This window comes from Rhea americana, unplaced genomic scaffold, assembly GCF_003343005.1.
Source record: "Rhea americana isolate MKP2758 unplaced genomic scaffold, rheAme1 scaffold_99, whole genome shotgun sequence".
Lineage (NCBI taxonomy): Eukaryota > Metazoa > Chordata > Aves > Rheiformes > Rheidae > Rhea > Rhea americana.
Genome location: NW_028187188.1, coordinates 1,991,532 through 2,063,620, shown reverse-complemented (window position 1 = coordinate 2,063,620; position 72,089 = coordinate 1,991,532). Strand labels below are relative to the sequence as shown.

General features: G+C 36.8%; 1 protein-coding gene across 1 annotated transcript; it reads left to right on the top strand.

The window, feature by feature from the left end:
- The first annotated feature begins 22,285 nt into the window (after nucleotides 1-22,285).
- Nucleotides 22,286-54,822, top strand: TACR3 (tachykinin receptor 3). The gene is made up of 5 exons (XM_085325600.1): nucleotides 22,286-22,761; nucleotides 36,893-37,081; nucleotides 38,568-38,718; nucleotides 52,718-52,914; nucleotides 54,507-54,822. Exons 1-5 carry the CDS (start codon nucleotides 22,286-22,288, stop codon nucleotides 54,820-54,822), a joined length of 1,329 nt encoding a protein of 442 aa, XP_085181726.1.
- Nucleotides 54,823-72,089: the final 17,267 nt, after the last annotated feature.

Below are 72,089 nucleotides of genomic sequence, written 5' to 3'. Positions count from 1 at the left end.
TGCCTTCCTGAAACAAATGCTAGTTTTCCCCTCACCACTTAGGCTGTCCTTAGTTTTGTCYTATGTCAGTGTAATTCTTGAATGTTTTATCCCAAGAGAATAACATTCCGTTATGCAATCAAGGTAGTTTTGACACAGACTCTGTTTTTCAGATATCAGACAGCTTAGATGATCAAATTAATAAACAAGTTTGCTAATGAGGGATTAAGCATATGTTCTATCTTCTTCTTTGATACCAAGTTTTCCAGATAAAAGATACATTTATCCATTTCTCATCCACAGTTCTAACTGTTTGGGGATTTTTTTAAAAGTTTTTGTTTTTGTTTGCAAACAACATGTTTGTTTTCATCCACCATACCTCATATCTCTTAGAGAAAAATGCCTATGCATTTTACACATGATGATAACCTCTCTCTGAAAATTTTAAACCTACCCACACCATTCAATAGTTCTCTTATAAATTCTGTGGTTTCTATATTTCTGAAAGGTATTTTTTAAAAACCTTTACTAAAGGCTACAAATATGTTCTATGAAAAATTCAGATTATTATCCCACCCAGAAAAATTACATGGGATTTAGAAAAAAATAACGCATTTTTATAAGACTACAAAAACCAGTAGCATGTAATAGGGAATAGTATTTGTCCATCTGTCTTCAATTTATATTTAAAGATGAAAAAGCCCTATAGGAATTCTTATGATTTTCTATTAAAACTCTTGGAAAATATAAACAGATTGGGTCATATTACTGTCTCAGAAGCTATCAACTCACTGTACAATGAAAAAACGTCCCTTTGGATATCTGGTCGATTGACACTACGATAATTCTAAAAGAAATTCAATAACTGGAGCCCCAGCCACCTTCTAACACTTAGTGATTCTTATGTCTCCTTTATTCTAACCTATGTCTTCTTCCCAGCGGTGGCTGTTTCAAAGACTTCTACTTCAAGAGCCAGCCTGTTCCACTGTCTCTCTCTCTGTCCACCCATCCCTTCCACATCTTCAATAAAAAAAAAAAAAAAACACCCATCCCTTCCACATCTTCAATACAAAAAAATCATTTCAAAGATCTAGAAGTTAGGACTCTGATCTTAAAAGGCAACACAGTCCACCAAAAATCCTCAGCTTAGAAGAGGAAGGCTACAAAAATGAGGGCCTTCTTATTTGCCTTCTGGTTTCTCATTGTATGTACGTCATTTTTGAAATGTCCTTCTGCAAACAAGGCTAACAGATTTTTTTTTTTTTTTTAACAGAGAGAGACTTAAAATCCTGTAATGACAATATTGTGTGCATATGAAGATCTTTTATTACCCAGCAAGTCAGTATTGATAATAATAATACGTCTCCCTTATGGAAAAAGCAGCCTTCACTATATATCTCTGTGGATATAGGTCTGCAATGTTAGGCTCTAAATTGRATATTTTCACTCAGAGAAAAGACTGCAGTATCAATGCGGACACTCTATGAAAGCATTCGATCAATGCTCTGTAGCAACTAATATTCAAATAAGATGTTACGAACTGTTGGAAGAGTACAAAAAACCAAACATCATTATGCCACCGTATGCATCTATAATGCAACCACATCCAAGCTAAAAAAAAAAAAAAAAAAAAAAGACACATTTAAGTAGAAGATTTGCAGAGGATGGCAGAAATACAGAAAAGAGAGATATACAGTAGTTTACATACAAGAGGGTTTAAAAATACTACAATTCCTCTGCTTGCAAATGAGATGGTTAAGAAATACATCTATTAAATCATAACTGATTTGGAGAAAGTGAATAGAGACTGGTTATTGTCAGACTCTTACAAATAACAATGTGAGTGAAAGTCCAAATAAATTATCAGCCCACAGATTTAAAACAGACAAAATGAAGCACTTTTTGGCACACGGTATTATTTTCTTGTATACCTCACTGCCAAAGGATGTAGATGCCAAACTATAAATAAAATCACATTTGTTAGGTCTCAGCATGGCCGTTAAACATGGTAGCCTAAATCTGATCTCTTCAGTAAGCCCCTAGAACACCAACTAGAAAAAAGTGGGATGACATACTAGGAAAAACAAACATATTAATATTTTTCTTGTTTTTGTACTTCTGTCACAGAAAACCACAGTCAAACACAGACACATAGAGGTTAGAGGTTTATCCATCTGTATACTGGAAAACTGTGATACACAGTGACTTGGCCTACTTCTGTAAATAAATTMATTCTCTCTTCCTATTATTGGTGTTATCAAATGTAGGGAATCAAGTAATTCCATAGTTTTAATTTACCAACATCAAAGTTAACCTATTTTCTTTTAAATAAAAACTTTTGACATTTCTTATCTCAAATTGACATTTCCAAGTAGAAAGTGTCAGTGTCAAAAATTGAAAAAAAAATTATTTTGTTCACTTTTGTACATGTATCTGAATCTAAATGACTYTTTATTCAAATTAAGATTTTTTCTTGAAATTCTAGTCAGTGTTTTGCAAATGAAGTTTTTTTTTTGATTTTCTACAACTAAAATCTGTTTTTTTAATGAAGCTTCTCTATGCCTTCTATGTGCCTTTTTTGATAAATGTTTCCAGTTGTAAAACAAAGCTTTCAAAACAAGACTGTATACTTCCTAGCCAGCAYCTCTTTCATGAGAAAGATGTCCTAGTCCTTGCTAGTCACATTACCAACCAAAGTATATGTTCATTTTTCCCTGTTGACTGGTTCATCATTATAGAGATATTCAGAGATGTTTCTGATTCACACTTACATTTGATTAGTTAGTCATATTTGTTTGAAGATACCTACAGGTATGGGAAATTAGCRTGTCAAATATGCACTCGTGTTTGATGAACAATGAAGTACAAAGGATCTTGAACAATAAAGCAAAATATATTTAGAACAACTAATCTTTCATGTTCTTGTATTAATAGTTCAAGAACAGATGATCACTAAACGTATCAATTTTTACATTCCACCTGCACATGTGTTGTTTCTCTGAAAGTTCTCTCATGCCTTTCCAGGGAAGATGATACATTGTTTTCTACCACAAATAACATATATATATTTTGCAGAGCTAGGTATGGTGTTAAAAAATGCTTATAAAAATATCAGGAACCTACCCTAAAAAGGTACAAAATTTTAACATGTACTACTTATTCAAAAGCTGTCCTTTACCTCAGAAGCCTAAGTCTACTCTGAAGATTTTCTGAACTAATAAGAGCTTTCTACCCTGAAAATATAGTGAGTTCCTCATAGTTACAATATATAAAATTAATTTTAAACTAAGTAAGGCATTATAATAGCATATTTGCTGGCTAAGTAAACTGGCTTTTCATGTATACTATAGGACAAAAATGTATCTGAGGTGTGTGAAAGCTGTTGACTTTTTATTGTAAGATGTGTTCTCTCACACKAAAATCAATTAACATTTCCCAGAAGAGAAACGATCTTTGGCATAGTTTCTTTAATTCTTCTTTGGTATTTAATAAGATTGCTACACCAATGTTTTCTCTTTTCCTATTCTCCATTACCACATACGGAATTTTCAGAAATCCCTCAAAATTCTTATTCTTCTTTGCRATCTTCCTTTCCTCTGACTGAGAAWTAGCTATCTATAATGCATCAACTACCTTTATTCTAAAACTGGATTGATTTAAACAATAAAGAGAATTTAACTTAAAAAACAATCTTACCGAGTGTATCTACAGAGGGGATCCAAGAGTCCTTCTTAGCACCTGCATTCAGGATATGACCCAAGCATGCATTCCACATCTTCCTGTGCTCTTGGCTTCGATATGAAGAAGAGATTGGATTGCAGGCTAGAAAGAAGCTGCAGAATTTAGACATACCCACAGCAATTCAAACTTATCACAGTGTATTTATCTGAGAATAATTAGCCTATATCCAAGGGCCATAATGAATTAGCACAACTTCAACTTAAGTTCTGTGCCAAATGTATTTTTTTTGTTGGCTCCAGTTGTGCCTCAYTCATTGGTAAATTGGCTCCTTCTGAATTGCTCTTCAGAAGTATCTGKGTTTTGTTTGTTTGTTTGTTTGTTTTTCATGACACACAAACACGTAAGTAGAATGTAGAAAGTCTAAATCCTRGGTGCACCACAAGACTTCTGTAAAGAGAAATATTCTCCTGTCCATAAACAGGGAACTGCAACTAACTCAGTAACCAGACTCAACTCCCTTCAGTTCCTGAGGAGTGCCTTGGTTTTGAGGCGATTTTTCTGCTAAGTAGAATAGCAACTGAGAATGAAAGAAATCTCAGTTATCTTGTCCATAGCTTCATCAAACATTTTGCTAATTGGAGTACAATATTAAAATTATGGGGAGAATTTGCTCCAGGATTTCTTTAAGGAGGTATTGTAGCGTAATGACAGAGACCAGCTAATGTTAAGGCACTGAAAGAGAGATATCATCTCACCTGCTTTAGATCCTTCTGCCCAGACTCTGAGGATAATTGTGCATGGGTTGACACACACAGAATAAAGAGGTACTCAGAGATGATTCAGTTTTACCTAATTCTCATCTCTCAATAATTACAAATCAAGAATAAGCCTAATAACAAATTTTTTTTTTCTGGAGGGAAGACCACAGGRCTAACAGACCAAGAAAATTTGGTTGTGTGGCTCTAACAACTCAGAGCAAGATTCACAGTAAGGAGGTATCATAGACAGCTGTGACCTCTGGAAGGCATCTTCCCTTTTCTAGAGACCAAAGCTTAACCCTCAGGAGGAGTCAGGAACTGTAGGAAGGGCTACAGGGAAAGCTCTACTAAGCTTTCTTCCATCTTATCCATGTCTCCTTTGTATCCATGTCTCCAGCATCCTTTACCCCACTGGAAGAAGATGATCTGYAAGTCCAAATAAAGAGGACAGCAATAGAAACAGAACAAAAACAAAAACCTCTGGGATCATGCCAAAAAAAATTTTTAATCTAGTRAAACAATCTAAAATGAAGAGGCAATTAATGGCAATTAAAACAGAGTGTTACCAGGCCTCAGATAGCTTTCTATAACATAACAGAAAAAAATACTACATAATTTATCAAGCTTGGTGGTACTGGTGCTTTCAAAGTTRTTTTGTACTATTGCCAATAACTTAGAGAGTAAAGTCTTGACATGACTGGACTTGTAAGTGCTCAGAAAGCTGCACATTACAGGAGTARACTGCTTTTACACACAATAATCAASGTATGAMATACATGTTATTCAAACTAGTTACATGAGTCATGAGCTCTTAGTGAACATTCATTAACTGCATTATTTTTTAAAAAATAGMAGGTGACATAATTACAGACAGCTTTTGTGGATTACAATGGACTATCATAGAATCAGTAAGGYTGGAAGGGACCTCTGGAGATCATCTAGTCCAACCTCCCTGCTCAGCACGGTCACCTACAGCATGTTAGACAGGGTTGCAGCCAGGCAGGCCTTGAAGATCTCCAGAGAAGGAGACTCCACAACCTCTCTGGGCAACCTGGTCCAGGGCTCCGTCACTCTCACAGGGAAAAAATCCCCCCTCACCTTCAGGCGGAACTTCCTGTGCTTCAATTTCTGCCCATTGCCTCGTCCTGTCACATGGGGCAACTGAAAAGAGTTTGGCCCCGTCCCCTTGACACCCTCCCTTCAGGTGCTTGTACACATGGATAAGATCCCCCCTCAGACTTCTCTTCCCCAGGCTGAAGAGGCCCAGCTCTCGCAGCCGTTCCTCAGAGGGCAGGTGCTGCAGCCCTCTGATCATCTTTGTAGCCCTACGCTGGACTCTCTTCAGTAGCTCCATGTCTGTCTTGTCCTGGGGAGCCCAGAACTGGATGCAGTACTCGAGATGAGGCCTCCCCAGGGCTGAGGAGAGGGGCAGGATCACCTCCTTCCACCTGCTGGCAACACTCTTCCCAATGCACCCCAGGAGACCACTGGCCTTCCTGGCCACAAGGGCACATTGGTGGCTCATGGTCAACTTGTCATCCGCCAGCACTCCCAGGTCCTTCTCTGCAGAGCTGCTCTCCAGAAGGTCAGCCCCCAGCYTSTAYTGSKGYCTAGGGTTRTTKYTCCYTAGGTGCAGGACTCTGCACTTGCCCTTGTTGAACCTCAGGAGGTTCCTCTCCGCCCAGCTCTCCAGCCTGTCCAGGTCTCTCTGAATGACAGCCCAGCCCTCAGGTGTATCAGCCACTCCTCCCAGCTTGGCATCATCAGCAAACTTGCTGAGGAGGCACTCTGTCCCCTCCTCCAGGTCACTGATGAAGAAGCTGAACAGGATGGGACCCAGTACTGAGCCCTGGGAGACGCTACTAGCCACAGGCCTCCAACTGCACTCCACGCCACCAATGACGACCCTCTGAGCTCTGCCTTTCAGCCAGTTCTCAATCCACCTTGAGGAGCTCTCAGCCCATAACATGATAACTAAACATCCTTATGACCTCTTTGAAAGTAGGCATTCAAATCCCAGTATAAGTTTAAAGAAATCTAAATATTTAGCTCTCAATAGCAAATACATTMATTCAGGCACCTATGGTCCTCCTTAGCAGAAGGAGTAGAAAAAGATGCTATCGCTGGGGTCTCACCTGCCAGGTTGTAACTTCAGCAAACCAACAAGTTCCATCTCAGAAATAAAAAAAAAAATAAAGGTAAGAGAAAAATATATATGAATATAAGAAACTACATTTTTAACAAACGTATGGCTGCTGATGTGCTGAGGAAATTGGATTCATTTCTCATTAAAAAAGTCACAAAAGCAGAAACTTTTGGAGTTGAATCAGCAGGAGACTCCCTTTACTATTGCTCAGTGAGGTATCATGAGTTCTGCTGAAGGAGGGATTCAATACAGAATTCATTCCCTATYACACTACAGCTTCAAAATGAATTACGCAGTCCATAATTTGCAGCTTCAGAAATTGGGTTAGGCTTGTACTATCACATAGTCTAAGTACCCTGCTTTACAGTGAGGTCATAGCAGAATAGCTTTTCCCCCCTCCATACTTGAAGTATCATATTAACAGCTCAATAAATATATATGACATGAATACATACACTAGTGTGTATCCATTACACCATCCTCATTTGGTATACTTGTGCTCTACCAGTATTCGTGGGGAAGATCTTAAAAGTCAACCTGCACTTGCTTTCCTTTTTTCCCATGCCAGATGGTTTGTGCTGGCCACAGCCACCACATTTAGAGCCCCTTTGTATGGCTGAGTAGCAGCAAGCAGGAGAACAGTGATTGAGACTCTCTGATCTAGTCTCACACTAGTCAGCATGATTTTTCCTGGCAGTAGATCAGCTAAGTTCTGCCATGGATATGGTGAGCCCAATGCCAAACCTAGCTAATTTAAAACTGCCTTGGTAATCTTAATGCTATATTGCACTCATTTTTTTTCTCCATCAGACTTCAGGCAGGCCACTATCAGGTGCTAAGCACACGGTCCCTGCAATACCAAAAAAAAAAAAGGCAAGGACAACAGATCAGCATTACAAGAAAGGTGCTGAAAAGCACCCATTCTAAGTATGATGTTCTTATTCTTATTCTGAAATTACTTAACTAATATGTCCTCTAATTATATCCTCCTCTCTTGGGCAGCTGTCATAGGGAACAGCTCTTTCTGGTTAATTAATCCAAAAGAGCTAATGCTGATATAACTGTAAAATACAGACCTATGTGACAATATATGATTATATCATTAAAAAGTGGCAGAGTACAAATAGCCAAAAGCATTATTTCAGTTCTCTAGGATGGGAGATTCCTGGATTAGCTGATTCATTGCACAGAGAAAGCTGTGGACGCAGAACATTTTGACAGGAAAGAGCTTTGCCCAGACATGACAACRTGTATGGATTAGCATATCAATATGAATTTGTCATTCATAAAATGACAAATGAAAGAACAGTTTGCTCTTCTCARATAAGAGTTGAAAGAAGGGAACAACACAGTTGATCACTGAAGACTGATGCCAGTTGGGCTAAGGGGAACACAACTACATAAAGAAAAATCCAGAAACAAAGAAACATATTACTTTCTGTCCATAGTCTTACACTGCTACATTCTGACCTCAAAGCGTTTGGCTACCAATAAAGAGGTGCCATGAACTAGAAGGTACACAAAAAAGCCAACCTCCAGTGTACAGACAGGAGAAATTTCAACATTTATTTTGGTCCTGAATCAGGACAAACACATCAACATAGAACTTGGCATGAAATTTTTTCCTAAGTGGAAATTCTCAAAAGTTTAGATTAAACAAAATACCTAACAAAACACTTTGGTATGTGTCACGTAAGAAATCATACCAACAGTCCAAAGATCAACYGCTTTCATTTCATTAAAGTTTTGAGATATGAAAAGCATCTAGACACTGTGGTAATGCAGCCTATCTAAAATCCTACTAGCGAAAGGCAGGGGTTTAAACAAAGCTGATCTGTGCCACCAGATACAGCTGCACTATTTTTAGGTCTCATAACGGAAGCCCAACAAAATGTACCATTATATAAGCATTAATATAACCAACAACACAAACAGTACATTTTTCAATCCTTCCTCTCTACCCCCAACACAAYTTGCTTCAACTTCCAATCATCTTCAGCACTATCTTTCCAGTCTCTTGCTTCTCTGCCTCTCACCAGTTTCTCCTCATCCCTTTTCTCCTTCCTTTGGATTTCTTTTCTCTCCAGATTTCTGTCTTTTCATTCTGAATAGAGGCTGATTTGAACAGCTAACAGCTGTCACTGTCCATTGTCCCAGCTCCAAATACCAGTAACCCTTTGCCTTGCCTTCTTGGACATCACATACGCTACCTTAGTAAGAAATAAAGCAAAAAAACACTGCTTAACTGCAAGGGAACACTAACTCATCTCTTTAAGATAGCAGTGATTAGGGCATTGCTAGAATTCACCCAAAGTATGCATGCCAAGCCAGGATTTCCTTATCACTATTATCCATAAAAGAAATTGTGTGTTCTATAGTGAGAGAGATGAAGGGCCATTTCTCCACCAAATTAATTAGAAATAAATCCAATAGATAACACTCTGAACACATGAAGTCAGACACAAGGAATTAGTTTCTTCAGCCTATGAATGCTACCTCTACACATATTGCTACCACCACAAATCCTACTTGACAAATTAAATTATCTGAACAATTTAGTGAGACAATAAACATTTTATCAACACACCCCACCTGAATCAGTTTTAAAAGAGCAAAAGATTTAGAAGACAGCTTTAATCCCAAGTTCTTGCTACATGTATGAGAAAAAATCACAGACCCTCTTCTCAGACAATAGCCTGAAGGGGATATGGGAGATTTAATCAAAAGATGCATTTTTTTTCCTGCCTACCTCAGATAAACTAAGGGTCACATTTTAATTWAAAAAAAATCCCAGATCGCTGATTCCTCTTTCTGTTGTCCTTTCTGTGGCTACTCTCTTATAAAGCCTGCTGCACGGGGAAGAATAATTGCCTCTGTTTTTTTATAGTATGGTTTACTTTGTAAATTCCTAATACTGTAAAACTCTTTTCCATTTGTCACTAATTGGAGGTATAATTCAACTACTAGGTACAKAAATTGATTTCAGGAGCTCCACATTTGAAGCTATTCATGTGTTTTCCCACCATTTTTAACAATCCACAGAGGGTTTTTTTGTGTGTGAAAATATTGAGGCTGTAAGCCATTTCCTTTGATGTTTCCACAAAACAGGAAAGGATTTTCACCTTTGTTAAGGAAAAATCCAGTAAAGCTAAAAGGCACTTTTTAATATGAAAGCACTATCTGGAGCCAACCCTAACTGAATAGTATTCTTTAAAGAGAACAGTATTGTTGACAGATTAAGATGGTTAGGGAAATTACCAGAAGATCACTAACATCATTCTGGATGCAAACCAAATTATGAATGTAGGTAAGTACAGTGTTCATTCACCTACCTTGGCTCTTCAACCAGGAAAGGAGAAGAAGTGCTATCTACTAACTTTCATTTCCACATGAAAGTGATTTTGTAGCTCCAACAACATGGATCAGCTACAAATTATGAAGGGGCATACCCCCTTCATCATTAAACCTGCCATTGCGTTACAGCTGTGAAATTGCTATTTTTGATTCCCCTCTCTCCTACCATCAGGAAAAACAAGCTATCAGACAAATTGTCAGATTGGTCATAAGACCATTTTGGACAAATTTTTAAGGCAATCCGAATTCCCTCCATGAATTACTACTAGTACTCTAAAGTAAGTGAAAGCATCTAAAGATGCTAAAGAGTCTCTTGACTCTGAGTCTTGATCTGATACATTAAGAAACTGAGAGCAGCTTCTTAGCTGAGTTAATCCACCGCCTATGAATGTAACTATACAAGTTCCTTGAAGATTTCAAGATGAGATATCTTTTTTCTTTTTTGAAGGGAGAGTAGATCAGAGTCCACTTATGAAACATGTGAGCCCAGTCACTGAAATATACAATACAAACAATAAAGCAATTACATATTTAAAAAATTTAGCTGAATTATTATGCAACAGAAACACTGTTAGCATAAGACATTGGTCAAAATATTAGTTTGAGACTGTTTTTGACAGAAATAGAGATTCTAAGCAGCAACTCTTTCCTGTGAGAAGTGTACATTGAAATTTTCAACTTTTTGCTAAAAAAAAAAGTCTCCATTTTCATTTTTTAGAAAAAAAAAAAAAAAAAAAAAAAAAAAAAAGTTTCGTTTTATAAAGGTAAGTTTTCCACAGGGGAAAAAAAAATTACCATACAAAAAAAAAAGGTTGTCTGATGCTCACCCACACGAAAATAACACAATAACACATTTGCTGTGCACAAAATCCACTTTGCATTGTAATTCATGACTACAAGCCTGGTCACTGAGTATCAGTCAGTAAGCTGTACAGGGGAATGCAGAAATTAAACAGTGATTAAGCAGCATGGTATATACCATTTTCTTTCCTAAATAAATATGTTTGTCCCTTTAGAAAGAGTGTATAAGGAAACCAATTTTGACATCAGCCCTTATCAGTACTAGCTTTAGTACAATACAACATAGCTAAAGAGCATGCAGGTTCTGTCTCCATATAATATAAACTGTGAGTCTGAGTCTAAACCAGAAAAAATATGTGCCACATTTTTATTTAGGAACTAATAATATAATCTAAGATAAAGTGCATGCTGATAAAAATGTAAAATAAAATATTTTTAGTAGTATCTTCCGTGGAGTTACAAAATAATTGGTAACCAAGCATACATGTTTGTACCTTGCCTAAATAGGTAATGTGTAATCTCTATAAATTATATTTTGTTGTTACTTTTTGCTTTTTTCTCTCATCCTTACCCTTTGCTACTGCTTGTTTGAAACTGATCTGGTAATATATGTTGGATCCACAAAAAAATAGATTAATCACCTCAGAAAATCGCCTACCTCTCTGCTGGCTTCACAATGCCTCTAGAATGTACTATGTTATTGGGGAAGGTCAGCTGATTTGCAACAAGGCTCTTTCTTTGCCAAATGAGCCCATCTGATACTTGGAATAGGGGAGAGGTTTTGTGATTTAGTACATAAAGAGGTAATCTGATTTTTTGCAAGCAGTGGCATACACAGAAAAGCTTGTGAAAARTTACAGGTGCTTGGCTTCCAACTTTAATAGTAACACTTGTCATTGGTAATCTCAGAGCATTTTACAAAGAAGGTCAGAATCATTAATTCCATTCTACGGAACGGAAATATGAGGTTGAGAGAGAAGAACCAACTTACTGAAGCTAGGTTATGGTACAGTCAAATCAGAACTCAGGTCTCCGGTGACACAGTCCAATGCCCTTACCACTCAGCAACCAATCTTCCTTTGCCTGTCACTGCCATAGGAACAKGTTTCTGTGTTTATTTTTTCAAGTAAATGTAGCACATTCTACATTTTCAGCCTCCCAAACTACTGTTTTTAAGCAGTGTCAAGAGCTATTGAACAGGGTTGATATTAATATATCTGACAATCAGATCAAAAAGCTAAAACAAAACTAAAGGCTAATGTAAGTTGGCTCTTTTTCCTGTCACTTATAGAATGTATCACCTGAAGAACGTCTGGTGCTTGACTAGATGTTTAATACAGGAACTGCAGAGTAGCCACAGCCTAAGCCTGCCTTGGTAGCACTACTCACAGGTTCGAAACACCATCTGCAAAAAAATAAATAAATAAATAAATAAATAAATAAATAAATAAATAATAAAACAGGTGCAAAAGGTGAGAAATACCTCCCTCAACCCTTTCCCTGTTCTTCACTCTCTTCCCCCCCACACCACAACTAAGGTTCATACAAAGCAGAAAATACCAAATATTTTGACAAAAACTCTCAACCAAAAAAAAAGTTATTTTCTGTGTTTCAGATATGGCAACTATATAGCAGAAGACTGACTAAAAGTAACTTCTAATMATAAATGATTTTTAAAACTAAAAGTACTCTTTGTTGAACTCCTGCCAGTTCTCCACTAACAGTTTTAAATAAGAGAATAATGCAGTCCAGAAAGAATTTTTCTCTAGCATAGAGAAATCATAAGATAAGAATTTAATGGATCAGACTCAAAAAATGCAGCTGGTAAACTCTATTACAGATGATGATCAMAGCAAGGAAAATATATTCAACACTAAGAATTATTCTTAGAATAAGGATAAGCATAGAAATCATGTGGCCTGACTTACATCTAGATTACATTTGCTCCACTTGGATTATCTCCACTATAAATGACTAGGAGGTGGGGAGCTTTTAAGTATTTAAAAGGATGGCTAAGATGAAAAGAAAAACTGAAAACCTTACTTTTGAAAGCATAGTTAAAATGATATTGCAGTTATATTGTAGTTAGAGACAGGAATTGAGAGTATCTCCACAGAAATCAGAGTAATTCTGGATAGACATCAGTGTAAAAGAGCTTGGAAACTCTCTTAGATACCTATGCTAACATTGGCACATCCTTTCCTTCTTCCTTACCATGGCATTTGTTAAGAGTTTAAATTTTACTCTTATTTTAAGCAAATACATCTTCTGTAATAATCCACTATGCTCTAGTACTGTATGGTTTTATCATTACTACTGCTTGCAATTTTCCTGATTCCTTAATCTACTCTGGTTAATCTGTTTGTTTCCTAGAGGTTATGGCTATTAAATATACTGACTTATTTTTTCTAAAAGCCTCAGAATGCAATTACTCTGTTTCCCCTTAAAATCTAAGCAATATAAATAGATGAATGTAGTAGGAAAGCTTCTCTGACCTTACAAATGAAGCTAGAATGTCTCAAAAYGCAGTCTACTGAGCAAGGAGAAACAGCTGACTAATCTACAGAGCCATTTCCAGCAAACTTGGAGAAAAAAAAAATTTGTTGTCTGGGGATCCTGGAGGAGGGAAATTGCATGTAGCAAAGTTCTAGAAAATCTTCTCTTAGAAAAAACAACAAAATTAGTCTCTTCATCTCTCTTCTCCTCCCTTTTGTTTGTTTGTTTTYTTAGACTACTCAGGGCTTTTCGGACGTCAAATCTTCAAGTTGTTTTTTAATCAATAGCATTTTCTCACTTTTTTGAACTGTAAGACAATTTGCTGAATATCAACAAATCATGAGCTGATAAGCCATCAAGAAATAATTGGCCAGTCAACTTCACTATATCAATGGCTGATTGGAGGAATGAGTCCTCTCAGAAGGAAAAAWTCTGAATGATCAAAGGCAAAGCCAAGTACTCTTAGTTCTGAATAAATAATTTGTTTCCCACATGAATATAGGAAATTACATGAATGAAAACTTTTTTAAATGTGTATGGAAATAGAAATAAGATGTCCTGTTTGCAGAAAAGGTTTTAAAAATTGAATCCCTAAAGCTAGAAATTGAATTTCACTGATAYAGTCATGATTGCACTCTTTTTCTTTTCATTCCAATTCTACAGGAAAGAGAAAATTCACATAACCAAAAAAGAGAAACAGTGCATAACAGACAGAGACAGAAAAAAGGTAAGATTAAGTTTAGCAACACTGATTAATTTTCATTAAAAAACAATAGCCCTTAATGACATGATTATTTCAATGACAGGTTCCGTAAGACTACATAGGTAGATCAACTATCAGACAAAATGATGATTTAATATTTAGGTGAAAATTACTGAATTGTTATTTCTACAGAAAAGCAACTACCTAGCAAATCTTTTTGCTCAAGGCATTTTGTAATTTAGAAATAAYGTATGCGTAAAGAAAATCATAAGAATATCATACTCCTTATACATCACTTCCGACAGTTTTTTCTTTTCCATTGACAGACACACAGGCAGATGCACAATACACACATTCAACAGCTTGTAGGTGAGGGAACTRATTTTGGATGTGGAATAGCCAAGTTCAGATCCCTTCTCCATCTGCATCTAAACTGTGTCAGATGGAAAAACTGGCTTCTCAACTAGGCAGAGTATGAACCATAGATTCTGAATCACAGGACAAAACACAAGTGTTTTCCAAGGTTTGAGAGGGTAGCTAGAGTAGCTGAGAGTGTTTTACTTTCACCCCTTAGTTCCATTGCAAAAAAGATGCATTTCAAATCCTAAAATTCCCTATATTGCTAAAATGTTCCCATCTGTATTTGCTACAGAATTCACAGCTGCATGCTTCTCTACTAACTGGTCACCTGTTTCCTGCAAAAGTTACTGCAAAATCCACTTGTCACTGATTCTTCTCTAGCACTTATAACCTTTGTCTAAAAATTACATTAAATTCTAAGAATGAAGTAATATCATATGGAAATTTATACTTTTTTACTGATTTTTTTTGTACAGTGTAGACAACAGTAACAAGCTATAACTATACTGCCACATTATGCTATACAGCTTCATACAAGCATTCTGACTAGGCAACCTGCTCTAATTGCATAAGGATACTACTATTTTTTACAAATACTCTGTAGATAAAGCTTTTTTTTTTTCAACAATTCTATAAATTGCCTGTAATATGTTATGAAGAAGAATCCATAAAAAATCTTTTTTAGCACAGGAAACAGACTTGAATATTCTCTGGACAYGACATTGGTATTAAGATAATAAGGAAATTGCTTGTCAGAGCAAGTCTGAAATTTCCATTCATTCTTTAATATGAAGACAAGTAATGCCTATCAAAGGCAAATTGATTCAATCAGAGGACACTTTAACATGAATATTATACAATCAATTGTCTGTATTTAAGTCTCATGAAATTTCTTTGTATCTCTTGCTCTTTTTAATGCATCATTTCACATCGTCATTCACTTATRTTCTACAAATGCAAGAATGAAAGGGCAACTATTTTTACAGACATCTATACGTCCCTGTTACCACTGTAGTCACAGTGCTATGGCTGGACAACCAAATAACATCTGAAGCCAAATATTCAATAATTCCACAGATTTATAGGATTTCATTGTTAATATAAACAAATGATCCTTACACTTTCTAATCCCACATGGCTTTTAAGTGTATTCATCTATTGGTGTGGATACCTCTACAGACCTGGTAGTAACAAGCAAAGTCAGGACAACTCCCTGTTTCACATTTCAGGTAACAGTGAGCCACAACCATGTCAAGGATGCCCTATGAATAAATGGGTAAAAATCACCTAAAGATCTTATGTCYGGCTTCCACTGAATACTGAGTTACTATGGTTCCATCCATGCCTCTCCAGCTTGCTCAGGACCTTGAAATATGGATTTTATTATGTATGAATATGTATGTACATTTTATTACATATGATATACATTCGGTAAGCCTGGGAGACAGAGAAGTCACCATAAAATCTCCCTTAATTTCAGTATTTGGAAGGAAATATATCAGCGGAAAGAATACTGTAGCAGACAGAGGACATTCTGTGCTGCCAGTTGTTGCCAGTGTCTTTTTACCGACTTTAGGGGGCTTAGAATCAGGCCCTCACGAATTTAAGACAGCAAACAGGACACTACTCATTCGTTCTTAACTGAAGGATCAGAGTTTGTAAGAKCTAATAAAATGCTTTCTTTTCATCTCTGATTTTTGTAACTCCGTAATTCCAGTTTTAAATGTAACTTCTAAAAAAGAATTATTAAAGCAATCTAAAAGAAAAGAAGATGGAGCAAATATATATGTGGAGGGGTGTACACACACACATAAGTCCTAATTCATTTCATTTATTACGTTAGACAGGCACTTGAGCATTTGGAGAAAGAGGAAAAGGCAGAGATATAAAATATCTCTGATAAACAAATAATTTTTTTCCTGCTGAAGAAAATAAAGAACATACAGAAGTCAGGAGAAAAACATTTTAATTCAGGTAATGTTTGAGACTAATTAATGTCAAGGACTGCACCAAAGAAAGTAACGAGGAAAGGAATAATGGTAGGGAAGAAAAYCAATCACAATAACCCAAGAAAATGTACTGTTCATTGCACAAGGTGCATTTCACTCTGCATTTCCCTCTCTCCAGATGTTCTGCTGTCAGCTAAGCTGCTCAAATCAATCCACTATATTTAAAATACTTTTTATCCWCCTGAATAAAAATTTTTAAGCACCCATTTTTCTTCATTTGCAGCAGAATATGAACCATGAATTTGCAGCAGAAATACAGGTAAGTAGTATTTATTTACCACAAATGGAAGCACATYTTAAACTATAAAGAATGGGAGAACATCATGTTGTGTGACCAGTAAAAAATATTTGGAGAAACTGTAACAAGAGAATGAGCACAAGCAATTGCCTCTAGACATCAGGGAAAAAATTGCCTGTATCATACTTTGAATAGTGTATTCTTCTTTCAGAGCTCTAGCTGACCAGAAAAGCAAATGAGTAAAAATTATTTTTCACAGAACAGACATGCCCTACAAATTGCATTTTGAGACAGGCACCTCACTRTACCAGCTGCTCAGCCCCTTTAGGCATGTCCTGTGTACAGTAGTTGAAAAATAGCAGGCAGATGTTTTTTATACTGAGCTGAACTAACTGGCAACAATGGGAACTAAGTGCATTTAGCYTTTCAGGAAAATCACCAGATCAAAATCTCGATGGCTGGAGAAACYCTACTGGTTCTCTCCGTGTCAAAAAAGAATTAATGTTTTCCCCTAAAAAGTAATTTGTGAATATATCTATAATTCAGAATGATCATCTTCTCTATTTATGTGCTAGCTGTCTCCCAGCARCAACCTATCAGCCCTATACCTGTTGAGTATTACTCTATTCTGAAAGTAGCTTCAGTGAAGTTGTACCTCAATATATCATATTCCACAAGAATATTTGGCCCTAATCAATTCTCCAGCTCTGGCATCCTGGGCCTGGCTCAGTGCTGAGCATCCTTAAGCAGCAAAAATCCTTCTACTGCAACTAAAGTTTTCTATGACGAAATGATGAACAGTAGATATCAAAGTAGCTAAGTAGCACTCCGCTGAAGAAAAAAAAATGGAATACCAAAGCTGCCGATAAAGAATCATCCTTTGTGGCACCAGCCAGGGGCTGAAGAAAAGAGGCAGGGAATGAAGCTGTATGGCTAAGTCTTCATTGCAAGCAAATCTAAAAACAAAAGCAAACCTAGCAACACCCTCAGKGTTATGCACAAAAGAAAGGAACCACAGCTCTGAAACAGGACTCAGGTAATTAACAATGACATAGGTTAGYTTTCATGCTAACTAGGTTTGCTGTATTGGCTGCCCTTTTGCTATAAATCCCTACTTGTGCACTACCACTGATACTCTGGTTCTCTCTAACATAGTGCATAGACGAGTTTAGTGGAAGAATGACTTCAGATGGAAACCTAAAGTACAACAGGGGAGCCCTGTAGAAGATGAAATCATACTCTCAATAAATAGTAAAGAATCAGAATAATTTCTAAATCTACCTTGGAAACAGAGTGAAGATGCTAAGTCAAGATCTTAGGTTCTGCTTTGGGCACAGTAGGAAAGGTTTTGCTGGAACTGTAAAATATAGCATCCAGCTGTGTAATACAAAGGAAGAACTATAGATAAAGTTACTTTCCTGATCACACTTGGGGCATTCTTTTCATATGCATATGTATCTCTGTGAAGCTGGGAATGGGGAACTACTAATAGATGCAAATGTAACCACAACTGACTGTACAAGCACAAAGTAGTTCATCAGTGGAAGGGCTAAAGAGAGCAGCAAGTAGATGATCAAAAAGTAGCRACTCTAAAACCAAATACAGTCCTACCTGGAGGTAAAGGAAAAAWTCCCACTGTGAATATGCATAAGCTGTAACGGACAGAAGTTAACATACAAAATCAGGTACTTATGACAGTTTTAGGAGAACATRTTCCCATAATACTTACCCTCTACAACTGCCTTATTTCATTTACGTGCATCTTTCTGCAAGCGACTGAACAAGAAACACAGATCCTGCTCTTTTGTACTGCTCCTTTGCATCAGCTACAGCATAATCAGGCAGGTTTTGCTACACAGAAGTTATCAATAAAAACACTTTTACCAAAGATGTCACTGAACCTCAAGAAACTGAACCTCGAGAAACTGAACTCTAATCAAAGATTCACCAAATCGAATTTTGATCAGTGTTTTGATATGTATCAAAATAAATTGTGACAGGGAAGCATAGCTGACCCTTCTAGGCAAGGGCCAAACACCAGCTGCCTAACCTCTTTCCTAAATTAATTAAATTAAATGCCTGAAAGGTAAGTTTTAAGGGACAGACCAATCTACCTCTCTGCTTCAGACTTTTGAAGGCAGTATTGTCTATTTTTGCTTCAGTTCATTCTACCACAATGCTCSTCTAGAGTTGCATTACTCAGAATGAAAGCCAGAACACAGAAGAATTTATTCCAGAAAATTTTTACAGTCCTTCCCAAAAGGAATCATAAATGTTTCCCAAAACAGCATTCGCTCTGTGTTGCTCAGTTTTCTGCTTCCCAGCACTAACCAGCTCCCAAACACTCAAGTCATCTCTTCTGTTGGATTCAGACACAGCAGATACACCCACCTTACTGAGCAAGGGACTAGCAAAACTCCAGGTTCTCCTTGTATGGATACATTAGGAAACTATGCAAATGATAACCTATAGCTTTTCTTCCCTTCATCAGGGGAGAYAGGGGAAGAATACAGTGTGTAAGAAGTTTCTTGTATGAGTGGAATATTTCCTCAGAGTACCTCCAAAGAAGAGAGGAAGGAAGTATACTTTCATTTCTACACTGGGAAGCTGACACTTAYAGTCATGCACTGTATTGGTGGTCTAGCTGGTGTTTTACAAACACAAAAATCTTCCTGATTTTTATTTAAATTAAGTCTCAAGGAGTCAATTTACCTATAGCTTTGCTTGCATGACGAGATGGTGACTTGTACTGACTTGAAAGTACTGAAGAGAGCAGAACTACTGCAYATTGCCTCTTTTTTAGGGGAATCTAAAGAAGATGAGAAGGACTCACTGAGACAGATTTTGCTGACGTATGATGGAATTTGTTTCTACTTCATGGAGACCATGAAGAAATAAAATTAGTAATGGAAGTGTTTATAAAGGCAGCATTGCAGAAACACTAGAACAGGAAAGAATTAAAGGTCTTAGTCTGGACCTATTAACCCTGTAATGTACATTCTTCTATATCTGAATGTCTCATATATGGCAAGGATGTAGCTCCATGAACTACACAGAGCAGATAGCTCAAACACAGCTCCTTCATGTTCATATACAGAAAAGTAACTGCAGAGCAGATTCTGTACATTATGTTGTTCCTATATATTTCCACTCTGCTGCATGCTTGACAGTACTGTGTGCAAAAAAATCAGGTCCTGTGTCTCTGTTCAGGTTGAGGACAAAGACTAATAGTACTGAGGTTGGGACAGCTGGGTGGAAATAGCAGAAACATGAAAGATGAGGACATGGGTCCCTGGTGTGGAAATGTGGGAAACATATCAGTATGGTGAAAGGACACAGGCTAGAGTTTCTAGTTTGAAGATGAAGGTGGAAAGGTATAGAGCACAGGGCTGGGTTTCTGCTTTCTGGCTCACAGTCATGTGAAAGTCTTGAATTAAACTTCTAAAATTAAGAGTTGGGTCTTCAAGCCACCTCTATAACTACCAAGTCCTGTATTTCTCATGCACTAGAATCAACATTTGAATTCTTCACTCACAGGAATCTTTTTCACTCCAGGTAACTCAGTTTCGTACTTGGATTTTGCCTGTGACTTGGATCTTTTCTTATAAGCCAGACTYTTTTGCCTAGGTATGGGATTCTCTCAGTCCAAACCCTTGGGTCTATTTTGGAGAATATGCTGCAGCAATGAGCCCTAGTTGCTAACCCTCTGGCCAGCAACTCATTGATTTTACCAGGAGAGCACACCAGAACTACTCAACTGCTTATTCCTCACTGCCTTCCCAAGTCCTCCTACCCCACCAATTCATGCCCAAAAGGCAGAGAAAGGTATCCTACAATTCCCCTGGGAACAGACTTAAAGTGTGATTCAATTTATTACAGCACGACATTACAGGACTGACTCTGTGCTTCTTACTATGGAATCTCTTGAGATTGCAGCACAAGACCTATTTTGGAAATGGCCTGTGAACTACTGTTCTTCAGACTTACCTCCAGGGAGAGGAAGAAGGAAGATGCAGAGGGAAGAGGAAGGACTCAAAACAGGAAACTGTGGGATTAATTCCAGTGGTTTCCCMGCGAGCAGGCTCTGCCGCATACAGATAGGTTCTAGATATGCTGTAGMAAAGGTTGGATTTCAGCAGAGCTTCTAAGCCTGAAGGTGAGGGGCTGCTGCTTGGCATCATGTCAGCTAATAAGACCTAAGACGCATATAAAAATGGCCAAAGTCATCAAAATTGAAACTGCAGTGAGGATCCAACTACTAAAGTGCAGGCACCACTTCCACAGGTTAAATATAGTAGGGAGGAAATGACACACAGGAATACTTCATTTTTGTGCAAAGCTTTTGTTTAAAAAATGTAGAACGTGTCATTTCTAATAGAGCTATTGAAATAGCTCCCACTGCTGTGATACAGTTAAAAGAAAATCTCTGCTGATGACAAGTAGCAGCTCTAAATTGCTGAAGCATGGAGCATCAGCGCTAAAACACATTTTCTCCCCGAAGACTGCAGCCTATCAAATAACATAGGTCTGCTGGTTGAAGTCCCTCGCAATCAACCCTTGCACATAGCATGCAATCWCTGTGCCAGCTGCTGTTAACAAATTAACAAGAAAATTGATCTCTTGGATGTGAAAAAATCAAGTATTACTTTTATTCATTTACCTTTTTTATATTGGTATAGCAATCACTGTTTACTCAAAATAGTAATAGCACTTAGTGTAAAATAAATGCAAAAAGTAAAAAGAATTCTCTCTATATATATATATATATGCTTTTTGAAAAGACACAAAGAAAATAAATGCCTACTATTTTATGCATATTTAAGAAAATCTTTATCCAGGGCTGTATGGTGTTTACACAGAAATCAGTGTCTGCTGGATATGCAAAGAGTTTTTAAGGCAAAGTTAGTGCTGTAAGAAAAAAAATAATTACATTTTAATTTTATAGATGTTTCTTGATGTTACTAGCATATTATAGAATGAAAAGAGAAATTAGAGAATATCAAGATATATTACTTTATACGAAAGAAGTCACTATTTCAAATCTGTAGTTAACAATGAATAAAAGGAAAACATGTCCTAAATGAATAGACAGTAGCAGAAAAGAGGATYTGAAAAATTTATTTGAAAATAGCTTTAATAAAAAGCAGTCTCAGTCTTGAATATTCAGCTATTTAATTACTCCTGCAAAGACAGGGCAAAGGGGCTATTTAAAAAGGAAGTGCAAGAATGAAACTTAAAGAAAGGCAAAATTAAAAAAAAAAAAAAAAATCTCCCAACAACAAAAGAGAGGAGAATTCATCTTCCTGGAGGCTCTCTCCACAGCTCCTGAAAGTGCCTGCTGCTGACAATGAATGGAACAAAAGGGAGGCGGGAGAGGGGAGAGAAAGAGGTGTTATCTTACCAGTCGATGGAGCTCATCACTCCATTCCCCTTATGACGCTGGTAACTCACAAGCCTATAAAATGTGCCTTGGCTCCTGATCCCCTTCAGCAAAACCAAAAGCAAGAGCAGGCTGTGCTCTGAGCAATGGGACTTTCTTCTATCCAGAAGCAGTAGCTCTCTTGGTCCAGCCAGTACAACAGTCCTCAGGGTCTGAACAGCACAGCCAAAGCTTTTGTAGACGGCTCCCTCCTTCCCAGCATCCYGGTCTTACTGTGCTAACTTGCTTTTTTCTTTTTTTGTTTTCCTTATCTATTGGAGGGAATTTTGGAGGAGCTGGGAGAGATCTTTTTATTCTTGCAAGAGGAGAAAACATCCAAGATGACGTCCGTCCCCACAGCCAACTGGAGTGTGAACACAAGCAGCAGGTGGAACATGAGCCTTGCTGAGTCGGGGGATCTCTGGGGACAGGCACAGGGAGCACTGGCTGGAAATGATTCTCCTCCTGTAGTATCCTCAGCAGCCAACTTCTCCAATCAGTTTGTGCAACCATCTTGGCGCATTGCCCTGTGGTCTCTGGCGTATGGCGGGGTGGTGGCAGTGGCTGTCTTCGGAAATCTCATTGTCATCTGGATCATCCTAGCTCACAAGCGCATGAGGACAGTGACCAATTACTTCCTGGTGAACCTAGCCTTCTCAGATGCCTCCATGGCTGCTTTTAATACACTCATCAACTTCATCTATGCACTGCATAGCGAGTGGTACTTTGGAGAGGCTTACTGCCGCTTCCACAACTTCTTCCCCATCACAGCTGTCTTTGCCAGCATCTACTCCATGACAGCGATTGCAGTGGACAGGTGAGAAAGAAGAGGAAAAGCGTTATGGTGAGAGGTTGAGATCAGATTCTCTACTAAAACAAAAATCAGAGATAACATGCAGTAACTGGTGAGAGGCAGTCTCTTCAATAGTTCATCACCTGTATTCGTCTGCTTCTTCAAAATCTCTCTCTAGCACCTTTTTCTTCCTGTCTTTARTCTGTCTCCTCTCCTTCAACCTTTCATTGCTTCTACTCTTCCTTTCTTTTACATCCCCACCTCTCTCTGACTTCAGCTGCTCTCTGTGCTCCCATCTTTTAACACTAATCCCATGACAGCAGCCATTGTTGAGTGTTGCTTTCTCCATCTGCCAAAGTAATCTCTGTTCCTCAGTCGATGTCATCTAATTCATACTGATGAGGAGTTACAGAGACTGCAGATTTAGCAAGAGGATTTCAAATTTCCCTCCTCTTTGTATTTCTGCAGCTGGCAGAAGCATTTGTCTYCTCAGAAACCACTTCAGACTCTGCTTTTAACAGCTCCTCTCACAGACAGCGCTGAGATGCTTTGTTCCTCCTCCTGATTTTAACTAAACAGACTATTTACATTACCATCTGTGCATACCGAGAAGTGTGGTAAGAACAGGTATTACAGGGTTTCAAGTGTTTGATGTTTTTTCTAATTACTGGCAGCAAAGCAGTYTTTGTCATTGAAGGAAAACAGGACAGGGACAAACATTACCTTTGTGCTAAAGAAAATAATGGAATATGACAGTTTTAGTCTCTATACAGCAAAGGATAGCCACATTTGTCAGATTTCCAACAGAAGTGCTTTAACGGACCACCTTTGTCAAAAGTTGCTGTAGCTCTCTCCCARGAGATTTTCCCTTCTTTATGATTATTTTCACCTGTGCTGTACTAGAAAGCTAACTTTCCACAAGCTTCAGAAATGCAAGCAATTCCTGAATTTTCATTCAGAGTAAGATGCTTTACACTCCAGGTCTTTCTTCTTTTTAGAAATGCATTGAAATTACTGACAGAACTCCTTTCTCAGATGTCAAAATCATGTTATATATCTTGCCTGAATTGACTTGGCAGAGCTGCAGCACTTTCAGCTGATGGTAGTTAGGACTTTTATGAGGTTCAATTTATTTTCTGAAACTTCATAAATATCTTGTTTCCAGGTGCAAAGATTAGGAAATATGCTGTTGTGCCTTTCTCTTTGCTGTGGTCATACTAACGCTCTTCAGCTCTACTAGTTGCTAATTTCAGTTGGAAATTTCAGGTGTCATTCTCGGCTGGATGAATTTCTCTTCCATAAAGTAAAAATGAAAGAGGAAATGAGATTCTTAACAGCTCTTCTACCTCTCTGCTCCTGGGATAAGAGAAGACAGGATGACAACAGAGCACTCTCCTCCTGCTGGTGATGCATTTTTTTCCCAGTTATTACTTCACATAAATAAATGAGGAGGCAGTATAAAGCTGTATTTTAAACCAGGCAGAGATTTCTTCAGTTGCTAACTCAGGTTTAGCTTAAGGTTCTTGCCTAGTTTGACATTTTCAGAAAGTTTTCAGTGGATGCTGAGGATGTAGCTGTTACCATTGCAGTGGTTCTTGTCATTAGCCACCCAGCTGCTAGGATGTTCTGAATAARGTATTTTGATTTTCTGACAAAATCACCCACAGAGGTGTAGTATGTACTACGCGGAAAGTTTCTAAATATTCTAGAAAACTGGAAACAAAGGCAAAGTTGTTTTATATGACACTGTTYCCTGGGAAGGAGAAGGGTGCACTTGTAGAGTGAGTAAAGAAGAGCTCTGTTTCACACCAGCTGCTTGAAGTACAATGGTCAGATATAAATATACCGGACATATTTTCACTGGTTTGACAATATGAAACACTTGTGTGCAGCAGTGAACCAAATACTGCTGTTATTCCCTCTGATGACATTTCTCATCTCAAAATCTCCTGAAGGAATCAGTTTCCTCTCCACCACACCTTCTAAGCTCACTTGCCCCCAGACAAAGACAATTCAAAATCTTTCTCAGGAGAGTCAAAGCTGGGTTTTATGTGTGCTTTCTGCAGTACTAACAAGCATCATTTAAAATAAAGAGAGGAACATTCTATCTATCTTTCCTGATTCAGAGTGTCATTCTTTTTTTTACATATACATATATATATATATATCAAATCACACCTGATGTGTTCTGTACCTTTAACCACTTTCTGGCTACTGTTCAGCAGAACACTTCTGCAGAGTCAAAAGGAAAATAGAGGGTTAAGCTGGGAAGCTCCCTGAATGTACAGTCTACCCTATTCCAGACCACAGATCTGCAGCATGGGCATTTTTTAAAACATCGGTTGCCCTTCAACTTGCTTTAAAGTTCTGTCAATGCTTAAGATAGGACACTMTGCTTTAGGTTTGACCCAGTAAACTTATCCTTACATGTTTCTGTTCACAAATAACTAAAAAAAGTCCAAAACTACAAACTAAGACTAAGCTGAGGGAACTGAAAAAATAGGATCAAAYAGGAAGGTTTTATAATAGAAACTCACATGTTAAATGCTTAAAGGTCATGGGTTGCAACTCACTAAAAATGTCACAATATACTCTGTTGGTCATTTTTAGACTATACTAACATTCCCAGAATATGAATGAGTCACTGCGATCCCAGATCTCACTGAGCGGAGTCATGGGCAGTGCAAATTTCCTTTCATGTCTGATTCTGTGGATGGGTTTCTAGAGGCCATGTTGTAAACGCTGCATGTACTGTGAAATTAGTGGGCTGACACACACTTTTGTGGAGTAGATGATTTCTGGCAGTGGAAGGTGCTAGGTCAAGAGCTGAGGATCAAAGTATCCAAGACTATTGTACGACTCAATGTCTGACCACCTGGTCATTGAACACAGTCTCAAATTTATGGAGGTTTATTAACATTTCTAACCCCTCCTTCTTAGTGGTCTTTTTCTCCTGTCTTCTGCTTCTCTTCCAACATGCTGTTTGGAAGATGCAAGCTGTCTACACTGCAGTGTACTGCAGAGATGGCACGCTAGCTCTAAGCAAGCCAACTCARCTGCTAGAAGCAGCACAGGTTTTGCACTGTTCTGCTTCATAGGCATTCATTCACTTTTCTGCAGCTTATGCCCAGAGCTACACAGAACCACAGCTACATTGCTTCCAGTGCTCAATATGCTTCATTTAGCTGCCTTACAGGGATACATTCTTAAAAAACTCTCAGATATATCAAACAGGATAGTTTTTGAGCCAAAAATCTCTGTGCCACTGGCCACTACATGATCCTAACRGATCATGTGTCTTAACTTCACCTAGGAATCTCTTTATTGGCTGTCAGTACAGTTACTTGGACACAGTAGGCACAGTGTYTTAGGCAGAATTTAGGTCATCTAGATCTGGCCATTGGTGGCCCATCAGACCTTTCCACTTGTTCCTAGTATGCAGAAAATGATGGTACATGTGTTCTCACAATTCATTTCCAGTCCCAGGATTGCYTTGTTATATGACCTGTTCTGTGTGCAGGCCTAGAAATTCCCTACAGATATCTGAAGATGAAAAGAGAAGTTTGGAGACAGTAATATAATATTAAATAACATGCCTTTAGCAGAGCACTTAGTTTATTTTTATGCATTTATTTCCTGTTATTATCATATCTGCAGTATGGCTTTCTCAGTTATTGTTCTCTTAGGGAATTCCATAAGGAATTCCATATTTCATCAAGTTTATGCAAGAACTACTGCTCTGAAATTAAACTAGGTATCTTAATGGTGACAGTCAGAAGTTGCCAGTCTTACTCACATCTTTAAGTTCTCTTTACCTTTTTTGCCTAGCATGTAAGCAAACTTTTGGTTTGGAAACTACCACATTGGTATTATAGCTCTTTATACRAAAAAGTAACAGAAATGTCTCTGCAATATTATTTTTGTGCCTTCTTTACTCTTCATAGATTACACAGCTTTCCAGGACCAGACACACATTTAGTTTGCAAGACTCCTTGAAGAATAGTTTCCATGTGCTTTTTAAGTGTCTCTCTCTTAAGACTGACATACATACACCAATATATCACATAAGTATAAACAAAATCACATTTAGGATACACAAAAATTCTGCATCACTGTAAGACAGCCTACAAGGGYTCCAAAGCTTACTGGCTTACTGCTACTCAGCATAGCTCAACACAATAGCATCAGAATGGGGTGCTGGTATCAAAGAAAACTCTTAAGTAAAAATTCTTTAAAAATTATCCTATAAACCTATAAAATTGGCTTAACCATTTTTAATGATCAGATTCTGCCAGATATTACTGATCTATCCTAACCCTCTAACTSTACAAAAATCCCAGCCTATTTTTCAGTTCAGCTACTTGCAGAGTCAAAACTATGGAAATATAAGAATGACAAAATTAATCTAGGGAATTCCAATGTCATGCACCTTTTTCTTTTTTTTTTAATCAGGGAACTTTCCTCATATCTTAGATATCTGATTGTGCTGATACAAATTCTGGAGATGTTACAATTTGTTGCCTCAGTGAGCCATAAATATTAAGTCATCACAGAATAAAATTCTGATTTGAAGTTAACCAAAGTCACTATTTTTCTAAATTAAGATTCAATCATGTCCCGAAGTCCCATTACAATTTCAATAATAATTTCATCTTTTYCCTTTTTTTCTGGTCCTTCTGATGAAATTAAATTCCTTTTTTCCTGCTCAGTAGGAAGGTACAGAACTATTTAATTTTCTAGTCCAACAAATCCATTATGAAACTTTCTATGTTGTGTTTCTTCCATAGAACTTTATCTGCAACTATATTTTCAGGAGAAATAAGACTATTAAAATTAGAGCTAAGAGACAGTTATATTAGCAGTCTCACTTCTGTTAACCCACACACCTCTGTTTAGTATGACAGCACAGCACTACWTTGGTGACAAACCTTTGCAACATCCAAACCTGATGGATTTTTTTGAAAATTTGCAACAACAACAAAGTGACAGAATCAAACAAAGAATCAAAGAACCAAACAATCTACACCAGAATCAGAAAGAGAACCCAAGATCCATGGGCCCTACCTTTCTTTTCCCAACATACTTATACTCACTTTGTTTAACACAAATCAAACYCAAAATCAAATTAATCTTCACTAACAAAACATTAGACAAATATAAAATCTCCATATTTCAGAATAAGACTGAGTCATAACAGTACAGTCTCTGCTGCTTTTTGGCTGCCCTTCTCATTTCTTTTTAACAAACTTCCTTATCTATCTGCTCTCATAGCCTTTCTCATTTCCCTTGGCATGTCACCATTACTGTTACCAATTAGCTGTATGTATAATTCTAAAAGTTTWTTTTTTCCTATTCATGACTGGAATTTCAAACCATAAAATTCTATACTGTTTATCTATTTTTTTTCTTTATCTGTCCTGATTTTAAACTATATCTAAAATTCAGTTTTATTCCTCCTCTGGCATGACCTACTCCTCCTTTTATAGGACCCTTAAKGTTATGATGTCCCACTGGTTGCATTCCTTCTATGTAGTTTCTGGTATGCCTATTACACAAAATACCCATATCCAAAATTTGCAATTTTAATTTCCTCACCTTATTTTTTTTTAGACTTCCAGTATACACATACATATAGAAAAATGTGTTATCTTTCCAGTGGGATACATTTTGGCATCTGTCTCTGCATGAGTTTCTATTCCTGGGACAAATGGCTCAAGGCCTTCATGTGCCATAAATATTTCAAAACCAATATTCATGCCAAACTGTACTCCAGCATCTTTGCTGTAGAATAACATTATCTGAATTGGGAGTTAATAGCCTGAGAGTTACCTATCCTGTGTGTACTTCAGAATACTCTGAAGTATAGGGAGATGTGTATATGAACTAATCACTTCAAATAGAAAGTGAAAAGGGCATGAACGTGCTGTGGTCATATACTAGTGGTGTCAGGAAAAAATGTACACCATGAACATGAACACTGATACTTAYACTCTTGTACATGCACTTAGTTCCAAGTTTTCTATGCTTGGCTCACCAAYGCACAAAGGAAGTTGAAGAAATACRGGGAGGAAACCTCCACCATGCAGCCAGCTGCCATCACATGCAGACAGCTCAGCTCAAACAGGCCTTCAGCCTTTGGCCTCTTCAACCCCTTCCCTCAAACTCCAGTGCCTCAAAGAAAATGCTTTCCATGTGAAGGGAAGAGAGGACAGAATTTACACTGAAGACAGACACAGACAGACACACACACAGAGAGAGAGAGAGAGACACACACACAGAAAGAGAAACACACAGACAGAGAGAGAGACAGACAGACAGACATATGGATGGGAAAAAAACAAAAGCCAGATAGATCTTTGCGGACTTCTTGTGTTTTACTAGACACATTCCCCAGAAAAATCCCCCCCTCATATCTCAGAACCTTTTCATCCAGAGAAATGGGTAAAGGAAGTTCTAGTACCCTCAATATGCCTTTTTTCACAAGATGCTGTTTTATTGTAATTTAATTTTATTTGCCTCTGGTGTCACRTAACTGTACGCAAAACTCTACCTGCCACATTCCCAAATTATAGTTCAACACAGCTCTTTCCCCTCTAATGGATGATTTAATAATACTGTATCAGCCTTCGTCATTGCATGCCTGGAAGAGAAAAACATAGTCGAAAATATACTTTTAAAAATACTACTATTTTGCTAACCAACATAGAATTCAAATGAGAATCTTCTTCCTCATTCTCGGTGTTCTGTTTGTATTTTAACATGAATCACATATTTCTGGATTCAAGTATACAGGCTGCCCTCTAAAGAAAACATTAACTCTTCACAATTTGGAAAGAAAAAGTTGAACAGGAGAGCCTTAAGGGCTCACAAATCAAAAGGCAAAATGTTAAGAATTCTGTTCTGAAATGTCATTCGTAAGTCAACCACATGTCCTGGGGGCCAACGTGATTTTCATGGGTTGACAATCCTCTCTTTTTTTCATTCTGAGAAAAAGAGTGAAATAGCTTATGCAGAGCATCTTGATCCAATGTCTAAAGGGTTCAGTCTGCCAGAAACATAGGAGAAGTAATCCTTATCTTGCTGTGGTATAAACTCAGAATGAGCAGGCACAGACAGAATCATGTCTCTGTCAGAATTCATGTCAGAGTCACGTTGTTGATRACAGGGTCAGTCTGAGAATAAATGGCATAACAGATAACCCTTTCCTTTTGTTTTGAACTAAACAAATCTTSCATTTAACAAGCTGCTTACAAAAGATGTGATGAAAAAATGAGGTTGATAAGCCAATCTCTCAAGGAGTATAAGCAAAATTTACAGCAGTGCCTAGCCCCAAGCCTTAATGTCTAAGGCAGGAAACAACATCTGTCAAGTTTAAGCTACATGTTCAGAAGTGAAGTTCATTTTAGACCATGTCTTAGCTAGCCTTAAATACATTTTCTCAGTACCTTTACCTATAGTTTAATAAAAACTATTAAAAGATTTGCTAGTGATTTACATAATGTAAACTGCAGTATTTTGTCAAAGAAACACAGCTAAAGGCTTATTTTTGTTTTCCTTTTTCCTTGAATAATTWTATATATATAYATACATATATATATATATATATAYACACACATATGCATGTATAYCCACTTGATCTACCAGCCAACARATGAATTTGTGTCATCCACAATATTTGTGTTTACCTGAAATAAAATTAATTTCCAAATACCTGTAACCCACCGTTCTGTGGCAGGACAAGAACCTAGGTACATCTCATATTTGGCTTATTCAGACTGGATGTTTTGTATTATACTCATCTTAGCTGTCTGAATATAGATTGAGCCAAAAACTTTAAAATGAGCTTTCAAAAATTTGGTCCCAAAAATCAATTTTAGGCATCAAAACTGGAACTTTCCAATGAAAATTCCACATTAAAATCCCCTGATTTTGATGGTATTTGTGAATGATTTTAATTTGTCTTTGCCCCAGTATGAAAAAAATCATTAATGTAAAGCAAAAATGTTGTCACCACAATGATGTGCACACCTATAAAGATAAAGAACAAGTGTAATGGGTCTGTGTTCTACTGTAATGGAGTAGTCTATCGACAGATAGAGCTGTTTTGCAGAATGTGCACAGAGATTGGACCTCAATAGCCCAGGTAGATCAAATTCAAACAGTAGGAGGAAACAGAGGCCCTTCTGTCAAGGGGAGTCACATAGGCATGATGAGTTCATCAATCATTCATTTTCTATGAATATTCACAGTTATAGCATACTAGTTACTGCTTCAAATCAGTTACATGTTTATAAAAATCTTGCCCACTACCAACAGGTTCCTCAATAGACAGCACTGTACTTTTTATGAGAACTCAGCCATACTGCAGAATTCCAGTTTCCCTGTTTAAAGGTTTCTATCAATAGATTTGCAATAGGTCCTGGAATAGCAAAGTCCTCGACACATGGGCAGCCTAGTCCTAATCTTAAAAAAAAGGGACAAGGTACAGTGTTAASTCCTGCTCAAGGCAGGTCTGCCAGTCCCTAAGTGTAGCATATGTGCCCCAGGGTGAGTCAAGACTGATTAATCCCTTTAGGATACAGCATATTGGTTTCTCAAAACCAGTGTGCTTTTTTGCATTCATCTATCACTGCTATATGCTCCTCGTTTATGCCACTAGTTTTAAAGAGACTGTGGCACAACCATAACCTTGCTCACTGCAGATCCTTCTGGCCACAAAATCCAGGGTTGTTCACAACCATCAGAGATAATACTACAAATATGCCCATAGCCACACTTCCCATAGACAGTCTCAGCGATTGAATACAAATCAAAAACTAAAACTTTGTGTTTCTCAATTAAAAATGCTTCTAAAATCACACAGTTCATTCCATCTTCTGTAGTCTACTGTAACCACATTACAGACACACTTTATAAGATTTTCCACAGGGAAGTTTTAAATCCGGGGCAGAGAATCATAGTATTTTCCCCACTCAAGTTTTTTAATTACCTGCTGATTCCAAATGCAATAGTAGGAGACAATGTATCAAAAACAGCTTCTGTTCTGAGGGAATAACAGCATCTGTGTATTCATGAATGAAATACACTCTTCCGTCTCGTGTTGACAAGACACTTATACGCAACCATTACAATTTTCCCTCAGTCTCTTCCTCTGTCAAGTCCCAATTTCCTGTTACAATTTGGGAATGAATTGATGTTTTTTTCCCCTATTTGAATTTATAAACACACTGTCAGCAGGTGAAACAAAACACTTGGGATGACTAAAGGGTTCCAACTGTGTCTCCAGATGGGYATCTGTACAATTCAATTTTGAGCATGGTGTTGTTTTAAAAATATTCTATGCAGTTTTGCTACAATTTGCTAAACATGTTAAAGGCAAATGATTTTCATGTCTGTATTAGTCAAGTTACAATATTTTATAAAAAGATGTTAGGATTTATCCTTACTTCTTTTTCTTTCCAGTCTCTGAACAAGCTCTTAAGCTTTAAATGGACCAAGTTGAACTTCTCACAGAACATGATCTAGCCTGTTTTAAACACATTTCCAATTTCATGATATTTTGAGGTACATAGGATAGGCTACGGGTATTTACTAGTTCTTTCACAGTTTTAGAATATGTGGTAAGACGACTTAACCCTACATATTTGAAACAAAAAAATGTTTTTTTCCTTTTTCTTTCCTGTTTTACTACAGGTGAGATAATGTATTAATAATCTATCATCTCAACATCATAAACACATGCCTAGAAGTGAGRTTCATGGCTTGGTCCTATGTCTCCAAACATACTGTTCAGGTCTGTAACACACAAACTTAGGAGGCTTTTATACCACTTAGCAGCTATTTGTCTCTTACGTTACTTACAAGCTGTAACAAGCAAGCAGAGTGCTATACACCAATGCCAACAGACAGTACATGATTATGCCATTGTTAAAACCAGCAGCTTAGAGAGTTCATCAATGTTATTCAAACCAGGACCATCTCCTATTATGGTTTGGGGAAAACAGATAGACGTTTTTTGATTTGGTGAAGCTAACAAACAACTATGAAACAGTAAATTGCGGATTCTGGCCAAACTGAGCAGATCTCAAGAAAAGTAGATCTGTTCTGACCTCATTAAAAAAAAAAAAAATCCCAGTCTTTAAGGAATAGAACACTGCAGCAAGCACCTGCAGCTGAGAGTAATTCCATACTTTCCACTATCTTTGATTATGGTAATGATGACTTTTCTAGAAAAGTGTTACCAATTTTACATGACAATATCAAAGCAATTTTAACAAAATGAAAAAGCAATATCTTACTATCTTAATTAAGCAATTTTGGTTTTGAGAAAAGCCACCTAGGAAATATGTTAGATATATTATCTTAATTGCAAGCATACTGACAAATTAGAATGAATAAATTTGTTGTCAAAGGTTCAGCAGCAAAGAGTTGTCAATACCATAAATGATGAACCGAATCCTTCTTGTACAAAGGCATTATTCAGGGAATAGTCAAGGTCCCTCCATCTTATTCCCGTTTTTTTTTTTTTTTATTAGAATGAACTGCCTCCTACAGTTTTGTAATCTATTTTGTGCAGAAGTTAAGATGCTGGCTCATCACTCAAATTTCAACATGAAAGACAGGCAGCTTGCTGTTTTACTGATCCATGCCCTTTGACTTATCTCACACAGATAGCTAATAGTTAGTATTTCCACCAGCACAGTTCTGAGTCATTAGAAAACACAAACAATCCATTCTATTAAAAAGTAGTCACCAGACAGGGAGATATAGAAACAGAATTTTATCTCAGTYGGAAGAATTACTGCTGGAAACTAATGGGAATAAGAATAATATTACTGAGTATAAGAAAAATATGAATGCAATAGAAAACTGACAATAGAACATAAAATAATGTCAATGTACAGCCTGAAGAAAATCAGCAATTGAAAAGAAAGATTCCAAGCTAGAAGGAGATGCCCTAAAAGTCTCACAAGCATATGAAAAATGACGACTTGTTTATGGGTTATCACCTACTATGGGTACAGATCATCAAGCATTTTAGATAACATTTGGCAACTCACACTCAAGCTAATTTAATAGACGGAACTCATGACTACATGCTTATCTTCATAACCATGTTGTACTTAATCTTTGGAGAGGAAGGGAAGTGTGGGTAGAGAATGACAATCCAATTCATTTATATTTTCATTAGATCTGTTATTCTATCTGGACAAAATATCYGAAACTACAAAAACAGAGCTCTTTCACAGTTTATATGTAATACCAAAAGCACCGGCTTTAGCTGAAACACAAACAGCAGGTAAAGGAGAAGGGAACTAACTACTCTGAAAGTGAAAGATACGAATACAGTAAAAAYAATAGAAAATAAAAGCCCTGAAATTCTAAATATGGAAATTGATGATTCAGAACTGAAGCTGTTTTAATTCACGGCCTGTTTCTAACAGCATTTAAATGATCTAGGTATTATTTTAGTTACCATGTTTACCAAGGGCCAAATACCAGAGTGATGGAATTTGATGGTTAACCAGAAAATGAGTTATTTTTTATAAAACAAGTATCTATTGTACAATTACCCATTGCCCAAGTGTGAAATTTCCAACAAGTAGGAATATCTTGAATGAAATTTGTTTGCCCTAGCAGTTAAATATTGATGCAAAAGATTATTTGCACATATTTTTCTTAAGAAGATTATTTTTATTATTATGGTGTTGTACCTAATGCCTGTGCCTATAAGTCTTGGACAAGTCTGCCTAGAGCCTAGGTGCATATAGTAACAAATCAGACAAGCCACACCTTCCGTTTTTTTAAAAGAATACAACTCTTCTAGTTGCAGCAGTACTTATTCATCCAAAAAATGATTAATTCAAACTGATGGCAGCTTTTCTACTGAATTCAAAGGATTTCAATTCAAATTCTGGTTAAAAATCTAGCAAAGCATACGTATTTGGAAGCCTAAACACAATCAGTCATCTAAAAATGTAAGAGTATTCATGATCTAAAAACGAGAGAAGATGAGAATGCGAAAAGTAAATATCATGAATGGCTTCAAATATTTTATGATATACAAATGCCCCAAGGACATGTACAAGAAAAACAACAATAATCACAAATAAGCATCACTTCAGAAGAGAATCTACTAACTCATACCTATTTACATACAAAACAACTCATTTTTTGTGAGTGTAAAGTAAATTCATTTGATAATTTAAGCCTCTCAGCAATACTAAAAGTCTCAATAAAAGCACAAAATATACATGTTTATGAAACAGTGATTTTTTTTCACACTATATGGTATCTTCAGCATAGAGTCTTGCCCTATAATGCCTATAATTGCCTGTGTAATCTTCAAAGTGGAAAATTATCTCTGAATCTATCCCAATCTATCTTTATATGAGGAGGAAATGTATATGAAGAGCAGATGAAGAGCCATATTACAAGATACACAATACAAGGAGGTAAACAGTAGTGGAACCTTACGTAAATACTTCCTAAACACCTATCAGCTGGAATAGGTGTGGTCTGATGTTCTATCTGCATTTAACACCTGAAATGGTCATAGAAAATGACAGTTGTCAGGCATGAAAATTGAAGGCCTACAATAAAAGCAAAGACAAAGTCATAAGTAAAAGGACCTTTAGGAAATCACCAAGTTGCCTCAATGATCTTCTCAAAGATGATCAGATGACTAGGCATGTGTACTGTGAAAGACAGTGGATGTATATAGGTAGTAACTATTCTTTGGTAATGAGCTTGCTTCTTTACAAATTAGTATTAATCCCTGTGACTGATGAAAAACTGTTGAAACTGATTCAGACATTCTCTTAGGAACTTGTAAAAACTCTCAGAAGTAGAATATTCAAGTTGTTTCTTCATATTCGTCAGTGCTGCCTGTCTGCTTCAGAGTTTTCACAAATGTGAAAATAAACAACACAAGGAAACACAGAATACAACAATACAATTTTGTTAACTTCCTTTTGACTTACCCTGGTTGTTCCTGAGGAGCTTCTTACAACACTCTTATTCTAATAATAATTTCAGAAACATGATGGCTTGGCAAACCCCAGGGCAGAATGTCAATGCTACCAATGTGTGCAGAAGGGCTGATCTTCAATGTCTTAAGTAAAGACCCCCTGAATACTTCCAAGGAAATTTGTTGATTTAAATTGCTGATTCTTTAACTCCTACATTACCTCACAAAGACTGCTGCATTTCAATCATTTACAAAATGATTTTTTTTAATGTGCTTTGAGAATCCTTTGGATCTGAAGCAAAATATCAATATAAATAATAATTTAGGTGAGTTTTGTAAAACATTAGGATGTCAAATTAGAGAACATATAGTTGATAATTCAGTATGTTACACTGGTAGCACAATACAGGTATATCCAGCACCTCAGTGGCTTTACAAAAGTACAAAAATTTCTTTAAATGTAATTATGGCAGGTACTTTGCAGCATTCTAATTAGCAGTGAAAGACAATTGTGAATTCTGTTCCAATTTAGTTAACACTAACAATGACTTTATAAGTCACAGTTTGATCCTTGATAAACGAAACAAAATGGAGCRATCGGGAAGTTCATGGAAAAGCTGTTAATTCAGTGTTTTGAATCTACACAGAGATCAAAAGATAGAAAGTAGGATTTACCTTACTGCCTGTCTTGGTGCCTTCCTGTTGCTCTTTTTACCATGCTTTTTAAAATTGTAATGACTCAGAGTAACCTTGTTACTGATTATTCTCATGTTCAAAARCTATCAGCACGCATGGTTTGCCAATACAATCACAGTGAATCAAAACTAATGCTATCCTACCTCAGAACATAGAACTGAGAGCTTTATACACATGTATGCTTTTGATGCTTTTGAATCAGATTCTTCTCTGACAGGATTAACTAGCTTCTTGTGAAATAGTTGCTGCACTGATATACCATAGTGAACAAGGTGCCCCCTAATTTTAAATTAATACTCAGTGAGCTTTTGTTTTCTTCCAGCACTTCCTTCATGGGAGCTGTACCAACCAAAGAGCACAATTCCACCAGAGCTACAGGATGACAAATATCAGTTTATATCCCCTACCCAACCCTAAGCTCTGGTGGMTTCTAGATATAGGCTTATCACTGAAGGTTTCTCATGCAAAGGTTTCTGTTTTCTTTTACAGGTATATGGCCATTATTGATCCCCTGAAACCCAGACTCTCTGCAACTGCTACCAAGGTTGTCATTGGAAGCATATGGATTTTGGCTGTTCTGCTGGCCCTTCCCCAGTGCCTCTACTCCATAACCAAGGTGATGCCTGGGAGAACTCTTTGCTATGTAGCATGGCCAGGTGGTCCAAAACAGCATTTTACGTAAGCTTTTGTTCTTTTTAACTTGTGTATGGTGATGTCTACACTTGCGTTTTACTTGGCAAAAGCTGTAGAGGATCATGCAGATACTCCACATGTAGATTAACTACTTCAGCCCTGACCATTCAGAGATGTAAAGTGGACTTTCTAAGTTAGGAAGATAGTGCATTTAAATTATAAATGGAACACAGCTGTTCATTCTCTTCAATTTCTATAAGCATTTACTATCTCATGCTGCACATGTTTACCATCATTGCTTCGCTTAAGACAACTACGTATATACAAGACAGATGTTCAGAAATTAGGACAGAATATGGAGTTTAGAGCAAACTTCCAGATCATCCTAACTATGAAAACAAGCACTTCCTGCCTCTCCTTGACAAATCAGAAATTTTTCACTGTATCTCTTCGTGAGAGGGTTGGATTTGCACACTTCATTCTGCTACACGACCACAGTTATCTTAGATATCCAACTGAATAAAAGATCTGCCAAGTCTGTAATCAGTTTTAGGTTATTCCACCAAAATAACCATAAACTAGATTGAATATATTTTGGTTATCCTACTGGCAGAATTAAGAACAAGTGGTTACTTAGCCATAGAATTATTTGCCCTTCTATGTCTTTGTTAGCATGAAGGATGAACTGTGCTCAAGGTCGAAAAACTGTGTAACCACCTAGCATCACAAGTGACCTTTTCTCTTTCAGGCAGGTGAAAGAGGCTCTGATAATACATGATTTTTATCACTATAGGAGCCATCCACAGATATTTATTTATAGGACAGTAAGGTCACTCTGTGACGCCTGGGTATTCTTCACTGATTGTTCAATGGGATTTCATCTGAAGATAGCATTTAACCAGCAACTAACAGGAAGAAAAAGCAGTAGCTTTTTTTCCCCCACACACTTCAGCAGAGATGACTGAATGCACATAGGCAGCAGATCTGCCATATGAGAAGGCATCTTTTACGTTAACTAACACAGGATGTTTGTTAGTGCCTTTGTATAAAAACACTATTAAAGTATTTTTTTTCCTCTTTCATTTATGGTCCAAACTAGAGCTCAAAACCCCTAGCTTGCCTTTAGCATACTTGGCTGTGTAATATTCAAATGGATTCAGCTAGTTATGGACAAAGATATGTTATTCTGCAGTTATTAACCATGATTTTGATGAAGTCATTCTCAATTTATGCCAGTACCTGTTCAGAATCAAAACTAGAGAGCTCATAAAGCACTTGCATTTAAATGTAAATACATTTGCAGTTCCCTGTGAGACTTTTTCAAGAAGTCAATGAAAGCAGTAAGGCAGATGAACATCTTGTCAAGCTGGGCACAGATCCAGGCAAAGGTAACCCCAATTCTCYACCCATGGACTAACAAATAATACAAAAGATGCTTTGTGTTACAGTAACACTGCTAACTTCTAATAACACATTCCTTCTGAGTAGCTCCTCCAAAAGCACTTATCAGCTTAACTCTTTCTCATTGCAGGTATCATCTCATTGTGATTGTTCTGGTCTACTGCTTTCCACTGCTTGTCATGGGCATCACTTACAGCATAGTAGGAATTACCCTCTGGGGAGGAGAAATCCCAGGTGACACATCTGACAAATATCATGAGCAGCTCAAAGCTAAGAGAAAGGTACTGTTCCATTAAACCTCACTATGTGAATCCTGCTAATATCACATGTAATTAAGTTGCAAAATATGACAGTATTTTCTATCAGAAACACAAYGTCATTTGAAGCAACAGTAACACAAGATTTACTTCAATAAAAAATTTGATTGAGTTTGACAAGCTGTCCTCTACATTCACTAGCTCTTCTTTTTCTAACTTCATTGTTCTTCATTTAAATAAAACCAATGTTTGGATTTTAACTTTTTAATCCACCTATAGGTGCATGTAGTATATCTGGTGTTTGAAAACTAASTCCACATGTTTAGCCTTCGCAGAAAAAGAATGGGCTTTGAACAATGGGGTATCAAAGCATTTGCTCCTCTTCAGACAGATTCTTATCCTACTAAAAAAAAAAAGTGTAATTTTCAGTAGATTAAGGATGAGGCATCTTTGAGATGACAGCTGATCAGCCTTTAATAACAAATGATTTAGGTTTGAAATAAAAAACATTTTTGGTGTGAAAAACAACAAATTACTTTTTCCAGTAATTTTCTTTCATTGTAAGTATTGCCTAATCCAATAACACTGTGCATTGCTTATGGAATGATTGACAACAGTTTTCAAGATGTTTCAATGGCAGGAAGAACTTTTTTTTTTTTTAATATATGTAACTTTCTCTTTAACTGCATAGCATAAATGTCTTCAAAATAGCAAAATGTAGAGTGAATAATGAGCAAGCCCATCAGATTATTTCTGATAATTTTTCGTACTAGAACGTGTCTAATTTTTTGGATTGGTACCCCACACATGGAATTCTAACTCACACTAATGAACACATTTTCAATTGCTCAGTTTCTCTTCCTGACACCTTTAGTACATTTGACTGGACATCTCTATATTGAACACAGATCTTGCTACCACCCCAGACCTGAGTCAGTAGGAGATCTTCTATAAATAATGGGGAACACCAATGCTCCCATTCCTTTCAGGTCACTGCCAGGAACATGTAAGTGGTTTTGCCCAAACACTACATAAGAAGGAGTTGCAATGGCAGAGGATCTATGAAAGGAAAGATTTGGATCATTTTCTCATTCGTATATCTTCAGACACATTAAAGACAAATGCAAAACCCTCTATGCCAAGTTTCAGTTGTCAGAATGGTAGACATGCTTAGGCAGGGTTACAGTGTGATGTGCAATTTCTCCCATCGTACCAGATAGGTTATTTGYTTTGGTCTTTACATAGCTCTTTTAAGAGGGAAAAGTGCTATCCTCTCTTAAGGAAACAAAATACATTTTGACTGGTATTGTCACTACTATTGCCTTGTAATATTTCAAAGATTATTTGGTATATGAGCTGTGAGATAATGACAAAAAAGTCATCCTGGAAAACTAAAAAGTTTGCTTTACATACTAGTCCCTAGGTCAAATTACTGGACTCATTTCCAGAAGTGCTGACAGCATTTCAAAAGATCAGGTTTTAAGTCTTCAATGTTATCCATAAAAGCCCAATGTTACCATTAAAATATCTGTCATGCAGATTACCACTTATCAAAAAATATATTTCCAAAGGTACAAAACGACCTTTCCTMCAGAATGCAAGCAAGTGAAAAGTTTTCACTGGTCAGTTAACTGTGCTATTTCCAATATTATCTTTTGAACCATAAAAAAAAAAAAAAAGGAAAGAAAGAAATACTCTCTGGAGGATGTCTGGGGTCTAACTGTGAAAACAAACTGAGAAATCACTGTATAATCAATACAGTTTGCAAAAGCAAGTGTGGAAAGAAGATTATTAACAGTAATAACTTGGAGAACTAGGAGATCCCAGAATTGCAGCATCTTTCATCATAAAGACTAAGTAAAATGAACAGCTTATGTCTAATGATACTAAAGGTCTCTGAAGAAAAAAGCTGGTATTCACTGTACTCTTCACTATGAAGAGTCCAATTAAAATCCTTGAAAACATATCTTTTGAACTCTAAATATATGCAAGAGACCAAGAACAGCATCCTTCATTAACTGGTTTTGAATGTGAAAGTAGTGGAATACATGCCTTCAATATGTGCAATATGGGGATTAAATTACGTGCAGATAAATTGTAACTGCATCAGTGACTTTATTAGCAAAGCCTCATGACAGCTCTTCAGTTCCACTGCTGTGCTCTCAGACAGGATTCATGAAATAACTGGTATTTGGAAAGATGAATCACAACTGGTCATTTATGGAGATAAATTAACAAACTAGAATCCCAATTATCACTCATCCTGCCTCTGATAACAGAGTGATAAAGAGTGATAAASAGTGAGAAAGAGCTCTCCTTTATTAAAACAGGAAATGATCTGCCCTTCTTTCTATTTAGCATAGACATAACTAAGCATATGGAAAGTCTGTACTGACTATACTTATAATGAAGAGGAAATACCAAATAGCAGGCTGTATGTTACATATTATGCCACGATGCAGTGCAGAAGATGTTTGATTAAGATTGCTTGAAATGGTGTTTAATGTTGCCAGTTAGTGAACAGTTCATTTAAGACCTTTTAAAGAAATCATGTTTCCCGATAAAAGATTTGAAACTTGATTAAGTTAACAGTTGAATAGATATTCTTATCATTTATATGCAGCTGTGCAATACACCCCAAATTATTCTGAAAGCAACCTCAAATAATAACAAAGAATTTCATACTACACACTACAYGCTTAGTATCTTTAAGGGTCAAAGACTTGAAATTTTTAGAAATTCAGAACTGCAAGGGAATACTATTACTACTTTGAGAAACCATTTTGGGAGATGCTATTTCATGACAGGAACAGACAATTATCTACCATTCATAAAATGCACCAGGCCAGGGCTAGACAAAGCATTAGACCAGCAGCTTCAGATCTCAGTCCATTTTGAGTAATGCTCTGTCCTGATTCAAGCTCCAACATTTGAACCACATTTTTATTTTCTTAATAGATCAAGCGTCTCAGGGACTGATCCCTTTAAATTTGCCTGGAATCTGTCTTTCAAACAATTATGACATGTAGGGACTTTTCAGCCACTACCTCTTTTTCTTAAAGCTCCTGTCATGAGACTCATGTTCAGCTGTTTTATTCTCCTGCAACTCCCATTTTCACAAGATGGAATTATAGTTTCAGTACTGTGAGACACAATGAAGTTTACATAGGTGGCTTACAGCATCATTATCAATTTTTTTTAGGCCAAAGTGTTCTTCACACTCAAATGCAAATACTTAGTTTTGTTCTCAAATTTGGTCTCTCAACTGTTTACTTTATTTAGTCCTCTATTCCAATCCCCCTTCCAACTTTATTAACCTGCAAAAGGAGATAATCATGTTCAGTAAAGATCCAGTCAACCAGTTACTGCTGACTTTCTCAAAATAGATGCAGTTTTGATACTATGTTCTTATGACAAAATAATGTTTTTCACAGCAGAAGATACCATTGTCTTGTCTGAATAGAAAGAATAAGAATACTCTCCTTAACTTTTATATCTTATCTTTACAATTCTCCTTACCTCTAGCTGTCAACTTTATGACAATGCTACTTCAATGTGCATCTCCTTTGGCAATTTTCATGATTCCTCTATAGTTATGGCTCTTCCAGTAGTCTCTGCTTCTCTTGACACAGTCAGCTTTGGTCTTATCTCAACTCCTTACTGCAAAAGAGTTCGAATAAAAGCCATATTTTTCCCCATATCAAAATCTTTTTGCAAATCTGTAAATACAAGCTCAGAAAAACAAATGCGTATTTGCTAGTGACTCTCAGTATTGTAGGAAACACTAGAGAGATTGTCAGGTTTACTAGCCTAATTACATAAGAAAATTTGCAAAGCTTTATATACATATTGATAGCAAAAGTAAATATTCCATATCCATTTACACTCAAATGTATCTACTTAATCAATTAACACAGTATGTGCAACACAGTGGAGGAGAAAATAAAAAGCAGAAAATTTATAATTGCTATCTGAAAAGATGCTCAGAACAACATGGGACTGCTCAGGAATGACGATGTTAAGAGGGACACCCCTGAACATGAATTTTAAATATTACATAGTGTGAGAAGCCAAATTTAGTAAGAAAACAGCATAATTTGTTTTCCAAATACGAGTTAGAACAGTTAGGTGAAATATTCAAAAATCATCCAAAATTAATGTGTGGGAAGCTTTTAGTAGATAAAACAGAACTAGCCAGATGAAGTCTTGCAGGACTACAGATTAATGTTAAAAAAGTCATCTCAACTCAACAATTTTAAATATATCCAGAAAGATTGTGCTATATTCCTTTATCAAATAGCAATACAGCTATAGAAATACAGCTCAGCTCTCCTCTGAAGTTAGGTTCATCTTAAGTCATATGGCTTATGCTTTATGAAATTATTTTAGAAATGAAATCAATTTGAACATTTTAGTACTAATGAGCCTGGGCAAGTTCTAAACGTTATGTGGTTGTCTTTCACATGTGCACATTTTTCTTAAAGAAAAAAAATCCAGGAAGAAGGAATTTTTGGGAGCATTTTCAGCATTTGCATCTAAAGAGCAAATCTAAACCAAGCATCCTGAACCTGAAATCTGGTAAAGATTGCCTAGTTTCAAGTTCAGTTATGATTTTTCCCATTTAACAGCTCTCTAAATGACAGATACACAAGACATGCATGTACTGCATGTCTTAGATTTCTTCATTAGAAGTGACCTGGCCCTCCCTACAATCTGCATGAACTCCAGTTATCATCTGTTTCTATTCCTTTGTAGTAGTTTAGACTTTTTATCTGTTACTGAATTATCACATCCTATTTCACAATGAGAACTAAATGTAATCAGTGGTATCTTAAAACATTTTCCACTGTGCTTCCTTTATTTTTTATTACAGGGGGCATTTTCTCTCCACCCACTTACTGTGTCTGTTTTTAGAACTGCTGTATGGCCTGATTTAAATGGCAGGCTTTCTCTGAGAGACTTAGACCACAGCCATTTAACAGATATTTAGCTTGTGTAAATATATTGAGACTGGTGATCTGTTCCCCTAGGGAAATAAATCATAGAAGTACATGTGTGATGCTAGTATATCACTACATGCAACTGTCACATATGTTATGTTATTCTTCTTATTGACTCAGATGCCATTTGAGGATCATTAACTCCTAAAATACTATTTCTAAAATTAATGTTTCATTTCCTCATTAGAATTCACCATAAAAAAAAAAAAAAAACCTCTTTCCTGCATCAGAGAAAAATAACATGTTATCGTCAATTTACACTGTACTATTCTTGATGGAGTTCAGAAAAGAAGAAAGTCTAAGGGTTAATGCTGGTAGTTAGTGAGACATTATTATTCCTCTAGCAGTAAAAATTTTATTTTCAGCACTTTGCACCTTCTAAGTCAAAATGTAAAGCCAAATTGATAAATTAAATGTGTATTAAATGTGTTTATTATTATAAATAAGTATGCTCAAGAACTAAAAACATTTGCAGCAAGACTAGAAATTACCAAGGTAGGCCAATTTTACTAATAACATCAACCAGACAAGAGTGCTTGTTCAGATGTGCTAACATGGGCCATATCTGAGGGCATAAGGCCTTTACAACAGGTCATGCAAGCATACGTTGCTACCATCAAAATCAACATCAAGATTAATTAGATCATTAAGCCCCAATAACCTCTTTCCTCTATATGGGTTAAAAAGGATAGATGGACCATTCCAGATGGTTCTGCACTTAATGAAAATTAATTTGGGTTTTATGAAATGTGAAATTAGCACCAAGCATGAGGAAGTAAAGCCACTGGGTAAGTCAACAACACCATTCCTCTACAATGGTGTTTTCAAAGCTTCATATGCACCTCAGCTATCATAAAGCAGTCAAAAAGTGAGTGAGATAGATGACAGAAGTAAGACAGGGTCTTCAAACTGACCATGCTACATCATTCACACTAAATGCAGTACTAGTAACCACTGTCAAGCAAACACATCAGAGAGGTATTTATAGTAACTGAATTCTCTGAGGTTGAACTGCTTTTTTCTTCTTGGTCTGCTTTGATAACTGTCAGTCTTATTCATATAAAAATGTATCTGTAAGTGTTTCTGAATTTTGGCTGAGAGAAGACGACATACAAGCCTAGGAAAAGTGAAATACTTCAGTGAAGTGCAACTGCATCCTTTATAGCCATCACGTAATTAAAGCTATTGAAAACCCTTTTGAAAAGCTGTATTGAATCAAATCTGAGGAGAAATGGGACTAGACCAGCAGCTGCTTTTATCACCCCTCCAAAAGCAAACTCATCCCTAGCTTACAAGGCACCAGATGTTGAACCCTGTCTAGATCTTTCTTCTCTTATTCCTTGGATGTCAATTTTTATCTATCAACATTAAAAAGTTAAATGAATATAGGACTCAAAGTAGCCTCAGGGCCTAATGCCCATCATCACAGGCAATCCAGAATTCTTCTGATATCAAAAGCTCCATCCTAAAATCAGTTTGCCTTCTGGCCCATTACTTCCAATTTAAAGTGTTCCAAAATCTCACTATTCCCAGAGTTCCAGTTTCCAGGCTAAATTTACTTATGAACAGCTTTACTTATGCCAATATTTTCTATTAGTTTAACTAACTATTATCCCATGTTGGTGCTGCTGCTGCAGGTGTTTGAATTAAAGTTATATCCTCTCTTGACCTTCATTTACATTCATCACACAAATGAAACAAGCAAGTGTTCTTTTATATAAGAATATCTATACACAATGAGTGATCAAAACCACACAAGGAATGCCAGAGATGAAGTCTCACCATGCTCTTGCATATTAACACTTTCCTCTCTCCACTGAAAATGCCTCATCTGGAACATCCTAACATTTCATCACATTTCTTTGGTCATGCTGTAAGGAATCAATGCATGTATATTGCTCTCTTCCTCATATGTTCACAACAGGTAACTCCACACCTCACGCCAGAAAAATTTATTAGTCCCCAAATCAGCAAATCCCACAATTTTTCTGAGTATGATCCTAATTACAGAACAGTGTCAAGCAATCCCCCAAACTAGCACAGCACCAGTTTCTATTTGTCTGTGGTATCTGTGATTACCATGCCCCAACTCAGACACAACCACTACAGACACTACACTAAATGTATCATTAGTGCTTTGATTTTTGAAGTTGCATTTCTGCTCCTGAAGTTTTGAAAACATCCAAGTTCTTCTTCTGTTATACTTCTGTATCAGCAATGCTGCACAATGGTGTATTCTTACCAAAAGTATTTGGCATACTCTTATTCTTTCATCCCTAGCTCCTCAATAAATATATTAAATGAGATTAGTCTCAAAACTGACACCTAAAGAACATTTCCTGGATGGAAGGGAGATTGCTGTTAAATACTAATATTTTTTTTTCTCATTTCTATTATCTTTCCAGCAAAAAGTCTTCCCCAAATCTTGCTCATTAGTGAAACGCAGTAGTTAAAGGTTACCTGTGAAAACTAGCAACAATGTCTCTGATTCTGCTTCCAGGAACTCTTACTACCATAACCCTAACTGGCAAAAGTGAAATACATTTGTTAACATGTTAAATACAAACAAGGCCTGATAAAGCCAGAATCTAATTTCACAAACTGTTACACATGCCTAAAACAAGTTTTATAACACTGTAGAAGGGGAGGTAGTATGTTTTCTGTGAAGAACTGATGGTAATTGTCTGTTGTTCGTCTCTATAGCTCTGTTTGGGTGCTCCAGCATTGTTCATGTAGTAAACACATGAACATACGAAGCACATGAGAATGTGTGTTCTACTAATATGTTCAGAACAACTGCCCCATACCCATTGAGACTGATACCCCTCAGACTTACTGGATTGCTATTAACACAGAGGTAAAAATTGCTAGTTGTGAGTAACTGCTATCACAAGTAAAGGCTTACAGAATAGGGATCTTTGTCTTTATTTTGATGTATGCTTACAAAAAGCTCCTAAAGGTATATAAGGCCAGAATATCACATGAATAACAACTGTCTGGTGAAAGTATTAGCAGGAGAACATATCTCTTATTATTCTGATCAATAATATATTCCCTTAGGTATTAAAAATCTTAAAAAGAACACAAATAGATTATTGAGTAAAACCTGATGTGGGCTTTTTTATTTACTATTAATTAAATTCTGAAGTTCTTGCACAATTCATATACTGACAAAATATTCCTTCTTCCCTTCCCCTCCACTTTTTCTGTGTGTGTGTGTGTGTGTGTGTGTGTGTGTGTGTGTGTGTGTTTTGTTTTTTTTGGTTTTTTTTGTTCCAGCAGTGCTAGGCAGCATGGTCAATATTCTGAAAAAAAAAAATTCTTTGAAACTGTGGAGAAAAGAACTATTAAATCTTTTCCATTATCCAGTATATGAATACCCATTGGAAACATAAAGAACAAGGGAACAAGTATTCTTAACGTTGTGTGTTGTAATTCTGGTTTTAAAGTCTCACTCTTCACATGCTCAGCTTCCCCAGAGAAGACTGAGACATAAGATACGGAGAAATTATTTCAATTATATGTTAAAAGAAACCAAAATTAACTATCCATAATCAAAATATTTTTTACAGAGCTACTTTATAGGCTTAAAACTTCAAAAAGATAGGATTCATCCTTTCTCCTTTACAGAAACTCAGACAATTAACCAGGCTTTCTTCTGTTCCTGGGGTTTTACAGGCCTTTTGGCAATTCATTTAAGAATTCACCCATAATTGYTACCTTGTTGTGGTAAAAATAAAGTCGAATCTCCTGATCCTTTTCCAAATTGCATTTAAAAACTCATACATAATGAAATACACTGATGATTCTGAAAGATGCCATACTCCACTCTATCTATCAAAGGTTACAACACACTCAGCAGCAGCACAAGCTTCTGCTCGTTGTCTTTCAACTTTTCCTAAAAATTCAGCTATGAATGAGGAATGTATCACTCCACACTCATCACCTATGCCTGAAGTAGCAACCACAACAGTGTAAAAGAACACCAAACTGTAAAACTGGCTTTATGCCATGCATAAATCTTGCACAGTAAGTACCTACTGACAGACTGATACAAGGTTTCTGATTACAACTGTATGAGCTTGGGCAATTGCATTTCTTTTTTGAAGGAGAAATATCCCAAGGCTATCACCTCTCTTCTTATAATACAGTTGGCAACAACTCTGGATCAGTAGCAGAGGTAACAGACTTATTCTGCATGGTCAGTGAGTAAGTTCTGGAATACACACTTAAAACTTCCCTGATGTTTCTCCTCTGTAGTTCTGTATCTCACATCACATGTGGTAGAAACCTCATGTGAAGTATTAGTCTGGTAGCAGTCCAAGGCCAGCTAGGTCAGTTTAACAGCACCTCATATTTTTAAGAATAGAAATACATCGGATTAAAAGGAGTAAAAATTATGGTTTTTTCCTAATAAATGAATAACTTCATATAGTCATTTATGAAACAACAAAAACAAATCGAGTACATCCAATGCCAAATATAAACCTCAGATAGCACGAGCATAATAATTTACTCTTAMCTCAATTTAAATTAAAATAGGACTGAGTGAACATTACTGTTTTTAGTTTCTTCTCTCGGATTGAAAAGCATGCAAAAGTAGCATAGTGTACACCATTAATTGTTCTAGGGCATATCTACACAAGGAGACTATTGTAAAATAAGTGATGACATAACTTTTAAGTGCAAAAGCACTAGCTCAGCTTTTTCACTTTTTTAGCACTAGTTCTCAGGTGAGTACATATTCACTAATGTCTGTCTCTCAACAGCCACTCTGGGTCATTTTCTCAAGAACGTGAACTCCTTGTGCTCCCCTACACTGAAGGGCAAGGCAATACTCCAAGGCTACCAACCTTTGCTTGTAGTCCAGATTACAGTAATCATCTCAACAGCAGATGTTAGTGTATTTTCTTATATTTAACAGTCTCTTACGAGAAATCAAGACACTTACCGTATAAAGTAATGTAAAACTGGTGGCTACTTTCTCCCACACACACCTGCCAATGAGATCCTTGTAAAATCATCTCTACTCAGGACAAAAAGCATGACAAAAAGATGAGAAGATTTACTCCTAGGGATAATTCTGTATTTGCTGAGAGAATCTTATCGTCAAGCTCACTGTTACAGCCATACTCCATTTCGGAATTTAACCCCCCAAAAACAAAAACAGACAGAAAGGACTTGCACTGTCTTATGTACCGCTCTCCCTGCTCTGTAGTATCTGTGCGCTAGACATATAGGCCTCCAATACTATGCCTCAGAGAATCAATCATCAGCAAACTCATTCAGCAAAATTCTGAAAAGTTATTTCCAGGAAAGGTACAGACAGCCATGCAACATCAGAATAGTATAATTTTAAAATGGCAGTAGTCAAGTCTGTTCAAGTAAAAAGTCAGAACTGCTTCGATTTGGAGGGGAAAAAACAATATTTCAGCATTTGTAAGACAGTAATCTGATGCTGAAATACTTCATATAAGAATCTTTTTTTTCAACTTTATTACTTAAATAACAAAATAAGTGATCATGAATTCTGTTCATATGAAGGGACAAAATTGAATAGAAAAGTAGTTGCTTTTTTTTTTTTTTTTTTTTTTTAAACATAACTGAGAAAAAAAATGGATGAAAAGTGAAAGTCAGAGCAAAAGAATATTTTGTGGAGCACTGAAACTGGCATGTGTCCTACCTAATTGAAAGAAATCCTGCACTTTAAAGCTTTCTGATTCTTTCTCCTTCAAAATCTGCATCTATTTCACTTATTAGGAACATATCCTTGCTACAGGCTAAAGGAGTACAGACGATCCCTGAGCTTGCAAAAATGATATGAGAAACCACAGTATTTGGTATCTCAGCAAACAGTCCAATCTCTGTACTAATGCTGGTAGAGTTACCTTGAAATCCTAATGTTCTTGCAAAAGACAGACTGTGATTTATTCCAGGCAAGTGTCGGGGGAAAGAGACATAATGGCGTTCCATTCTCTCTGGTGCTTAGTCTGCAAGCATGTTCATATTTGTCCCCAGGGTTAGGAAGTGGATCTACTGACTGCATGCTACCATGCTGAGGGAAATACTTTGTGCAAGGTTACTTTAGCAGTTTGTTTCTTCTCCAAGAGCACAAAGCAGAAAGAGAACACATTGAGCTCCCAGAGATTATTTCTGAATTGCATTTAATATTCATGTTTGAGCTGTGCTCATGGATAAACAATATCCATGAATGCGTAAACTAAGAAGTTCTTACGGAGTATGGTTTTTTAAAGTCTTTGCTCTGTTTCTCATTTACATCTCCATAACCCAGGAGTAAAAACTCTGAAATTAATGAAGTTGTTGACTGTGAAACTGGTGCATATATAAAGCCAGAAGCAAAATCCCTGACCTTGTAGAAGTAGCAATATCAAAGATGCCGTTGAAAGACAATGAAGAGCTGCCAAGCAGTTTGAAAATTAAATGATAGCTTGGCCTAAGTCTTAGATACTGATGGCAAACCAATATATTGAGAGTATTTCTAAATATTGCTATAGTCTCTTGGCATCAATTAATTCTCTGGAAAGTGTGCCTTTTACTCCTAATATTGAAAGAGCTGTTCTCTATGCTATATCTAAATCAGACTAATTTTTAAGCTATTTTTCATGCACAATAAGAACAGGAAGGAAAAAAAACTATTCTGTTTACAGAGAGCAGCAAATCTTTTATCCTCTTTCCCTTTTACAGCATCAAATGTTTTACAATACAAGCAAACTCACAAATTAATTCCAATAAAACTACATGTGCTTTGTTATTTATGAAAGAATGCTGCTTATTCAGGACAGAAAGGACTTAAAGGGACCATCAAGACTATAAAGCACATAAAATAAATAAATAAAGCTACTTCAACAGATATATTTTTTGTTAGGCATAGGCAGAAGTCTGCAGGATCAATGTCAGCAGGAAATGCTGCTGAAATCAAAATACAAAATGCTTTGATTTTTCCATCATATTCCAAAGCCAGCCTCAAGGCTTCTCTAAAGGTTGTGCAACTGTCAAAGGGCTCAGTACAATTCATTTTAACAAAATATAGAAGTCTCAGAACAGAATAACACCCYGTTCCTCCAGCCACACTGCTCACAGTATGCTAGGGGAGCTTGGACAGAATGCCAGCAGAATTTAGACGCAGGTTGGTGATGCCCACTGCAGTCACAGATTTTGAAAAGCCCTCCGTGGCAAAATGGTGGCAGGARCAGAACTAGAGCTAAGTATAACTGAATTCAGTATTTTCTGGTTTGCTTGCCTTAGAAATGTTTCTGAATGCACAACAGCAAACTCTTATTAATGAATTCTATGCAACAGAGGAAAAAGCAATTGAAAAATTGAAAAATCTCAAAAAAACAGAATAGGCATCTTAGAAAATAAAAGAACTTTGTTATTGTCAGTGTCACAGGTCTAAGTATGCCAAACAAAATAAAACCTATTCAGGCTCTCTTATCCTCTGCAGCTGAACATGCACAGTGTCACTACAGAATGCCACCATGCAGAGGGAAGAGACAACCAGGTTTGGGGGCAAAGTCTGTTTCATTTATTTTCCCCATGTCMTGATTGAGCTTTACTCTCTACTGGCATTTATATTCATTCATCAGGATTTACACAAGGTCAAATTAAAGTATCCTGGGTGTATAGACCTTGAAGGTAGTTCCTGTTCACAGCTATTGATCACCAACTACAGAAGAAATTTAACACGATTTGGAAAGAGCAAGGGAATGGACAAGAACCATAGCATAAGCTGTAAAGTGCTGTCTTGTACTGTGTGCATGCTGGTCTCTACTTGAGGAAATTGTCAACAATTTTGCTAGCCTTGCTAAAGAGAATGTATTTTTATGGTATTATTTCAGATGTGTAAGTTAGTTCAGAAATGTCTATTCACATAAAGTCATCACCTCTTCCTCCCTCAAAAAAACACATTGATGTCTGTACCCTCACATATAGTCCAATATTAATCTATACACACCTAGATATAGGCATACAAATACACACTCACAGCATGGGAGTGATGTTACATTTTGATGTGCTGCCCTCCCTTATAATACTGTTCTTTCTTCTGAAATGTTTTATAGTTAACTGATGAAAAGTGCTTCAGACAAATCAATGTAACAAAGATGTTGTTATATGTGTAGACAAATATAGTTTTTATATTAAGTGATGATTAATATACAGATCAGTGATAATGAGCATTCTCATCTCCTAAAATTTTGTACAGCACTCTCCAGCCAGCAGAAAGACTTCTAAATCAGTGCCAGATACCAAATGAAAAATTGCTATGCTTGCAACAAAACGTTATATGAGTTAAAGGCTGTATCATTAGATAAACATATCTATGTAAACTGAATGAATTAGGCTAACTGAAGTTTTGAAAAAAATATCAACTTAAGACATGTAGATACTCATAGTACAAGTGAACAAGAGACCTTCCCAGTACAGATCTATCATGTTTGGTTTCATTTAACCTACACAGAATAAAACCTTTTGTGTTAATTTGTGACGTATTGCTTTGAAAATGGTAGCTGGGCTAGTAGCTGATACATCTGAAGAAGAAAAAACAGTAGTGAAAAGCTTCCATGATTTTCATATTTTTTCCCCTCAAATGCMAAACAAAGCTCCTCTTTATTTGCATTTTACAGAAACTAAGGAAGATAATACATGCTACAATGACTACAGAGAACAACAGTCACCTGCCAGTGAAATTGGTAACCTCTAAAATTAAAGAGGATGATGCAGTTGCTCATTCCCTACTACCTACTCTTTACTCGAATCACATCTAATAATTTTGTTTAGGAAAAGGAGGATGTCCAGCAAAACATTTTAAATTTAAAAGACAAAAAGAAATGTAGGAAAGTCAGATTAAAAGGAAAATGATATAAAAGCATGCTCATCTTTGCTTTGACTAACTTCAATAATGAAACCATGCRACAAAATGATGAATTGATACTGAAATGGTGCTAGGAATAAAAAAAGGACAATGTGTATTATGAAATGGCATCATTACTTCCTTCTTTCAGGTGGTAAAAATGATGATTGTGGTTGTGCTGACATTTGCCATCTGCTGGCTGCCATACCACATTTACTTCATAGTTACTGGGATCTATCAACAATTAAATCGGTGGAAATACATTCAGCAAATCTATTTGGCCAGCTTTTGGCTTGCCATGAGCTCTACAATGTACAATCCCATTATCTACTGCTGTCTTAATAAGAGGTAAGAACTAGTTATGAAACAGTTGGTATATATGACTTAACAAGAATATAAATGGTTTAAGTACGATAAAAGATGATGACTCTCTGCTTTAGACTTCAGTCAGTGGGAAGCTAGAAAAAAAAAAATCTTCCTATGGAACTAGCTTTAAGTATAAACTTAAAGAACCAAATGCACACTTTCAGTAAATACTTCCGTTTGCTTAGAATTTCAGAACAAAATTCTGCATTCAGAAACCAGCCCATCCTGGTTCCACATACAAAATTTAAAAACTCGCAAGCGGTTTCCTACTCTTGGACTTCCAAAATAGATTATTAATTGTTAAATATATGCCAAAAATAAAGACTGTTACTAATGCAATACTCCGCAATTTATATGTTCACTAATTGTAGTCACAAACATATTTTGCAGTGCTGGAAGGCTATATTATAAAATGTGATTTACTATGTATTTCATACCCCAACATAAGTTTTCTAGTAAACTCTGAGGTCTGTAACAGGCTAATAAAATGGGTGTTTAAAGTCTTGTTACTCAATACTAAATTACAGGACTGTGATGGTAAGGCCTGAAAAGTCAGGCATAAAACCATTATGCTGTGAATTTCAAAGGCCCTTGTTGAGTTCAAGTATCTCACAGATACTTGGTAGTTTGAGTCTAGTTCTGGATTACAGAATGAACTCAATGTTGAGTTCCTAAAACTGCATTAATTCCATGCAGTACAGTCTGTTGGTGGGAATTTTTTCTGGTCAGTTCATGCAGTGTTGTCACCTATGATGGATCTGGCATTAGACAAGGTTGTAATATCCACACGAGTCTCATCTCCATACTAGTTAGGATATATTATTTAAGTATCTAGAAAGAGCATTATTTCAAGAGGAAGGAAAACCAAGCCCAAAATGAGGAGGACAGAAGGTAGCATGAAAAATAATAAAAGTCTAAAGATACTTCTTTATAGCTTCCTTTAGTAAAGCTCTATTTCCATTAGATAGTCTTTATTTTATATATTTATATTTTTTCTGGGACTGTTTCATTTATTACAAATGATTTGCCAAGTAATTCATGTGGCTATTACTTATTACATCTTTTGGCATAATTTTTAATTTAAGTCTCTCTGCTATAGAGGAAAATATAGCATCCCAGATTCCAGTATCCCTACTATGTCAGACAAAAGGTTTTTGTGAAGTTTCAGCTGAGAGATTATGAAAATATAGATGCAGATTTCATCGCAGAGCAAATCAAAACAATTCCTGTTGAGGCAATGCTATGAAATCTGGCCTTGATTTATAAGTATGGGCAAAGGAAGGGAAATTGAGTAACTGGAAAATGTCAATGCTACAATGCACAGAAAGCATATGGAAAATGAACTAACAGAAATGAACTATTATCCAGTATTCATTTTTTGCCTGCTCAGACTTTACTCAAACTTTACTCCAACTGATTTACCTACAAACAGCACTAGGGGCCAAGGGAGTAGTAAAGTAGCTGCATCCTGTCAGCACAGTATTACGCATCCTCCCCAAAAGTCATGTCTTCGAATGAAGGTCTGTGGCTGGCTCTGTTAAGCATAAGCTCTTACCAAGCACCTTTCTTCTCAGGTTTCGAGYTGGCTTCAAGCGAGCCTTCCGCTGGTGCCCCTTCATTGAGGTGTCCAACTACGACGAGCTGGAGCTCAAAGCAACCAGGTTACATCCCACCCAGCAAAGCAGCCTATACGCTGTGTCCAGAATGGAGTCCAGTATGACTGTAGTGTTTGACACTAACGATGGAGTTAATTCCCAGGCCAATCGTAAGAAAAAAGCAACTGCAAGGGATGTGAGCTTCAACGGCTGTTCACGCAAGAATTCCAAGACCACCTCTACAACCTCAAGTTTCATCGGTTCACCATACATATCAACAGATGATTATTCCTAAGCACTGCTTGGTGAGAGCTGCTAGAAGGGCAGCACTAGGCAGGAAAGACAATGCTATTCTCCTTGGAACTAAATATCCATGTAACAGGAAAGCAAACGTAATTCTGTTGATGAATCCTAGCTACAAATACCATGAACCTTCTTGGCTTCACTTTTGTGCTTTGGAGAAAAAGAAAAACTTCAAGACATCTGTATGCATCAGTCTGAAAGCAAAGTTGTATCTTGTACATAGTAAGGTTTGTAGGAATTATTTTAAGGAAGTCAATAGCATAAAAACATTGTCTCAGCTGACCTTTATCTGACCTGTGGCATTTATGTTTTACATCCTGTCACATTTCAGTAAGTTTTACTTAAAGTTCAAGTGCACTAGGTTTTCTATTATGTGTTTATTAATTCTACAATACTGAAGTTACATAAGATTTGTTTTAAAAATGAAGACCTGATAAGTCTCAGATCTATTTAGTTGTTCTACAATTTGTCCCTATCCCCAAGCAAACCAACAAGCTGAAGTCCATGACCCTAAGAGGAGCTTACTGATTGACTAGAAAGGTCAGAAATTCCCTAAAAGCTTTTAAACCAGGTATGTGCCTATAATAAAAAAAACACTGCAGCAATGAACCCTTTTCTCTGCAGATAATAGTCACACGTTTCAGCATGAAATACCTCCACCAAAAAAAAATAGTCAGGCAATTTTTCCAAATTTCTTCCTAGCTATACGCACTCAAATACCACTCTGTCTGCATCTGAAGACTTGTCAGGCATTGCTATGCACACAGTTTCCTAAATCAGTTCAGTCAAACTGTCTAGTCTGACATACATGGTGTTAGCAGCTGGAAAATGTAAAAGGTTCAGCCATAACACTTTAACAGCCTTGGATTAAGGTGCTATTACACATGTGTTATTTAGGAAGATTGTGAAAGACAGTAACGACCATTTTAGAGCTACAGGAAAATCAGCAGCCTCTTCATCTTGCTCTGCTGAAATCAAAACTGCATGTTCAGCCACAGACAAGTTTCTGCTACTGGAAAAAAGTCATTGCTCTAATCAGGGAAAGTTGCCAAACTACCAATAAGACTTGAGAATCAAAGTTTCTTCTCAATTATATCATTGAAAGCCAAGATAATCTCACCTCCACAGCGGTCAGTARGGTTAACACTAATGTGACTGTGGCAAGACCTTGATTCAAAGGCTATGTTATAGCAAAGCATGCAACACACTGATTTCAGAGGTATGATTTAGCAAAGAGTTAAATTAACCCAAAAGACWTTTAAAAATGGAATTAGTAACATTAATACCAGTCATTTCTGAAGTTGGTATCAATAGCAATATTTATTTTGACAAATGCTAATAATGACAAAATACCAATGGCATTTCTGTTCCTCTGTGAAAAGGTCTYTTGCCAACCTAAATAATATATCTTAAAAATGCTTCTGCACCTCACAGGGTCTTCCAGGCACATCCTAATATCTACTACTTTCTGCAATAATTTGGAGAGTCATTTTGTGGGCAGAAAATCTAGACATGGAAGGCTGAACTGGATTGTTTTGTGGTGGTTGAATTAACACTGTTAGAATGGGCAACCTGCAGGGAAGCTACTTTCTGAAAATGGCTAAAAGTAGTGCCTTTGGCTCTATAAAATTTCAGTAAATGAAAATGGCTCTAATTAGCAATGTTATAAAATATCTTGATACAATTTGTAGTCCAGGATATATAGATAYAATGAAATGGATATACTGCAGCATTTGTGAATTTCCTGATCTATTTGAACTTCAAAAGTGAGACAGCTTTTGTGACACAAGCTAGTCTATCAAGGATCAAGGGTAGTGAGAGTACAAGACTGACACTGACTGCCAAGATTAATCTCCTCCTGATGAATGTATGACATCATCAGCTAGGAGAAAGACAAACCCAAACATTCATGCTGCAAAATTAAGGTATATAAATCTGTGTCAAATACAGAAGCATTCTACAATTTGTTTTCTGGGTGATATTCATATTTTATGGCTTACTGGGAGTCTTAATTTGGGACACCTTTTGTACTTTTAAGAACTTGGTTCCAAATTTGGGTACTTACAGCAAGCATTGTTTTTGTCATTAAGAAATGTATCATAATACTAAACCAACATTCTCCCTATCCAGGACTTGACCCAAAATCCACTGAAGCCAAGAGTTCTGTTCACTGGTGGTTTTCCTTTTAAATGGCTATTCAAGCTTTTCAGATGTCTGCTTTTCTGAAAAATTAGCCTTCTTTTCAATCATGCTGTAATTGTTCTGATCTTATTTCCTTTAAAAAAGCCTACACTAATCCAGCAAATGTCATGCAATACCTACAAAAGTCATTTTTACTTTTTTTTTTTTTGCCTTGAATACTTTTTTCAGAATTTAAAATCTTCATAGGTGTTTAACTCAATTCTGCTGAGAAGGCTTAGAATAGTTACAAAACAACAAAAACCTCTAAGCATATTAGTCTAGTGGTGRTATATTACATGCATATATTGTAAAAATCTTTCATTGTTTATGTACAACTTTTGAGGAAGATATGTACACAGAATTTAAAGTTGTTCAATAAACTGTATTTTCTAATTGTGGCTATTACAAAATCAGTATTGATAAAAATCATATGAATATTCATTGTTATTTTATGTGATACGATTATAAAGAGTTTAATTTGTTGTTTTTAAATGTACAGTATAAATCTTTAAAAGCTGACTACAAAAACTTATGTGTCATAAAGGTACAAAACATCATCCTCATATACTTTTATAATCCTTGGTTCATAAATATTCAAGGAACAGTGGTGGCCCTCCTCACAGCAAGGTGCTGTGAGGTGCCGTGTTGTCTTTTAAAGAATTTCCCTGTTACCAAATATTTTAGGACATGACTGTTGGAAAAGTAAGCCAAAGATCATCTTGCAATATATTAGAGAGATGGTCCAAGAACACACTCAGCATTCCTGCATCTCTCCTCTGAAGTCACAAGATGCTCCTTTCCTCAAAGGAAAGGATCTGTGCTCATGCTCATAGTTGTATTTTAACAARACATTACAATAAAACATGGTGCTAATTTCTTCCCTCTTGTCTCAGCCAGACCTCAACGAATATGAAGGACTACACATTCAAACATGTAGTGCAGCAAAGCTGTAACCAACAGCAGGCTGCATTTCAATAACTATTTCTGAACATTTTCAGTAACAGTGTTCTCTTCCCCAAAACATTCATTATAGGCCTTCTCGCACTCCTCATTAACAGTAGAAGAAAGCAGGTCATCCTCAGTTTGTGCCAACAAGATTGCAGGAACTAGTGGCCTTCATACAGTGTACATTCCTTTATGTGCCCCCTCGTGCAGCCCTGTAACAGTCTCACAGCCTTGGTCCAGCCCTCAATCCACATTCTTTACTTTTACTGAGAGGTATGAAAACACGCAGCAGCAGAGCTAGCTCCTTACCAAGGGTAGTAGAGTAACAATACTCTGAAACAGCTAAACTTCAACAGCATTGGGAATAGTCTTCAGATCCTAAAGATCATCCAAGACATGAGCCCATCTTAGGGTTCCTACTACTTTATCCCAGGCTCACACTGCAGTCTGCCTCTAAAAGATTTATCTGAAGAGAAGATTTTGTTGAAAAACCAAATCTCCCTGACTTGCCATTCTGTAGTGAGGTTCCTGCAGTATGGGCCAGGTTTAAATCTCACATCTCCCGAGACACTATCTTCAATATCAGCTTTCTTTGTCATTCCCTTGACATAAGTAACTCCTAGAGGGGAGGGAGGAAAAAAAAAAAAAAAAAAAGCCAGCATGATAGAGCATTAGCTACACATAACTAAATTTAAACAAAGATTTTGGAAATTCAATTCATGGAGATTTGTACTTTTTTCCCCACAAGTTTTCGATATAAAAGCATGAAGTTGAGAGGAAAATGAACTCCAAGCATGTTCAAGGTTTTTATACAGGAAGTATTTAATAGACTACAACCTGTAGTTGTTTGGCAGGAATCCCTTGACAGTTGTCCTCCCTGTCCAGTTAAGTATTATTGTCAAGATTAGAAGGCATTGGCAAAACTGCACTACATCAGCTACCTGTAGCTTATTTATGTCTCATAACTAAATGTATCCATTGAGGAAGCTCATTAACCAATCCTAATATGAATTTTTTCCAAAGCAACACACAAAAGGTACTAGCATAGGGAAGGAAAGCAAAATGGAAACTTAAAAAGTTGTCGTCTTCAAATTTATATGAAAATTTTCAGGTGTGTTTTGGGCTTGGATGTTTCTCCTTTGACACCAGTGCATTTCTTTGGCAGGGGTACATAGCAGCTTCCTATGTCATTGACATTTCATTCCAATTGTCAAATTCTGAGTTTATAGAACTTTCAAGACTTTTGAAGTTGCCCCAACTCAGGTAAGAATTCAAATCTGTCATGCTACTTCCTCTCATTCAAGAAAGATTTAAATTCAGAGTTACAATTACTATATACTGTTTAACACATACTTCCACATAATACTGTGAATAGATGCAGGCAATATTGCCTAGTACACAACATCATTTACAAGTTTCAGATGAGTTCCTTATATTTAATAAGGCATTCAGTTCAACTTAGCCCTTTTCTTCTTCATGAGCAAAATTAAAGAAGTTCTATGTTCGTTACTCACAATGATTTGTTGAGTGGAATAAAGGATAACTCTTCAGCAGTCCATGAGCAGTTGCTGTGAGTATTTAAATTCGAATTGTTTCAGATGGGTTCATACATCACATGGTATACTTTTATTACCTAATTGGATTCCTCCTTACAGGGCGTTCCAGCCTCTCTGCTGTCTATAACACTGAAACAAACATATTGGATTATAGCTAGAATCGTATTTCCCAAAGCAAATGGTTGTATTTATAAATACCACACCTGCCTGTCACGAATACTCCGTAACAGCCTCCAGATTCAATATTTCCAAGAGTTCCTCAGCAGCAAGTTTTTCACTACAGTATTTGTGATGAAAACAAGCAAGGATGTCAACAGTCACATGAAATACATTTCTAAAGCATACTCGCTTTAAAAATTCATTGTTGCCCAGCCGGTTTGGATTTAAGAGCTTTAGCTTATAAATAAACTAATCATTTAGTCACAGGCACTCCCCAACTGAACACTACAAATCTGTTACACTTGAAATAGTCACACAACTCTCCTATAATATTGCCTATAATTTCATATGTAAATGAGAATAATAACAGATCATCTCTACAGATACTACACATCAAGCCTTCAGGCAAGCTCCTTTCCAAATGCAAGAGAAAAGTTCCTGCAGTGTCTCACAGATGGGCAGAGGTTCTGCCAGATGGCACCTGGCAAACAAAGGGCACAGAAAGATTCCAGCATCAAAGGACTCGACAGAAAGCCCAGCCAGCAGCTCTCTCCTGTCTACAATCCCATCCCTTGGATGTTAACTGAAAAACTTAAGACAGCCAGCAACACCTCAAAGATCAAAGGTATTGCATTTCTTGGCCTAAAGCTCTACTCAGTAAGACTTTGTCTGCACTAAAGAAATGAAGCTTTATGTTAAGAAATATGTCCCAATAATCAGTGTTCATTTGTTCTGCCTGAGTCTGGAAACTCTGAAGCATTTAGGCAGCCAACGCCACCAAGCAGTGATGAGCCAGGGGAAGCTACCCATCTGGAGTAGCTGTCCTATGGCTTAGTGAAATGAGGAAAAAAGTGATCTTTGCTTCCCTCCCTGCTCTCTGTACCCCAGTGCCTTCAGGGCCACTAACCAATGCCACTGCTGCCATCTACCCAGCTAATTTCTGAGAGGCAGCACCACCATCACTGGCAGAAGTGAAAAGAAAGAGATAGCAAGCCAGTTTATCCCCAGGGCCGTAAACAAATCTTAATAGAATACAAACAACTCCTCCTGTAACCCTCCTCAAACAAACAGGATGTAAAGACACTTTACAGTCAGCAGATGTGCTTAGGTACAAGAAATAGCACAGTTATGTAAGCATAGATCTCTGTGAAGGCTAAAATTTCCTTGAAATTACCAAGGAGAGCAAACTAGCCCATATTGCCAAGGCTGGACTACTTCCAGTATCCAGAACTGCACCTCAATTTCTCTCACAACGCCTTCTCTTAGACTTCTTCCCATCTAAGTGAAATGCCTCCTCTTTCATCACCTGCAGAGCATCTTGAGCCCAAGGAGGTTCATATAAGGAAGAWCACAGCAGTCAGGCCTCCACGTGACCATGACAAGACAAATGTAATGAGAAAATCTCAAACTCTCCTTTTGAGAACAGCTAAATAGTTTCTCCTTGGCTGAACATCTTAAAAAACAGCAAAAGGCTAGAAGTTAACTATACCTAATTACTATGAACTTTTATCACAAACATTCATAATTACAAGAGGCTTTTATAAGCCTCTTTTTTTTTCCCTCCCCTTCACTAAATCCTGTGATTCCCTATATTAACTAAGATACTGGCTTTTACACCCTTCTTTTTGCTCTGCTCCTGAGGCACAAATGGGAGGCACTGAGRGGATGTGCTCTTTTCTAGTGTAACCCCCATTTGGATCAAAACTTAGCCCAGCTGGCTCCACATTCGTCTTGCACACAGTGTGCTTGCTCATGGCAAGAGAAGGTGTGATMAGAGTGCTCTGCTTTTTGGTGATGGTGGATGGCCTCAGAAGAGGTGGATATTCCCACTGGCACAAATCAAGTCAGCCCTCAAAATACRCTGGCTTGTGCCACTGATCAAACAGCCTCTTGATACTTCCTCACATGCACTGATCAGGCATCACAGACATCACAGAAATATGGTTTAAGCTTTCACTAGATAAATTTAGGCCAGTGGAGTCAGAGGATGTTGTATATTTGACTGTTCAGCCACCACAGTACCATACCAAACTGCACTAAAAACATTTAACTAATGGCATATCCATGATCAGTCTGGCTAAGGACTACAATAGGGTTTACAGATGCTTAACATTCTGCCGGAAAGAGGTTTAACTGCTTTATATCCCAGAGCAGAAAAGCTAATATCCCATATGGGAACTGCAGATGAAAGCTCAGAAACAACTACTAAACTATTATAAATGGTTTTAACAAATATCATTTGCAAGTTTAGTTTTTCAGCTTGCTGGTTTGTTTTGCAGTATCTTGGACTAATTGCCCAGGAGCCCACAGACATTATCAAACAGCTACACAAATATTAAGTTTGATGCTTCAGCCCTGAAAGACTCAAAAGAGACTGGGAAGAAAACAAGGAGGCATAACACATTTTGTCTTCGGAAAACATATTGTCCCTGAAGCTCAAAGTAGCCAAAAATGAGTAACMTCAGATCAAGAATTCTCTCTTTCAGCAGAAAAGGTCAACAGTTGATAACATTTGTTCAATAGCCTTTAAACACACAGTATAAAAAGTTAATCACTGAGTATCAATTGAAATATTTTAGTTGAACTATATCTCACACTTGGGAAAAAACAGCTGAACAGAAGTTTCCCTAGTTACAAAATCTTATTTGAACATGACAGATACCTAATCAAATTGTCCAGCTTCAGCACATAGATTTAGCACAGTTTTAAGTTATATTTTGTCAACTCAAAGTGTTCTGTTAATAATTTTGCAAGTGTGAAAAAACAATCGCCATATTTACTATCATCTGAATGTTGAATTCAAAAACCACTGAAAGCTCTGAAATTTGTCTTAAATTATTGTATGCCTGAAAGGTCATATCAGAAGCATGTTTCCATGCCCATATCATGTAACAACCCACCAGTTATAAACATCAAATACTGAATAGCTGAAATAGCTTAAAAACATTATGTAAAATACTTGCAGGCTCTTGTACTCAGAAAAAATTTTTAAATAAATGCTTACCAAAAAAAAAAAAAATCAAAGAGCATGAACAATTGAAGGAAAAAGAAAATCCTTACCAAAAAGTCCAAAAGCTAGAAAAGCTTCCATGTTTCTGTTACTTATCTTCAAAAGCATCTCCTTTTCAAACATTCTGAACACCCCAGTAATCTGTATTCCTAAGCATCAGGCTGGCTGACTAGGAACGTATCTTTAAATAAGTGTTTATAGCAAGCTGCCTGCCCTACTGGGCTAACATGATTAAGTTATGGTAGTTTCTGCAGACAGTGGCATGCAAGAAAGTGATGCAGCTAACATCACACCCGGCCTTCTTTCTCTCCCAGACCGCCCTATGGCACCACACACAACTGAGGAATATGTACAAGAGGAATCAGCAGGAAAGTCAGTTTTCTATGGTTCTGTGCAAGGTGTAAGCTCACATCTCAGCTCAGGACTCTTTAAACAATTTGCTGCATAACTTAACTCTATGCACTCATTCATTTATTGATTCTTTAAAATCCTTGCATAGGTATATTCCAAAAATGATGAGCATGGAGGTATTAATTACTCTACTATCACAGGGTAAGTGTTTCAGGATATACAGGACCTAGGATTTTTAAGATATGAGTGACTATTTCACTGGTATGTGTTTACTTTTTCAGGGCATAGTCAGTAAAACTTTTTGCTCCTTCTTATAGAAGAGACATGGCATTCCACTGTGTGTTCTGTGGAAATGCATCCTGACTGACTGCAGCAGTAACTTCACAAAGTGGAGCACCAGTGCATCTTCTGCTTTTTGTCTCACAAATCRCAACGGGCAAAAAAGTCTCCATTAACACAAATAAAGTAAAATTATTATCTGACTGGGTGCTAATGTTGGGAAAATGTGTCTTTTCCAGGCTGATAAAWTACTGACTGAAAATTAACAGGACCTTAAGCTCATTGAAAAGTAGCTGCCAGTAAACCAGAAACATACTGAGGTTCCACTCTATGACTACAAAAGAAAAGAAAGGACTAGGCTGGTAAGAAAACAACCCATACAACCGGAGATCAGAGGTTTCCTATTCACTACTAGCCCTTACAAAAAGGTTGACACAGCTCCAGATACTTGTTTCCTACCTGAACTTGTAGTTTTGTTAGAATGGACAGGCTTTGTAGCAATGTAAAAATTTTAATGGTTTTTTAATAGGAAAAACAGAAGATAACGCCAATTCAACTTCATGTGTTGACTCATTTTGAATTACCTTTTATATTATGCTAGAATATCCTAATGAAAATGTTGTAATAAAACATTTCATTATAGTGGCTCTGTCAAAAAAACACCACGCTTTTTATCCTAAGTTTTCACTTTGAAATGACAGCTTTGTGCACCAGTTCAGAATAAACTGGGCTTGGAACACTGGGATATCCTGTGAAACCAACACTTTCTSAGCAAGTTATTTAGCTGTGTAGGAAGGGGAGGAATTGTGTGCAACAAAGAGCATTAGTCTTGTCATTTTCTCCTCATTGTAATTAGAAAGGGTAAAAGGGCATAACTGAACTGGAAATACCAAAATAAGTGACAGTTTCTTCACTTCTCTGAGGATACRTACATAGGCAYCAAAAGAAAGGCTGAGTACTGAACRAAAGTGTGATGAAAGCCAGCAAACGAAAGGGCAGTTATGGTCCAAGACAAGTTACTATTAAACTACTGTACTATTTAAAAACATTAATATTTCAGAACCCTTTGGCTAAACTTATTCCAAAGGAGACTGCAACGCTTCTCACACACTCTACCACATCCCAACCCCTCACCTCAATAGGATCTTCAGGCATCCTATCCTTATTTTGATGCAAAACAAGCTTGGCACAGAGACCAGGAGGGAGCTGCAATGCAATCAGACAGCTTTCCCAGTGTGGCTGAGCCTTTTGAAAGCCCTGAACAGACCTCTCATTTTGATGCTGACCTACAAATCTGAATGAGGCAGAAGCAATAGGCCCTAATTCAAACCACGTTTCCCCCAAAAACTCARTTTGCCCTGCTCAGTGACATGCCAAGGGGTGTGTTACATAGAATTTCATTGAGATAGGACAAATGACTGACACACACACACACACCTTCACATAAATTCAAAGGAGAAAGACCTCAGAATGAAATCTATGAAATCAAYGTGTGAAAAAGAACCACATAATTTCTCTAATGTGCCTTCGTCTCCAAGTTGTGCCTGCGGCACTTGTCCACACGGCTAAGATCCTTGTAAGAATCTGAGTGATACAATAAACATCTAACAGGAATTAAGAAATGAGATGTTAGGATACCCAAAGAGTTGAATGCTAGTAACCTTATCCCTCTCACACTGACAGATGACTATTTCAATTGAAACCCACGGGGAWCTATCGGAGATTAGTACTGACAGAGGTAAGCGTGCTAATCACATCATTTTGATGTACAGCTTTAAGGGGATTTAGGTCACCATTTTTCTAATCAATGCACATTACTGTTTTGCTGGTTTAATTTGGCTTACAGACTAAAAATTACAGAAGAGCATTAATTATTTTAAAGCCTCTGAGGAGGCTGTAAGCTTCTGCCTGGAGGTGAGGATAGAGCAAAATGGAACAGAATGGATTGGAATAAGAAGTTATCCCTTGCCTTCCAGCTGTGGACTTGAAATTTTGGAGAGAGGTGCCTCTGATGAACGCTGCAGAGATGCCCACTGGTGTAGAACATCAAGAGTAGTAATTCTAAGGTTGCACTCAGGTTGCAGYGCCTGCACACTGACACACTGCAGAGCGCTCAATGACAACACGAGGAGCCAGACTGCCCCACAGCTGAACCTCAGCTGGAGCAGCTTGTGTCACTCTGGCAGAGCGCCAGCAATCAAACTACTCCAACAGTACTATCAATTCTCAAGCCATTCTCTCAGTTTGTATAATGTCTCTCTCACTTCTTTTTTTTTTTTTGATGCTGTATAGATCTTCCCCAAGCTAATAGGAAACTGTCTGCTATCTCTTCTTGGGAGGGATTTAATTAGACTGAAGGGGAAGGCAGTATTCTGCTGTTGATGCTCTGACAAGCTCTCAGGAGCCAGCCAAGCCCACAACAGGCACTGCCTCTGTCTTGAGAGCAGCTGATACTTAACAGCTGAGCACCACCCTGATGCTTTCAAAGCCAGAGGATTGTTCACACAAATTGAATTACCACATGTAATTAAGTCATTATTACAAGTAAATGACACACACAGCCAGACTTTACCATGATCAAAACTRCTTTTTACTCTGTATGTACTTCTTCCCACAGGCTGTCTGGGTGGCCMACAAAGTGACACTACCGCAACACCAGATAAACAGATGACCTGCAATCCCTTGGAAATATCTGAAGATTCCCATCTTTCCCTAGTAAATGAAATTAACGTTAGAGCCATTAGTTTTATGTTTCCATTCATATACACAAGCTGCACACACACATCCTTTTTTTAAAAAAACTTCTCTAAATCAGCTATTATGTGAATGCTGTATTTGTAAAGCASTTTGAAAATGGGCCTACTGAATTACCATGACCTCCATGAGAAGCATGCTTTACAGTTAAGCTACGGTTAGTAGAAATATTATTCTTCAGTTCTTCCTCCTCTTTTGTAAGAAGCTTTGTTTCAAACTCTTTAGATAGAAAGATGATGATGTATTTGTTGATATCTGGAAGATAAGGAATGTGGAAGAGGTTTTAGTGCTCAAAAAAGTTACTTTAACACAGATAAAAAGCTGCAAAAAGCAGCTGACGATTATGGTCAAAAATCTGAACTATGTTTCTCCCAAAGTGTGTTATGCCTTTAATAATTCACATAAATGGAACTTTTTAGAAATATCTGATTATTCATTCTATTTCAAAGACCTTTGGAAAAAAAGAAAAGTGGAAAAAGAGGATGCCATATGAAAGAGGATATTAATCTTGCTTACTCTGAAAGAAAGTGCTCAGACTCTAGGCTAAAGAAATCATTAACTGTACATTTTAAAAGCTCAGTATTTTTCTCAATGAACACACAAGAGCTTTTACTGAAAAAAAATAGAAACAAAATGGTATATATCATGACCAAAGGTAATTGCTTTTTAACTTGCCTATCCAGAAATGCCAATAAAGATTTTCTTTTAAGTCTTCTGTGGTCTAATACTACCAAAGTGCAAGAACATCTGAATATTTCTAATATGGACAGGAATCCCAAAACTACATAACAGAGATGGTTCYTTTTATACATTAATCAAACTGTGCCTGCAGAAGGCACAGAGTAAACAAGCCACAGAAAATTGTGATGGGGAATTGATATGGCTCATCTCATGGATGATAGTACGATAAAACATTAAAAAATACATATTTATATTACATAACATACCACTAAGTTCTTTCCATGGAGCAAGATCCACTCTGCTGTGCATCTCAGACATAACCAAAAAAAGCATCTGCTACAAAGAACTTAAAATGTAAATGTAACAAAGAAGTCACTGGCTGATGAGAGTAGGTACRCTAATAATATCAGTGAACTCGATCAGATAATGCTTTCATAATGCCTCCTTTTTCTCTTGGTGAAAAAAAGTACAGTTCAACTTTTACCCTCTCAAGGTTAACACTGAATTCACAAGAAGATCTGTAAGAGTATATTTGGGATCAAATATTGTATTCCTTTCAGTTCCACRCAACATAAATTTCACTCAATTATGCAGGGTTTGCTCTGATGCAATTGAGCAAAATCTGCTCCTAAACTGAAATCATAAAGACAGCTATAGAAGATTCTGWGAAATAGAACTGAATCAGATGGAGCAAAGGAAGCACTGCTAGCATCCAATTATTGCTCAGAGTTTAGGTATTTTCTAGAAGCTATTAAAATGATTTAATTTGCTGAACATAAAAGGTAAGGCTTTTTATGATATGCAAAAGCAGCAGTCTGTAGAGAAATCTTAGAATTACCACATACGTAATAGCTAGGCTCTGTTCTTAAGATTGTTTGACATTTTGGCAATATGCTGACAGTTAAGGATGAAATTGAATACTTWTCTCTGGACACGACTTGTTGAAGGSKGCTTAGCTCTTCCCAGTTATAGTTTTAGGAAAGGTTTCTGAACTATTTAACAGTGAAAACTGGCAGACTTGCCTTGTAGYCTGGCAAGGCAAAACTTACTAACTTCATATTTTATGTACTAAAAAAGAGGCATTTGAGATGTCCTATACACAAAAGGTTATCATATTAAAAGTCATCATTAAAAAAAAGACACGCAACCAGATGCTGACTAATGTCTGCTAAAATGGGTTCCGTATCTTGTTAAGAGTATATCTAAAGGACTTTGCTTCAATCCCTGTTCACAATTTGAAGTGAGCAATGTGGTCAAAGGGGTATAGGTCTTAGTTTTATGCCATTAAGCTTGCAAGTCATTTACCTTTTACTYTCTTCTGTTCTAAATCTTCCTGCTAGGTTTAAAAATTCCAGTGTAAAGACTGAAATGTATTTTCTGTAAATATGACTAAAAATGTGATTAAAAGACTAAAATGTTTTTTTTTTTTTTCAGGTCTGTACAATGGGGATCTGATCTCTGCTGCTCCCGCAAGATCCATTAAAACACAAATAAGGAGTAAAACATGATAAACATGCCCTTAGATATAACCATTAACTATAATCCTTCATCAAGTYACTTTGATCAACAGTCCTTGTTATTTCACTTTCCTCTGTGATCAAAGACCATTACAGTCCCCATCAAACTGAGCCAGGAGATCCCACTCATTTCTTTGGGCCTCGCAATACCTTTCTGAGCTAACTGATACAGCTTTCACTGTTGGAAATCCTACCTGATTTGCTTGAATGCACAGTTCATGCAGCATATTTCACATCCACAATGATTCAAAAACAACCCAGTGAGCTGCCTTTTCACAGACAGGAAGTGTATCCCTCAGGACAACAGACAAAAGGGACATGCTGGAGTTCTTCATACTCCAGCAACCTGCCCTGACAGAATGACYTATCTTTTAGAGCTACCTTTTCTTGTAGTCCACACCTTGCCTTTCGCATAACTCACTCAGAAACAGCATTCATCCAGGAGCCACATGTTCTGTCATGGAATCTTGAATTCGGAGGYCAAAGTATTGCCCTGCCCAAGCCACTCCATGCCCGTTCAGCTTAAATCATGGACTGGAGCTTTTAAGGGGCAGATTCTCTGGATAGAATTACTCTCCTGAGATTTCTCTTCTGCAGCTGTTTAAACTGCAACATTAGCACCATATATATACAGCCTGTAGCTACTAACAGACATTCACCAGGAACAAAAAAAGGATTATATATTTGGAAAGATACAAATACCTGACGCCACACCTATAGGCCACACCTCTACCCATAAGCATCAAGTCATTTAGATCTAATATTTCTACCCTTCTACCAGTAGCATATACCRACTAGCACAAATATTGGATATTTTGGACATAAATGCTATATTGAGACAGTGCCATTGACTCTAAAAATACAGGTAGTATGCCTTGGACAAAGCTAAGCTTAAGGAGAGAAAATGTGGTATTTTTCTGTAGTCAGAGAGACTTCATGGTCTCTACTTACCTGTTCCGTATTATTTAAAACATTGTCAGAAACAGTGATGATTTTTATAACTTTTGTTCGTTTGCCAGGGAAAGAACAACTCCAGCAGCTATGTTTGCACAATGTGCCAGGACCTATACTGTCTGGTCAGCTGGTTCCCTTCTCCTTCGATGGTACCTGYAATTTCTATGCAGATTCTAAGAAATAACTCACATTTGTACAACATGTATAGAAATGCTTTTCCTTTAATCTCCAAACACCATCTTCAAACTTAATACAGTTAAGTTACTGTTTTCAATGATTCTTTTCTACTAGAAGGATTTCAGCCATGGCAGTTTGGACAGAAGGAAGGTAAGTTTYGTGGGCACAGACTATTATGTTTTGCTGAACCAGCCGATAGAGCAGTAAAGACCTGACACAGGTTTTTATCTGGCAAAATGTTTTGCAAGTTTGAAACATTTAAGAAGCACTGTTGCATGGTGCAAAAGCTAATTGCTGTGTAAAAAAGTGAAAGAACGAAGATTTCTACATCTCAGAGTTGAGCACACAGCAGAGATCACCAAGAGATTACCAGCTTGTCCTCACAATTTCCCTGTGCAGGGCTGTGCAGACTTAATAGGATCAAGTCCAAATGCAAGACAGAGGTGCTCATATGCACATCTTCAGTGCCAAACCATGCAATTCATTCCATGCCAATGACCCCAAGGTGACCTGCAAGGAGAAAACATATACCTGCCTGTAGGACTCAGTGGCTCCATGTCATTTGAAAGAAACTACTAAATGACRTGTTTCTTTGTTCTGTAAAAGATTTAGGTTAATCACTTCTATTTACTCCCTTCTAAGCCCTTGTTTCAATTTKGTCTTTGCTGCTTTATGCTCGATCTCTGCAATTTATTTTATCTCTCATTATTTAAACTGCCAGAAAATTGTCTTTTTTTCATCCTGCCTAAGTCTCTGGAACTAGTAGCTTTTAAAGTACTTGTTTATCTTATTGACAGAGGTTTCATGATCTTTCTCAAGAGACTTGTGCTCTGCAASTACCTAATGTTTGCATTTTTAGTGCATACTAAAAATTTTTAGTACATACATGATGCCGGTATCATACATGAAAATCTTGACTGTTAGGCAGCAGTCACAGTCCTAATATATCAAAAAGAAACTCTTCTTTCTAAGTGCATAAAGCATATACTTTCAATAGGCAAAATCACTCAAGTAGACAAAATCATTCAAAAACTTGAATGTATCAGCAGGCAATTGGTCTAAGGTGTTTTCAGTTCTGGATTTCTTTGATAGTGGTAAGAATATACAGAGCTTCTCAAAATACTCCCTGCACAATAGCTGACACAAGATGGCAGTTTAGGGAGTTGAGCAATGTGGATTTACTATAATTTAGAATTTAAACAGAAGTGCTCACCATTACAATAGGTGCTCAATAGCCCCTCCTCAGCTGAGGAAAAGGGGGCTCAAACAAACATCTCTGTTCAATTTACACTGAGCAAGATCTTCTCACACTCCAGATGAGTTTCATTCTCTGACATACCAATAAGCTCTGGCTCCYGAAAAAGTCAAGGGAGATGCTTGTAAAGCATCTTGCCAAGAGATGTTCAACACTGTACAGCCTAGATCTTAAAGTGTGAAGTTATAAAATAAAGAAAAACATTTCAGATCAATATGTTTCTTTCCCATGGAGATATTTTGCAATATGTGGCAAATGCACTGAAATAAAGCTATTACCTCAATGACTTGGCTACAGACTGGAAAGCCGTAACAGAAATGCTTTAACCTGTGTAAAAACAGGTCTCAGGTGCATGCGTCAGGCAATGGGTTCAAGGGACCTTTGTTTATTTTCATCCACACAGCTGTTCTACAAAAATATCTCAATAGAAGGGGGACTTAGGGAGAGACTTTCTTTAATTATGTATTAAAGCCTAAAAAATGGCTCATCTGAATCACAGTGATCTAACTGGAACATTTACTATTAGAGGGGAAGAAAAAGAGCTACTAAATGTGATAAAACAACTAGTACCATGGTAAAAAAACAAACAAACAAACAAACAAACAATTTATCCAATGATATAGACTGAAAAAGGACTCTTATCAGAAGGGAAAGAGCCTTTTTTTTGTTCACCTTATCATTTATCCATGAAAGCTTCATGAAAGCCTCATAAAAATAAAGTATATACTTTTAGATACAGCAGAGAAACTAATTTAATACTCATGGAAACCCAGTGCTCAAATTATTCAAAAAGAATGCCGTTAGTTTTTTCTGGGACAGAAAGAATGAGCTTCTGAGGCATAGGATTAATTTTTTTTCAAAACACACTCCTGGGCCAGGAAGATAATTGGCAATATTAACACTAGAAAAACTTATTTCAACCAAGGAATATGGGAAAGGCAGAACAGCTATGGAAGTACATGGGAAGTAGTACTACAGTACTCAAAACTTTGAGATTTTTATTCACCTTGCCCCACATTTCATTAAGACAATCTTAGATCTTAGCAAGATGAAAAACCTGCCTCCCAAAAATATGTTCGGAGCTGCTTAGCCATAAAGAAAAGCCTGGCTTGATAGCTTAAAATGTTTATAATAATACCTATCAGAAACCAGTATTTCTAAAAGAAAAGTAACTTTCAACTAAATATATATATATATATATATATATATTGTTACAAAGACCCTATTTCACACATTTCACAATTCCTTTTCAATACTTTTATAATGAAGATGCTCATCAGAAGTTAATGTTTCTCAAGGTATTTTTTCAATAAAACTTCTAATGTTCAGGAATGCCTGCAGAGGAATGAACTGGAAGTTGGTTGACTGTGCTGAAAATTTGCCTTATTTTTTCCATAATGAAGTACTAAATAATATTCTAGATAATTTTTTTTAAAAAAA